We start from the raw sequence: 69,833 nt of genomic DNA, 5'->3' as shown, positions 1-69,833 counted from the left end.
AAAATTAAGGTTTAGATCGCGAATGTCGTGTTGTTGTTGTTGTTGTTGTTGTTGTTATATTAATTTAATGCAGTCAATGATCATCTCGATTCCTCAATTAGTCTACTCGATTTAGGTTAGCTCGCACTGACTGCTCGACACATAACCCTCCTATTTATGGCCCTGAAGTGAAGCATGTTTTTCCTCCATTCATTCATGTGCACATAGATCAAACTGATTTTCTCTGGCTAAATATATTTTCTAAATTGTACATGGAAATTCAATGTAGTGGTGATTCTCCATATTAGACTGCTTTAAAATGTGGATAAATTTTGTGTTCTTAAATGTTTGACATATAATCATGCATTATATGTATGTGTATGTATGTGTGTATATATATATAACACACACACACAGAGATACTTTATTGATCTCTCAATGCATGTATATCTGTCATCCATGAATAACTGAATGGTGCTAATGTGACATTTATTTGCAGACCTAGAGACAATGGCCCCGAGGGCATGGAGCCTGATGGAATCATTGAAGTGAGTTCATAACTATTTTTTTACATTTAAATATTATATATATATATATCCCTGCATGTCTTTTGGCACAGCTTTAGGAAGTGGGTTGGCACTGAATGTGCTGTCAGTTGTTTTGACTGTCTTGTTCTCATTGTGGGGGTCAGCGATTCCTTTTCTTTTACAATTGCAACCTTTACGCATAATGCATTGAGTGACAAATAGCATTCTTATTCTTTTCATAGTTAGAAGTAAAGATTAGCTCCACTGTGGTCTTTTGTATCCTAATATTCATCTAATTGCTTTTCCCCCGTAACCGCAGAGTAACTGGCATGAGATCGTGGACAGCTTTGATGACATGAACCTGCGTGAGACTCTGCTCAGGGGAATCTATGCTTATGGTTTTGAGAAGCCCTCTGCCATCCAGCAAAGGGCTATCCTCCCTTGCATCAAGGGTAATGTATCTTTAAGAATATTCTAAATATGTAATACAATTGTAATACTCTATTTTCACCTTCTGTTATTGTTCCAGGCACATAATATGTAAAATCATCAGGAGTGTTCATTTATAATTGTCATTTAAAGGTTGTTTTCTTATCTAGAGGGGCATCTTCGGTAGTAGCAATGCAGTAGCATAACTGCCATCACCCATCATTGCATGTTTGAAGGACATCCTGTACTATCAATTACAGCTCATTATTTGGCCACTTTATGACCTGTTGTTGTTTGTTTCCACACTAGGATATGATGTCATTGCGCAGGCCCAGTCAGGAACAGGCAAGACCGCCACCTTTGCCATCTCCATCCTGCAGCAGATTGATGTAGAGCTGAAAGGATCTCAGGCCTTGGTCCTGGCACCCACCCGTGAACTGGCTCAGCAGGTTAGCGCTGTCTCTGTGTTCACTGCTTTTGCTCCACTTGCTGCAGAACCACAATGTCAACGGTGCAGCTGAACTAAACAAAGTTCGTTTGATTACTTTTTTTGTCAGAAATGGGCACTATTTTTAAATCTAGTTGGACTTATGAACTGAATCCATGTTAATTGTCTAGAAAGATGATAATTTTGTTAATATTGGGGAATGTTAACTTTAAAAGCAACATGTTACATTGCATTTTTAGGAAAAGTTCATAATCGTGATACTTTTTATGGGAAATTCAATTCACATTTATTTGTATAGTGCTTTTCACAATACATATCGTTGCAAAACAGCTTTACAGAAAAATGCACATTTCTACATTCCAATTTAGAGTGCAGTTAGCTAACATCATGCATTCATAAAGCAGTTATTACTACAAGTTGTGATCATAATGATTACAATATATAGAAAATTTGGCAGTGGTGCATGTTGATTCAGAGTGGCCGTCATCTGAAGTCCTTGCAGGAGTTGGCGTCATCTCTTCACAGGTGTTGGGGCATCTGAAGTCTTCATAAGAGGCTGGATCCAAACTGGAGCTGACGTACTCTCTAGTTACCTCGGGATGGGCATTTCTGAGACAGAAAAGTAAATGGAAAATAATTAGCATAGCTGCTGTTCATAACATTTCAAGCAAAAGATAATCATGTGCGTTTCATCTGATATAACTGGAGTACAAGGTTATGAGGTGTGTTATGTGAATGTTAGGCCAAAGAGATGCATCTTTAATCTATATTTAAACTGGGAGAGTATCTGAGCCTCAAACATAATCAGGAAGGCTACTCCAGAGTTTAGGAGCCAAATGTGAAAACGCTCTTCCTCCTTTAGTGGACTTCGATATCCAAGGTACTACCAAAAGTCCATAGTTTTGTGACCTTAAAGAGCGTGATGGATTGTAGGGCGATAAAAGATTGGTTAAATACACAGGGAGCTAAACCTTATAGCCTTATTAGGTCAGTAGCAATATTTCCGATACAGAACTTAATAGGTAACTAGTGTAGAGATGATAAAATATGGGTTATATGATATTTTTTGACCTGGTTAGAACTCTAGCAGCTGCATTTTGGACTAACTGTTGCTTGTTTGAGGATGCAGGACCACCTAGTAATGGATTACATTAATCAAGTCATGAATGCATGAACTAGCTGTTCTACATCAGAAACCGATAACACGTTAGCACCATAGTGATGTTTCTGAGGTGAGAGGCTCTGTTTTTGTAACATTTGAAATATGATTATCGAAAGGCAAGTCGCTGTCTAATATGCCACCCAGGTCTTCAAACTGTAGAGGATGATGTAACCGTACATCCTACTTGAAGCAAATTGTATTCTGAGAGATTGTGTACAGGTTTTTGGTCTAATAAATAATGCAGTCTTATCCAAATTTAATATAGAAGAGTACTGGTCATACAATATTTTATATCTTTAACACACACTGTCAACTTGGATAATTTAGAGATGTCATACTGGTCGTGATGAAATGTATAACTGAGTATCATCAGCATAACAGTGGAAACTAATTCCATGTTTTCTAATAATATTAATACCAAGTGGCAGCATGTATATTGAAAATGGCAGAGGGCCTAACACAGATCCATGCAGCACTCCATAATTTGCTGCCGTTAACTTGGATAATTTCTGTTTAAATAATCAAAATGGTAACCGTCAAATGCGTATGATATAATCCACCCTAATGCCTGTCCCTGAATACTGGAGTAATTTTGTAGTCAATCTAAGAGTATTTTATGACCTATAGTGGCAAATTTAGCATTAAGATCGAACAAAACTAGTATTGAGATGCAGCTTTGGTCAGAAGCTAAAAACAAGTCATTTGTAATTTTAACAAGCGTAGTTTCTGTGCTATGATGGGGCCTGAATCCTTTTTTGTTTTTGCAGGAAGGAGCACAATTAAGTGGATAACTTTTTCTAGCATTTTGGACATAAATGGAAAATTAAAAAAGTCTAGTTGTGGTTTCTTAATAAGAGGCTTAATATCTGTCAGATTGAATGGTCTTAGAGAGGAGTTAATAATATTAAGAGGCTCTTCTGCTACAGGTAACAACTATTTCAGTAGTTTAGTGGGTATTGGATTTATTAAACATGTTGGTTTAGATGTAATGATACATTTATTTAGCTTTTCCTGTCCTATAGATGTAAAGCACTGCAATTGTTCTTGAGGGACAATAATTGAGGCTGAATCATAAAACGCTGTTAAAGGTTGTACATTGTATTTAGGTTGTTTTTTATTTTATCAGTGAAAAAAAGTCATGAATTCATTACTACAACACAGTGATGAAATATGATGTGTGTTTATTTGATAATCTAGCCACTGTACTAAATAAAATCCTTGGATCGTTTTGATTATTTTCTATGTGTTTGCGGAGATGCTCAGCCCTGGCAGCTATTAGATCCTTTTTATAGCGGGACACACTGTCTTTCTATGCGATTCTAAAGACCTCTAAATGAGTTTTTCCATTCGCGCTCTAGGTTACGAGTTTCTCTCTTGAGGGCTTGAGTAATACTGTTGTACCATGGTGCAGTAATTTTCTCTCTAACCTTTTTTTAATCTGATGGGTGCAACAGTTTCTAATGTACTAAAGGAGATGTGCCCATACTTCTAGTCATTTCATCAAGTTAATTTGTGTTTATGGGAACACTGAGACAGATCATGTAGGTTATTTGTGAATGTATCTTTAGCGGTCGGGATAATTATATTATAATAATTGTTCTACCTGGTTGATAAAACCGAGCGATATGATAAATATCAGCAGTATGCACTTTACTATTCTTGGGATTTAAGAATCCATATTGGTTCTTCAAAATTAAAATGTATTAAAATTGATAAATCTGTATTTTCAACTCCGCCTTTAAAATCGCCACTTACATGTGATGGCAAATGTGCTTCTGTCCACAACTCATCTACCCAAGTACAGGCAAATGTTTTGCTCCAGGTTACTTCACACTTGATGTTCTCTGTCTTTACAGATCCAGAAAGTGATTCTGGCTCTTGGAGACTACATGGGTGCAACATGCCACGCCTGTATTGGTGGGACCAACGTGCGCAATGAGGTCCAAAAGCTGCAGGCAGAGGCCCCGCATATTGTAGTAGGAACCCCAGGTCGTGTCTACGACATGCTCAATCGAAAATTCCTCTGTGAGTACTGAGTACTGTGAGATCTATTGCTGAATATTTTGTATTTTATACATTTCTATTTTATTGCATAATATTATTATTTACACTTTCTTTTGTGTTTACTTCTCTTCTAGCTTCTAAGTACATTAAAATGTTTGTGCTGGATGAAGCAGATGAGATGCTGAGTCGTGGTTTCAAGGACCAGATCTACGAGATTTTCCAGAAACTCAATACCAGCACACAGGTTAGGATATGAAATCGACCATGTATCCTGTATGTGCTGTTACCAGGTTGAATATTTCCTTGTGTTATTGCATTAGTGTATATGAAAATATGCTTTTGCCAAAGCATAATGCAGTTACGGCAACAGGTTGAGAACAAACACAAATAGCATTGAATTCTGGAATGTTTTGCTGCTTGTTCAGTCAGCTCTGTTTCCCACCACTATTTCATTACGACTGGTAACAACACCTTTTTAGAAGACCTAGCTTTAAAGGTCATACATGTTTGTTTATAAATGTGATCAATCATGTCGATCTGCCATCTGTCCTCTAGGTGGTGCTGCTGTCAGCCACCATGCCCGCCGAGGTGCTGGATGTCACTACCAAGTTTATGCGAGAACCAGTGCGCATCCTGGTGAAGAAAGAGGAGCTCACCCTTGAGGGTATTCGTCAGTTCTACATCAACGTTGAAAAAGAGGTACAGATCTTGGGTCACTTTTATGCAAAGCAACAACGGCAGAAATACATGAACACACCATTGATATGGGCTTTTTTAAAAGGATGTTTTGTGTCTTTATGCATTGATTTTGACCAGTTTCTGTTTCTCACCATGTTTTGTTGTGTATGTGTTTTTTGTCAGGAATGGAAGCTTGATACCCTGTGTGATCTCTACGAGACTCTGACCATCACTCAGGCCGTGATCTTCATTAACACACGCCGAAAAGTAGACTGGCTCACGGAGAAGATGCATGCCAGGGATTTTACTGTCTCAGCTCTGGTAAATACTGAAAGTGCCACACCACAACTATAAAGAGCAACAATATTGTTGAATCACTTTTAGGGCATTTTTGTTATCTATTTTTAATATAAAAAACGTCAGCCAATTAAAATCATTCCTACTTTAGAGTGTGAGCTGCAATTGTTCACAGAACACAACTGTATTGTGCGATTAGAATAAACATAACGTTATTGCAAACTCTGGACGCTAATACAGTTATTATAGTTATTGTTCTTGATGTGCCTTAACAGATCCGCCACTACCTAGATCTAAGTGTGTAGCTTTCAGTATGTATAACAGACAATTCTAGCAGAGCGTGAGCTTTCAACAATTGTATACAATTGTTGAACTTTCAACAATTGTATTTTCTTCCATGAGGGGTGAATCTTGTATATTTAATTATATTATCTTTACATCAGGCCAACTCAGTCTTATCTTGTGCAGGGACAGAATATCTTTGTAAAAGATGCTCACATGTAATTGCTAAGTTGACCTGTAATTTAAATTAGCATTAAGGTTAGAAATTAAGCTTTATGGTACGATTAATAGTAGTAGTATTACAATTATTTTTAAACATTTTAGCATTCATTCTGTACACAGATGGTCTGATAGTTTCTCATATACAGAATGTTCTTTCTTTGCAAGCATAATGAATGCATTAATAAACTAAATGTAAATGTTTGGTTTGTAGTTAAAGGCATTGTGTGTTTTCTTTGGCAGCATGGAGACATGGAGCAGAAGGACCGAGACCTGATTATGAGGGAGTTTCGCTCTGGTTCTAGCCGTGTCCTTATTACCACCGATCTGCTGGTTAGCAAACACATCAATGCATTGATCTTGCTTCATTTGTTCTCATAATGGAATGGATTCCTTTCAAAAATAGTTCAGTTAGCAGATGAGGTCACCAGACTTCCCTGACCCCATTGCACCCTCTAGTGCTTTGGAGTAATAATAGTATCTGGTATAAAAATAGTGTGTTCTGCTATGGATGGGTCATTCAGTCCTTCCCCATAGCTTTATCAAACCACACACACAAAACTAATATATATATATATATAAATGAAGAACAATGAAAATAAAAAGTAATATACTTTTGTATGCTTGAGTTAACTTTAATTTTCTTGCATGTCTTTCTCATTCATAGGCCAGGGGTATTGATGTCCAGCAGGTGTCTTTGGTGATCAACTATGACTTGCCAACCAACCGTGAGAATTACATTCATAGGTTTGTGGGGGTTTTTTCTCTTGATTGTAACGTTGAATTTGACTTAAGCTGATGGACTGTTTCCACTGCCATTTTATAATTATAACCATCTTGTTTTTTTGTGATACCCTCAGGATTGGTAGAGGTGGCCGTTTTGGCAGGAAAGGTGTGGCTATCAACATGGTGACAGAGGATGACAAGCGTACTCTGCGGGACATCGAGACCTTCTACAACACTACCGTAGAAGAGATGCCCATGAATGTGGCTGACTTGATCTAGAGATTTATTTGACCTGATCTAGATACATCCCCCCTCTCTCTATCCCCACAATCACTCTCGCTTTTTCAAGTTTAAGCACTTCTAAATGGAGTAGGGGACGTGCAACTCCCTGCTTTTCCACATTTGCAAATTAGTCATTTTATTTTGCCCAAAATTTTATAAATCTCAGATGCTGAATATACATCTATTTATCTCCATCAACTCTCATAATAAACATTGAAAAATATGGGCTCAGCCATCTTCTCTTATGGAGAAGAGCAGCATGTTCTGTCACTCTGCTTTCAATTAGTCATCCTGATCTTTTTTCTTTTCTTTTCTTTTTTAAGCTGGGAATCATCATTGACGTGCATTGATGTTTTTTTTAAAGCACATGTTACTAATTTAGTAATGGGCCATGTGGTAAAAGTGTGCTTCCTTTTAAACCAACATGAAAAGCATCAGTAAGATTTGATACATTTCTTTCGGATTCAGCTACTGGGACTGTAAGATCCCAAGTAGTTACTGCACTTGCTTGCTGTACTGTTTGCTGTAAAACTGTGCCAGAGCTATGTAATCACCCTTGAACAGTATATGATACTAGATGTCTGAGTATTGTGGGCTTCCTGGATTTATATATTTGGAAGTCCTTACTCGGATTAATTTTGACTGAAGGTGGTACAAAAAAAATTTGATGGAGAAAAAAAAATATTTCAACATTATTGGATTATTGAATTTTTTTTCTACATTTTAAGTTATTTTGTAAGTGTATTTTGTTCTTCGGAGGAGGGGGGTAAGTTTCAATAAAGCTACAGCATAACTCGTCAAACTCTCCTTTTTCTCCTTGTTATTAAACAGTTTGCAAGTTTGGTTATGTTCTTTGCTGTTTTTGCAGGTTCCAGTTGTTAAAATCACTCATTTCACATAGAGGTAGCAAATGTAATGCTTGTACATTGGAATCTGTACAAATTAAACATTATTTACAGTTGTTTTAACCCACTCCCTTTTTTCATTATCAGGTATTCTATCCAATTTAAAGAACATTAATAGAAGTTCATTTTAACGCTCATCTTTTTTTATCTTTTATTGCATGTCAACAATTTCCCCCAAAATTGTTCATATATTTTACCTAACTAATAGGTGTACACAAAAAAATGAGTTGTGAGATACTGTAATGCCGGTGTTCAACACTGGAGGGAGGCTTCACACAGAAGAGAAACTTTAGTAAGCAACAACAACACATGACTGCAGTCTCCAAAAATGGAGAAATTGTAACTTATGTTGTTTTAAAGTATAAGGATCAGTAAAAAAAATCCAATCATCTGAGACAGGTTCTCGCCGCTAATTTGAAGTAAACCACCATTTACATTTGGTCAGTGTCAAAAAATGTGTCGTATGTTGCTTTTAAACAGAAATGTAGCAAATGAATATGCATGAAGGCATCTGTGAGATGTTTTGTTGGAAATCAACAAAAAGTTTGGCAGTGATTAGGAATTGTACTGCTTTTCAAATCATCCATGAACTTTTCAATTAATTTCTTTTCCTCTCCTCTTCATCATCACATTCGTCCCCATCGCTATTCGGTGGCACCTTACCATCCCCAACGGCCGTGTTGCAGTTTCTCGCACAGTGTAGGTGGCCTCTCTGCCTCCCCAACCCCCCTTCCGTGGCCATAGTGTTTGTGGGGCATGGTGATTTTGCAAGTGGGAGGCTCGTAAAGGCCTGGCTGGACTACCGGGCAGTGTGATGGATGGAGGGAAGGCCGCAGACTCCATTTACATGAGAACAGAAGCCGGAGAGCGGCTGAATAGAGGGGCTTTCAATCTGCTTGTCATTGAAAAAGCTTAAGAACTTTCTCCAGCGACTAACCAACCCCCCAGCTCCTCTGCTCTCTCTCCCTCTTACTTTCTTCTTTATTCTCGACCCCCTTTTTTTCCCCCTTGCTGTCTCTCTAGCTTTTCTTCCACCACCGTCCTCCTCCCCTCCCTCTGTCCATCGCTCTTTCTTTTCTCTCGAACCCCCCCTCTCCCTCCCTACTTCATTTTTTCCTCTCTCTTTTATCTCAGACCATCCAATCTGTCATTCTGGATCTCTGCGTCTCTCGCATGTATGATGTTTGGCTTCTTTCAGGCTTTCTCTGGACTCTCCGGCTCTCTTGCGAGGCCCCCACTTAAATTTTGATTTGATTGTCGACACAACACCAGGAGACATCAATGTGTTTCCTCTCTTTATTCTCCTGCTCTTGCTTATAATGAGACTGATCCCATACATGAGAATGACTCATGCACAATAGCTCCGGCACACTCCATATTCAGCCTCCACATAAAGTAAGGTTAATTGTATAATAAGTGTGTGACAATGACCTGCAACAATGGCTCGAGTCAATATTGACGCCGTACAGTGGGGTTTTGCAGCGTCAGGCCGTGAGCCAGTAGAAAACGGCAGCTCACGTGTCGCGCATGTGATTTTTTTACATTTCTGCTTTGGTTTGAGGTAATACCACCTGTTGCTCTTCTATGGACTTCCATCGTGTCAAAATGGGCCATAGGTTTCAGTCATTCAAACTGTCACAAAGCCAGAGAAAACATACTAATCCAATAAGAGATTCTGGTTTTACAACCCACTGTCTAACACAGAGACAATGCATATCTACTGCTGGTTGACATCAACACGATTCATGCCCTACTACTTAGCTTTGCACCATCGCGTTCTTTTAAAATAGCTTTTACAATGGCACTTATTTATATAAACAGAACAAATTAATTTTGCAAACTTATATTTTACGTTCAGGCTCCATTAGCAGAATCACTTTCGGTCCCCATTAGATTTGTTGTCAATGATTAAACGGGAGAAACTAGAACAAAGGAGAAGAGAATGGAGTACAGCAACTCCTCCTTATCCTCTTCTTGGAATGCTGAGGATCGGATGAGTTTGTTCACTCATGAAAATGTAATGCCGACTATTGCTTTAAAAGTAAACTAGTAACTTTTGTAAGTTGTTAAAATGACCCTAATGAAGTCATTTTTATAACAGCTTTTTTGGTAGGCCTTATAGCAACCATTCAGATGATGTGTTAGTACAAGCTAAACTCAGAGGGGGGGAGTTCATTGTCACACTTCTTACTGATGGTCAGTCGTAGTCGTAGTGTTTGGGGATGCAGGGCTCACAATAGAAGTGTGAAGTGATGCCTATAGAAACTAATGTGTATGGATGGCTGGGTGATAAGGAGTAACTACTCACACCTGCGGTCATTAGAGAAGACGACTCACTGGGGTAGAAGACATCCGAGTATCAGGGAAGATGGCTAAAAGAGAATGACAATAAATATCAGTAAAGTTTTTCAACAATAAAAATAAAAGTTTCCAAAAGTGATGTCATAGATGAACTACCTTTGGTTCCCACAAAAAGTAAATCAGTTCTTATAATAGCCATTTTGTCTTAGTGTGAAGAACATTTTAATAATCTAAAGAACCCTTTCCCCCTATAAAGAACCTTTTTTTTTTGCATTGAAACGGTTCCATGGATGTCGATGCCAATAAAAAACTTTTATTTATCACAAACCTGAAAATGTACTTCATGTGGTAACATCTAAAACAAAAGTCATGAATCCAATTTTATACACCAACAAAAGCAGTGTCCAATTGCTACAAACTTTTAAAGAAATCTCTATAATTATAATTGGTATATTTGTAAATATTATCACTAAGGATTTAACGCATCATATAAACAGAGAGTTAGAACGATGTGATATACATTATATATATACACACTATTGTGTCCTTACGTTATGACTCAACCCTGTTACCATCATAACTCCCCTTATTAGAAGACATTAGATATACAATTCCACAAATAAAAAACTTTGTCATGACAATATTCTTTCTTTTCAAAGACAAGTATGTCTGTACTTTTTCAATCACTTTTTTTATATTTTGTCACTAGGGGATAATCTTAAGCAACACAGTGTTACTATGATATTACAGTAAACAACTAATTATGGAGAACTGGATATTTACTGGGAACGAATAAGACAGTGTAGTGTTGTGACCTTGAACACAGCTTGGCTATTAACTAAGTCCCTTACTTTTTTATTTACTTTTAAATAAGCTTTATAATCCAACCTATATTGAAATAATAAAATGTAGCCTTATATGGCACAATGCAACATTTATATAACATAATATAACCTATATAAAACATTTCCTTTAAAAGAAATGCCTATTAAAATAGAAAAGGAAAAAAATTTGTACAATGACCCAAATAAAAATGACTGTCCAAAAGTTGTCTTTTCAACAGGTAACAAGTGTAAAATATAGTAGGCTATAATAGATTATGTTGTTTTGGTCAGAAATTAAAAACAAGACACAAAATGGTATTCCTTGAAACTGTGGATAGATAGATAAATAGTTCATAAAAAGTGTGGATAAATAAATTCAACTTTAATGAACTAAATGTTATTGACGTCTAATGATTTTGACGAGAAATAACAAAGATGGCCACAAAGTGTTGTATTGTAAAATCAGTTTAAAGTGTTGCAGGTGAAGACAGAAACTCTTCTCCCCAAAACGGAATCCTCCTCCTGCTCTTGGCCTCTCTACATTCACCGCACCCCTTCTTTAGTGATGCTAATGTGGAGAGAAAGAAAGCAGCTGGAGGCGGACAGTGATGAAATTCTATTATCACTCAAGCACTGAAAGAGTCGCAGGCAGGACGCACAGTGAGTTCAGCTCGGACCTGTTTCACTTTTAAGACAAACTAACGTCACTTCAGAATTTGTTGATTGTCTTTATCCGTTTACAAACACTTATCGCTATAGTTACAGTCAGTTCGCTCTCGTCTTTTGGACTTAGGCTACTTGTCCATGAAATAGGCGCTTAAACGTTTAGCTTCGCGGACATTGAAAGTCGTTTGATTTGATTTAAAGTAATTTAGCAGTTTACGGTGATACTTGAGTATCACCACTAAACTCAGTGGTCAGTCATGTACAGCATGCTGGAACACGACATGAAGTCCGCCGTGGCACCGACGCACCAGAGCGCGCAGGGAATGACCCAGCTGAACGGTGGAGTGACTCACGGAACCGGCAAACCGACTGTCAACAGCCAACAACAACAGGGTGTCGATCCTATGGACAAAGTTAAGAGGCCAATGAACGCGTTTATGGTCTGGTCTCGGGGCCAGAGGCGCAAAATGGCACAGGAGAACCCCAAAATGCACAACTCTGAGATCAGCAAGCGCCTGGGCGCCGAGTGGAAGCTGCTGACGGACGCGGAGAAACGGCCGTTTATCGACGAGGCCAAGCGGCTTCGCGCACTGCACATGAAGGAATACCCAGATTATAAATACAAACCCCGCCGTAAAACGAAACCCGTGTTGAAGAAGGACAACCCGGCTGCTAAGTATCCCCTATCAGCCGGTAACTTACTGGCGGCAGCCGCGGCTCAGGGGTCAGGTGGAAGCCCGCGGATGGACAGCTATGGCTGGGGTCACACAGGTGGCTATGCTGGCATGCAGACGGACGCCCTGGGTTACAGTCAGCAGCTTCACCGCTATGATCTGTCCGCCCTGCAGTATCCATCCGCCATGGCCACAGCACAGTCTTACATGAATAGTGCCAACTCCTACACGTAAGTTAATAATGATTCCTACAGGTGTTTATGTGTGCACTTCAATAACATGCTCACTAAATCAAATATGTGTGTAGTCTTTAACACTTTCTCTTTGATTTCTCTCCAGCCCCATGTCTTACAGCAGCACTCCACAGCAGCCCAGCCCGGTCATGTCCATGGTGAAACCGGACCAGGTGTCTCACTCTCCCACCGGAGCCCACAGCCATCAGAGGGGTCCTTTACAAGGAGACCTGAGGGACATGATTAGCATGTATATCCCTGGTGGAGACACCACAGACAGTGGAGCACAGAGAGGCTATTCCAATATCCAACAGCATTACCTCACCGGTACAGCACCTCTCACTCACATCTGATCAGGAAACTGTCATTACCTTCCTGTTTCAGCTCTGCATGGAGGGCCAGCAGTGTCGGTTGTAGATGCGTGAACATTAACTTGATATGTAAAAAAGGATGAGGGTGTGTGGACACATGGTCGAACTGGATATCCCAAGGCAGCTGGACTTCTGGCCTTGTTGAAGTGCCTCAGAATATTGTGTGGAGTGTGTGTCGCCCCTTTCTATCACGTTTTTTTTTAAGGTCCATGTCTGTTTTCTGCATAGCGTTCGATGATTATGTCATTGAGGCCTGGTGCACTGTTGATGGAATTGCTTATTAACACGGCACATTTTTTTTCTGTAATCGACTGGCCGTTGTTTTTAATCAATCAGCTGACTGGTTGATTACTGCTTATTATTTGCATAGTAAACCAGCTAGTATAATATGTCACTGACTACTGACTTTAAAGGCATGGCTGTAATTGCTAAATAGGGAAAGAAGGGAACTGAGCACACATTCCCTCAGTCGCTGCTTGTCTTGATGATCTAAACACCTCAAAATGAATCTCCCGAGTTTTACTTTTAAGCTTTCATACCACAAGACTTTGTAACATTGTGCTGCTCTTCATTGTTTAGGTAATGCAAAAATATGAAATGCACAACGGTTTAGACATTTTTGTTAGTGTAGATACATTTATGCCCAGAGCTTCGACAGATTTTTGTTGCATTAAAAAGTGAAAATGAAATAGAGATCCTGCTTAGAGGGATTTGACTGTATTTTCTATTAAAAAAAGAACAATTAATTCTCAACTCATTTGAGAAATAGAACTTTGTGAATAGAAGTGTTGTGTGTATAAAAGGGAGTCAAAACGTTTTGAATAATGTTCATTAAAAAAACGAAACCTTTATGAGCTTGTTAAAAGACTGTTTGACTAAGAATGTATTGTGAAATGTTTTTTTAAGCCCTTATAGTAAGGGTTAATAATCTTGTATGTGACTTGACAACCTTGATAGAAAAACAACAAAAAAAATTAATAAAGTATTTTATTATTTTTGTACACTTGTCTTTCTTTGTTCTCATTATATTCAAATAAGAACACCCGGCTATTTGTCTTAATGAAGTGCACAATAATGTCATGCTCATGTAAACTGTACTGTAAAACAATACTTTTGATAGAATGTTTGTTGCAACAAACATCTTGAGATATAAAAACCTTTGGAAATAACTTTTCTCAAAATGATTAGGCTATAAGGATTTTCTAAACTTAACAGATTTGATGCAACAGGCCCCAGAAAAGTCCAGGGCTGAAGCTGCAAGTTAGTTAAAACATGGCACTTTAGCATTTCAACCTGTTCTTTTCCACTTGCACACATTTTACAAATTCAATTCAAACACAAGATTGTGACGTTCATAAGTACTAAATGCTGGAAAGAAAGTAAGCCTCGCGTTTGTTTAATGATAACATGGCAGGTGTTGCTCTCCTATGGCGCCACAACCTACACACTTTCACGCATTAGACGATAATGTGATAAGTGCAAGACAGCCCAGCCCAAACACATCGGCCTTTATTGCGAAATTACTGAAACGAGCATTTTCCAATGATTAATCAAAACTCATATGGACCCACTTTAAAAGGCTGCCCATTTAAATGCGACCAGACTCGTTTAATTCATCGTTAATACGATAGCGGGCTTATGGTCCCGACATTAACGCATTTAAGTCGATATGACTTATATTATAATTAGCTAAAGCGCACCAAATTAAGCAAGAAAAGAGAACAATGAGTGCAGAAGACACTGATTTTGGGAGGGACGTGGTCTTAATTTTGGCGAGTGCTGAGGGGACATCTGACCTCCGTCACCTAACCCCGAGAAGAAAGTGGACATTAAAACTGATAAAAGTTAGGAGGATCAAAACACAGAGGTCGGAAGAATATCCCTCCCTTTCTCTCGTTTTTTTCTCTCCATACTTTACCCGCTTTTTCCAGGAGAGAAAGTGAGTGGCTGTCCGGCCCGTAATTGGCCGTTTCGGAGCCTCATTGTCCTGCGCTTTTGAGCACGCAGGTGCGCGCAGTAAAAGCGCGCGGTTCTCAGCGCCTCTTATGCTCGCCTTTGTTCTCCTTTCTCTCGCTCTCCTACCGGGCAGAAAATTAGCGTTGCATTGAGTGCCTCGTCTCCCCTCTCTCAGCAGTCCCGAGCTTAACCCGCTCGCTGCTCCCCGCTATTCTCATGGTAATGGTGCAGTCAGGACCGGCTAATCGGGGGTGGAGGGGAGGGGAGGAATGGGGGGAGATGCCAAGGAAGAGTTTTGAAAGGGGGATGGGAGTTAGAAACAAATATACTACAAATATAGTCCGCCGGATCCATAAATGCTATTGCAGTAATACAACTGTGTCAAATACTTTTAAAAAGCAGATTATCTAGGCCTATTGAAAAACACTTTTGTTCCGATGACGTCGGTTTTTTTTTTTTTTTGTTGGTCAAACTGAACTATTAAGTTATTCAAAAATGCTATAAAATGCAATCCATACAAAGTTGGATAGGCTAAATATTTATTTATTTTGAATACATACTCTAGGCCTATAGGCTATGTAAATTATTTTTTTTTCTGTAAAAACGTATAGGTGGTGTGTTCGGAGAAAAGAATAGGCCAACTGAAATTATTTAAAAATTATATTTATGATTTTAGTAATGCAATTTTGCTTTACATTTAACATTTGTCTGCCAATTTGCCAAATCAAGGTCAGTGTGGCATGACCAACATACAGGAAGCCATTTTGTTGTCATGTGACAAGCAAAAGAAAACACAAAGGACCCCTTTAACCTGTTCATATAAGTCAAAAGTATTTTATGCAAGATATTTCGAACTTTTCATAAAAGTGTAGGTTTTGTTCAGGTAAAATGAAGTAACTATTAGCAAACAACTTGAACATTCATGATATTTGTACACTATTTTTTTTTTTTTTTTTAATCTTAAAAATCTTAAAATATTTTATAGTTATAGTGCAAAGAAACAATTTATTATGTTTGGCCTACTTTTTACTTGATGGTTAAACTCGTATTTAATGAGTTTTTTTTATGTATTTAATGTATTGTATTATGTATTGTGAAGGTCAGTACTAGCATGTCAATAGGGAAAGGGTGGGAGATATGTGAAGCCCTGAAGAATATCATCCAATCGTGTAAGATTTGTTTTGATATTAACATCTTATTTTCAGAATTAATCAGTTGGCAAACTCCAAAACTGAGTGAGCATTGTGCTTGTGTGTGTGTGTGTGTGTGTGTGGGGGGGGGGGTCATTTGAAGGGGGAGCCAGATTTTCTTGCTGAAAGCATAAAATCTCCTAGCAACAAACAGAGGCTTCCACAGGTTGTTCCCAAAGCAACAGCAATCCCCCAAACTAACCCCAAAACTCAACCCCACACCCACCAGAGGGAAAGAGGGAGAGAGAGGGGAAGGAAGGAACAGACTCCACAATTTTAGTTGAACATTTAAATGCCCATGGGCTCACTCAGACAATTTGAGAAACTTTTCATGCACATTACACTATCAAATTATCCAATAAGTTCACAAACTGATTTGATAATATCTTAATTTAATCATGGTTTAAATATACGCTGGCTGTCAAAAGTTAGGAATAACGTTTTTCTAATGTTTTTGAAAGAAGTCTCTTATGCTCGCCAAGGCTGAATTTATTTGGAAAAATACAGACAGTAATATAGTTTTATATTTGAACATTTTTCATTTTAACAGCCATTACTATAATTCAGTGTCTAATGATCCTTCAGAAATCATTTTGCTGATTTGGTGCTCAAGATACATTTCTTATTATTATCAATGTTGAAAACAGTTGAGCTGCTTAATATTTTTGTGGAAATTGTGATACTTAACCAAGTTGTTTGTACCATAAAAATAAATAAATAGAAATCAATACTTCTATTCAACAAGGATGCATTAAGTTGCAACAGTAAAGACATTTATAATGTAATAATTTCTATTTCAAATTTTGAACTTTAATATTCACCAAAAAATCCTGAAAAATATATCACGATTTCCACAAAAATGTTCAGTAGTAATGCTTTCACCATTGATTATATTAATAATAAGAACCATTTTAAAATGTAATAATATTTCAAAATATTCCTGTTTTTACCGTATAAATTCAGCCTTAGTGAGCATGAGAGACTTTAAACATTAAACAACGTAATTATTCCAAACATTAACCATCAATATATAACTCTTTCATTTCTGATGAATCATGACAAAAAATAAACACAGTAACTGAGAAAACTGGCTTCAAAGTCTTTTTGAACTGATTTTATATCAGTTTCCTCTGAATCTGAGCAATGTTGAGTCAATCCGTCTGTAGGACATCTCATAGAGATTTTTCGATTATACCTCAATTTTCACAAATTGTGTTTTGTCTTTTTCAGAATACGTTTACCATGGTTTATGTTTTTTCAGAATAATAAATATTCAGCATGATAAAGTTACCAGATAAAGTTTTTAACTAGGCAGTAAGGATCTAAGTTTGGCTCTAATGCGTGTTTTGAGGCTGGATGGGACATGGTTGCTATGCTCCAGTTCAGAGCTACAAACAGAGAGCAGGACCAACTGCATACTTATGCACTGCTGCCTGCTTGAATGCCACCTAAAACATTATTATGGTTGACTTACATGCTCAAAAAAAGGCGAGAGAGAGAGAGAAGTAGAGCAGGTTTGTCTGTGCAGAAGTCAGATTGAGGTGTGGTGCTCATTTGTGGGAGAGTTATATAACAAACATTTGCCACCCAATTGTGCAAGAAAAATGAACCTGATGACTGACGAAAAAACTAATGAGCAGAATATCGTCACGATTGTCTTAACTAACATCATACAGCGCAGCTACTGTTAGTGAGTCACCAGAAACATGTCAATTATTTCAACTTTGCATCAATCATCTCGGTTATAATCACGCAAGCGCTGATATTATCATCAGCTCACCTTTTTCAACATATTAACATTTATAGAACTATAACTATCTTAAAATAGATCAACACAAACTGCCACACGTGTGACACATTGTTTCTTCTATCCAGTAAATTTGAATCAATCTTGACTTCAATAGGCAGTGACTTTCTTCAGATATCCTCATTTGAGAAGATGCCCGATATATTGGTACAATATCAGATATAGTTGGATATTGAATATTTTTGAACTGATCCGTATTAGTTGATGTTGTATATTTATTTGTACATGCATATTTCCTCTGCTTTTACATAGATTTCCTTAATAACACTGTTAAATGTAATCTTACCCAAACCACAAAAAGATTTTCCATTTTTCATACTGTATAGATCATAACGTTGCAATGCCTATATTCACTTGCAAAATGGTTGGTGTTTGTCGTTAGTGTTTTCTTTTGACTTTATTTAGACACAATTGTATAAAACTTTATTATCAGCCAAAGGCCCGTTCACACCAAGCACGATAACTATAGCTGTCAAAGTCTGCATCCTTCGGAGGCAGATTGCGCCACAGCAGCGCGGCGAAGACTGTCCCAATTCGAAGTCCCAATTCCTTCAATGCGGCCTCAAAATGCGGCCTTTGTTTCCCGGTCAATGAAGGATACAACAGAGATCCTTCTTGGCCTATAGTCTACCCCAGAATTCATTGCACGCTGATAACCACAGTATTTTTTTTGAGAGAAATTGCAGGATTAATCTTTAAAATGTAAGTATTAGGTTTCAACTTACTTGAATATCTAATGATACAACAAAAATTACTTTAAAGCGATTCAAATGTTGACATATCTTACAAAAATGCAATTTTATATAGTTTATACTCTTTATTATGTACATAAATGGACCAAGGTGAACAAATTTAGAGTTATTGAAACCTGTTTTGTTTTCAGACAGTAGAATACAACTTTCCAAAAAATCCAGTACAAACATTGCAGTTGCTAAGCCACAAGAACAATCCTCTTTCAGAATCCGTCCTGCTGTAAGAGCTTGAGCATTTAAAATGAAGGACGACAAAATGAAAAATTCGAACATTATTTCACTGTATTTCAAAATTGCAAAGCAATACCATAAAACACTATGAAATGGTATACTGGCAGGTGATTAAAGTGTTTCGGTTTGCAAGAGAGAGTTTAATAAAGCACCACACAGTATATATGTGGATGAACCTGTCTGCTAAATTTTTAAGAACTAAATCTGCTTGATAAACTGGATTCCTTTCACTGATTTTATGTGAATCCAACCAGACGGGAATAAAAATTCAAGAACCATTGCATGATGGGTATGATGGGTGACAGATGACCTTTCCACACCTTTCATTTTCTATCTTTCTTAAACTTGCTCACTCTCGCACACGCTTTGTTTGAACATGTAAACAATATGTAATTTCATTTTTTAAAGTCAGGGTACTATTTTTGGTAAGCACAACATCTTTGTGAGCTCACAGGAGAAACTGAGGAGAAGGAGAGTGTTTTGACATGCTGCACTGAACTGCAGAAGGATTACAACACTCAGATCGGAGTATTGATCCACTGCAGCTGCTCTTGCATGGTGGATGAAGAGAGACAGAGAGGAGGACAAAGAGAGAGAAAGAGAGAGAGAGAGAGAGAGAGAGAGAGAGAGAGAGAGAGAAGGAGAGGGAGGGAGAGAGAGAGAGAGAGAGAGAGAGAGCCATGCTTTAGTCTAGCAATCTGATCTCTGAAAAGTGTATTTACACTTTACTCAAAGTGTACTTTGGGGCAACTTGGGGCACTTTTGGCCAGGTGGACCAAGAAACTAAACTTTTAAACAATTTTTACACTCTCACTGGTTCATTGTAATTGTCTACTAAAAATGTTTAACGGTGCATAATATATATTTTTATATATACACACCACAGGGGAATTTTTCTGAAAGTCAACCACAGCCATATTTGACATGCTGTTTTAAAAAAAAAAATCAATTGTTAGAATAAAATGGCTGACTCCTTTAAGCCTAATTTCATAGCTAGTATTTTATAATTTAGCAAAATATGTCAAAATTACAGCTTGAAAATTATACATACTGTAATAATCTGCACATCATGTCTCTTATTTCATCTTTGCCATGCTTTTCTCTCATACTTTTGTCGTCTTTGGTAAACATGTATAATAACTTTTACAAAAACTTTTTTGGGGCGCAAAATTGTTGGTCATGAAGAAAATATGACACAACATAATCATAATTGAGGTAAAAATGGTTTTATATAAAATCAGTAATGTTTTAAATGGATGTATTTAGCTAATGTTTATAGGGTACAATAGATTTATTTATAGATTTTCTATAGGGTCTGGGACAAAGGTAAAACAATAAAATGTATTAATGAAAAGCATTTTAACGTAGCAAAAAATGAAATGCTAAAAGACATGGCAAAAAGTTCCAGACAGTTTTAATGTGAACTTCACATTCACAAAGAAAATGAATTGAAATCTGTTCATTAAAAACAAAAATCAACCCCGGCACATAAAAGTGCCTGAAACACCCCTATCTAAATGAGGTTTACTTCATCTGCACTCATTCATAATTTTTAATTGTTCATGTTTGTCCAAATTTCAGAACACCGTGAATGCCTATCTACAGTCGGATCTGTATCATCAGCTACAAGCCACTCGAGTGCGGCCCACACAGAGAGAAATACTCACCAAACACCATGAGCTCATTCTTAAGATATACGGAAGAATGGGCTGCTTATCAGACACAACCAAACAACACACATCAAAGTGATCCGATAATACAGACACACAATCAAAATCTCGAAAACTTGTGTAAAAACGCATGTAAAAATTGTAAGTATGAAATACACAAGTTAATCACTTTGTTTTCAACATAACTCTTTCAAGTCCTCTCACACAAACACACACGATTCTTTCAGACCCTCATGGGCAGGGCAAACAAACACACACGCACGGTGTGGCGTTTCCACACAGACACACAGATTAGATCATTATGATGGTAGATTGAGGTCTGTCAGACAGGTAGATAAGGAGCGAACCACACGCATGCACAGACGCTTTATGACTCATGTTTCAGCGAGTTTTCATTGCTCCGGAAACACACAGCCCCGCAAAGAAGACCTCCCACAAAGCAGACAGAGCCAAGACTACACAACCAGACCCAACAAACAAACCACACCACAGCGTCAACACAGCGCCTAAGCAACACCGGGGGACATGCCGTCTGTCATCTCAATACCTTTAAACTACTTGTTGACTTCACTACTAATCCCCAAGATACTTTCACCCAACATGAGTAAAAAAAAAAACTGATTATGTAAAAGGAAAAAACAACATGTTATAGTAGCTTTAACAACATTAGAAACATATTTTATTACAGAAAAAGATTTCTGAATATGTGTAGAGTATAGCATAATGAAATGAAAATTTCAAAATGAAATGAAATCACATCTCGAGACTGAAAAGTGAAAGTACAAACATTTCATGAGACATTGGATGATTCACAACCTCTTTTTTCCAGGAGTGCAAATGCACAATCTGAGATGTAAATCCAAGTCAGAATATACCTGACCAAGTGACAGAAAAACAGATCTGAAAAAATAAAGAACAACATATATTTACTGTACTAGAGAATTGTATGAAGAGTAGAAACTCAATAATACGCCATGATAGAAGAGTAAAAACTACTCCTCTGCCACCTAGTGGTGCCTTTTTGCAATCTTCACAAGCACACGCGTTCATTACTACTGCCACACAGAGGCTGACTTGAAAAGCATTCAAATTGTCTCATCTTTAAACAAAATGCTAAATGAGTCCTATTTTTAGCTTCATTTGAAAAAGAAAAAATTGGTTTGGCTTGCTCTGTTTGTAATTGGTTGGTATCACTTTCTAACAGAGATGGATCACACGACCCTATTCATCTATTCACGTCATTGACAATTAACTGAAGTGCAGCATTTGCGCAAGCAGATAAATATAGTTTGATTAGTGTTCACATGTAAGCCAAATATTCAGATTTTGCGGAATTAACCTAATTTGTTTTAGGTTTGGAGTTTGTGGTTTATAATAAAGCCCAAACTAAACACATACAATTGATTACCATCAGAAAGGGGTTCAATAGTCCTGATAGTCCGGGCAGCTGAAACACTCTTCCCTTTGCCACACAACTCATTCAATAAATGGAATTGTGATCTCTTTGGGTAACCAAAAATTCAACTGGACTTCACCATGCACTAGCAGGCTTTGACACGTATATGATATTGCTATATGACAAGAGGTTTAATGGATATAAAACAATTAGATTTCACAATGATTTTTGGAGACATTCAGTGAATTAGCCCTCCAAAACATACTGTACTATAGGGGACACTAGGATACGTTCTGCATACATGAAGAGTTTATTTTACCTCTTTTATTCAGCCTTGTCTTTCTGCACTTGCCCTTCTTTCTCGCGGTTTGTCATGCATTTATTCCAGTACATCAGGACCTGTGCTAGCATCAGCCCACTGCCACAACAGGCCAGTGCATGCATCTGACTCGAGAGAGATAGGCCTGTGTCCTTCAGAAAGAGAGAGAGAGAGAGAGTGAGTGATTAGAGATGTGAAAAAAGATATTATAGTTATAATGGGTAAGGGTAATATTAACATATACTAATGTGTGGATATTTAAATAAGTACATTTATTATCTGTATGGAAACATGTTTTAAGGTCTTGGCTTAAAAAGCTATCAAACATTTCTACTATTATTGCCCAGAAAAAAAAAGACACTGATCATTAAACACTGATCTTTTGTGCTCCAATACCAGAGCATGTTGTTACACTACAGCGTAAGTTTCATAATGGAAGCTGTTAGCATTAGGTTTTCGTAGTTGCAATGGAAAGTAAGTAGTGACAGATCTTTTTCTTACTTATTGTGACGTCCATATTGAAATGTACTATCAAAAAAGATTATACAAAAAAATGTAGGGTGGAATACTTGGTTCTATTAATTGGCTGAATAATTAAAGAAGAAGTCCAGAAAACATGTTACCAGAGAGAGATCTGTGATTAAGTTAAAATATTTGAATTAAAAATTACAATGTCAAAAGTTTTTTTTAAACATATGCATGGATGAATTCTCAATAAGATCTAAAATGTGCATTAAAAAATAAGGGTAAATTTTCCTTTCATGCCGTCTATAGACAGTAAAAAACTCTCTAATTATGAGAAATCTACCTTCGTTATATTGTTGACCACTATTTTAATGTATGCCAGAGTTTTTTTTATTGTGTTCACTTGTTCACTCAACAGCCATAGTAAAAATGTAAACATTTGTGTAATAGGACATTAACTCAAAACCACAGTAAGATATAGACCTTGAAACAATATACATGTGTGACAACCAACCCTTGTTTCCTTTACATTACAATTCCTGTCCTAAACGAGTGTGTGTATGTGTGTGTGTGAGAGAGAGAGAGAGCGAGAGAGAGAGAGAGAGTGTGTGTGTGTGTGTGTGTGTGTGTGTGTGTGTGTGTGTGTGAGTGAGTGAGTGAGTGAGAGTGAGTGAGTGAGTGAGTGAGTGAGTGAGTGAGTGAGTGAGTGAGTGAGTGAGTGAGTGAGTGAGTGAGTGAGTGAGTGTGTGTGTGTGTGTGTGTGTGTGTGTGTGTGTGTGTGTGTGTGTGTGTGTGTGTGTGTGTGTGTGTGTGTGTGTGTGTGTGTGTGTGTGCGCGCACCTGCAGGGAACTGAAGATACGCCCCAGAGAGCCAAGAAAGGCCAGGAAAACTGAGAGTGCAGACAGCTGTCCTGTGTGTCCACATTTAAAGTTACTGCCTGCCTGGAAGAACTGAACACACACAACATAAAAAAATAAAAATAATTGTTTGTTTTTTTATACAGAAAATGTACACATGGAGAAAAATGGGGGTTTGAGGTACAAAGTCCTGTCTCACCTTTCCAGCAATAACCAACAGCACATTCCACTCATACAGGGTCCAAACCACTGACACAGGGGTCAAAGGTGAGGTCAGGAGGAACATAAAGCCACAGTATAGAGCAAGAAAATATATACCTGCATGAAAAACCCAAACAAACATTAGATTATGAAAAAGGAAATTCTCTCCATATGGTTTAAGCCTTCTTTTTCTAACCTTTTATGGTTTTCCCTCGGTAGTGCTGGATGAGCAAAGCCAGGACAGCAATCTGGATCAGTCCAAACAAACTTTCCCCCCAGGCTCTGCACACACACACACACACACACACACACACACACACACACACACACACACACACACACACACACACACACACACACACACACAGTCTTAGCATGACTGCATACACACACTTAGCACAATCTTCTCTACACAGTATTTAGCATCTAACCCAATAGGATATTTTTGAGTGTAGCAGAAAGCTGCATGAGAAGAGATGGCCAACAGCTCCAGAAAAATGGATGTCAGACACAGTCCATTAGAACTTCCAGACCAAATAATTTTCCAGATCTGAGGCAGAGGAGCTGTGGAAAGAAATTAAAATGTTATTTTATTAATATTTTGAATACGTTTTTTTACATTTTCTGTTTTCATTTTAGTTTTAATAATTTGTTGTGTGTTTTTGTAATTTTAGTAGTTTTTGTCTATATACATATTGTTTTGATTTAGTTTTAATTAACTATAATAACCCTAGGAAGAAGCAGATACACACACAACACAGTGTCAACAGATAGGGCTGAGAAAATATTAAGTAATTATTACAACTCTGGATTATATGAAATATGCAGGACTGATGTCAAATAGACTACTACTTACTTACCAATAACAATTCCCATCAAAATCAATATTCCCATAGTCTTTCTCATGATAATCTTCAGGCAAGGTACTAGAGAATAATACACAGTGCACAGTAAATAATGATCATGTCTACAGGCCAAACACACACTGGACACTGAATATCTGTCAGTGAAACACATTATCATTAAACAAGTCATCTGTCATTCAGTAGGCTATGTTAAACATGCTACGCATTATAAATGAATTTGTTTAGTATATTGTTTAGGACATGTTTAGATGTAGGCTATTCACTAACATTTTCACACGTTTATTCGAAATAAAGCTGTCTCTCACCGTGTAAAAAGTTGAAGTAAATGAAAAAGTGGTCATAACATTTTTCTGGCATGAAGAAAGTTAGCAAAAATTCTTTCAACGGAGGCATCGTCCCTTGGTCAGACGTGTCCATAGTTCATGTATTCCTGTCGGTGGTCGTTTATCCCAACCCAAATCTTCAGAACGGAGAATTCAGTGAATTGACAGATTCCTCTTCACATAGCTTAACTAGCTAGCCATCTAACGTTCTTTTTTGTCGTCTTTTTGTAACGTCTGAGCAGAATCTTTTTTGAACTAGTTCATAACAAAAGTCTTATTTGCTAAAATCCAAAACTGCCTCTAGTTTGACGGCAAAGCAAGCCTCACCAATGATGTTTAAGTTTTAGAGGGGCGTGCATGTCTAGATTTAGAGCTTATGTTTTTAAAGCTCCCTTTCCTAGAAGTGTTATAATGCAAATAAATTATATAATAATAACCAAAGCCTGTTCAGTTCACAGACGAAATGTTTATGTATTTCCACATTTCTATGCTTTTATTATCATCAGTAGCCTATATCACATGCAGAGCCAGCGGCACTGACATTTGTGTTCATACAGGGGGCGCTCGCCACTCACAGAATTAGGAACTGAATTACGAATTAAGAACCGCACACTACCCTATGCACACTACTGCTCTGACTGTTCCTGCTATAGAAACATATGGTACAAATATAAGAGCAGTTTGCTAGAATGAGAAACCCGGAAATGTGAAAAGGGTCACTATTCCCTATATTGTCAATGTTAACTTTTACACGAATGATACTTTAAAAACAACTGATATGATATCAGATGTAATTTGTACATTCTGAAGAAAAGCTTTTTGGCCCAGGTAAGGGGCCATTTACATTCTTTTCAATTTGCCACTGTTCTACAGCTATTTTAGAAAAGTTTCCATTTATTCTCGAAAAAATAATAGGCTACACAAGGCAATAATCGTGCTAATCAGTAAATTTCTCATGATGGAGATGTTTATGTTTGGCTTGTGTTGCTGGTGTATTAACTTTCATGATGCTGATTTATTAATACAACATTACAATATTTTTTTTGTTTTAAAATCTCTTTCAATGCTTTGCTTAGTCTCACAAATTTCAGTTGATGATTTTTGGTGCATGCATATTACATTTTTATTTAAAAAAAATGTATTGCTACACACAATTTCTGAAACGGCACACAAGCCACAAAACATGCACACAGCATGCAAAACATCACAGATCTTTTGCGAAAGCAAACACTTCATCCAAAACTATTGCATAGTAACTCTTCTAAAAAAAAAAAAAAGTTTTGTACAGTAATTCTACACACAAACCACCAAATGGTTAGCCAAAAACACGTCACACAAGGATGTGAACAAATTTAAAACACCACTATCTTGTCATGCTTGTGTCTTTTGCTTGTTCAGTGTTCAGAGGAGTGCACAGCCGTTTGTCACACATACATGTATGTGCACAAATACACTGTATACAGTATGTATGCACAATTGATTAATTTTACAGTCTTTGAACTGAATCAACACTGAACTGACTTGAGCTGAATAATGACACTATTAGCTGTTAAAACTGCTTTAGAGCAGAATTTGAATTTGTTACTATATTTTGAAGCCACTTTGAAACAATTTGTATCGTAAAAGCACTTTAGAAACAGAGGGGACTTGACTTGCATGCATATTCAGTATATATTTACAAAAGAAACTCCAATGCAAGGGTGAAAAATGTATTTGTTTCTCAAAACATTGAGTTTTTATTTATATACCAAATACCTATACCAAAAAAATAGTAAGAGCAGTTAGGTATAGTTACACTATTAATTAAATTCAATACAATATACATCCTTTTTTAAATAAATGATATGTATAAATATATATATATATATATATATTCTAATAATGCCATCACAATCACCACATTGATAAGCAAAGGCGTTATAATTAAAATGCGATAATTTGCATTTGACAAGGCACCGCAGGTGAATAGAATAAACGAAATAACTAAAGCATATTAACTTCCCCATGGGGATAAGTCATTAACTGCAGTTAATGACTTAAAGTATTTTCCCCTGAAATTTTCCCAGATTCGCTTGTTTTGGTTAATTTAGAGGAAATCAGATGCAAACAGACGGAGGGTAGTAGACTTAAAACAAACACCATCTAAATGTGTATTTTTGTGAATTGTGAATGTGAATTGTTTTTATTTTCTGAATTGACTACAAGCTAAGTATGAGGGAACCTGAGGATGTGGATGAGGATTATTACTGTCATGCTAATCTGATTGAGCAAATTTGTGGGAATTGTGTATGTGATGCCAATGGAAGCATTTCATTTGACTATCACGTAAAAAATGAAATCATGAAAGAATACTGAGATAAGATGCCAAGATAAGAGGGCATTTTAATATTTATTGGTTCATTTTCTTTTAACCCTGAAGAGTGTTATTCTTTGTCTGATCCTAAGTAAACTATTTAAAACACTTCAAAACAAGGGTATGCTATGGGGTATAAACACCTAACCACTAGTGCTCATTGGATGCCGGAGAGGTAAATATCAGATGAAACAACCTTTTTTTTTTTACATGGGAAGTTACTACAATGTTTTGTAAAGTTGGCTGGGGTTAAAGACACTCCCACTGATGATCCACTGATTGCTAATAGTTTAAAGAATGCTTGTGAAGACGGCTATATCAATCCCAAATGCGAAGTCGCAATCTCGTTGACCATGGTTTGCCTAAAAGGGTGTGTGTTAGTCGGTATGTTTTAGTATACTGGGGTTAGGGGTTATGTAAACAGGAAAAGCCTTTAAAGGAGATGTGTGTTCATGTAGTGTGTCCATAAACCATGACTGCACCTCTTCTCAAACATAAACTCTGCCGAACATCAAAAACGAACTCGCACTGTGTGACAAACAAAATCTGTTTATTATCAGTCATTGCAAATTTGTTTAAATCCTTTAATGGAAATATTAGCACAAAATGTTCAAAAGTGTGGGAACTTTCTTGAGTAAAATAAAACAGAGTTAAAACAGCAGAATCAGTAAATGTTATAAATGCATAGGCTGGGTACTGGGCAACTGTCGTTTAATAATTCATCTTTTGGCAAAGAAAATGACATGGATAGATTTTTAGATAACGCTGTTTGTTTTACAGTGTCACTCACTACCATGGTGTTTTTGTCTCACTGTGGAGAGAGTCCAAAGTCCCACGATGCATTTTGGTTTATAGCACCCTGTTCAAACATTATTAGTCAATACAACACACACATCCCACACACACATTTCCCCACAGTTCATCCTTTCTTCCATGTCAGATCTCAGGATGCAACCAAATGATTATGTACTGTTTGTTATGACAACCAGAGAGACATTTCTAAATCTTTTTAATGATAATTTTTTTTAATGAAATGCATATAAACATAGATTTGTCTAAATATGGGTATAATATATACTGTAGTTTTTAATGTTTGATGGTGGTTGTTTTAAAAGCTATAAAGTCCTTTTTTGTTTGTTAAAAAACAAGTCTGTGTGATTCCCGATATATCGTTTCCTTCAGTTGAAATGTTAACTATCACAAGTCTCTCAAAAACAAGAGGACATAAAACAATATATTTTTATATTGTAATATTTAGTCAAATATTCTCCAGAAAGGGTGTGGTTAGAGGAACTTGATTCCATGGGCTGGTCTTATCTTAACTCAATAATAAATGACCAGCAGTATTTATAAAAACACTGCACTCTGGCAGACACACAACTTTGAGACTTCGGGTGTGTACGAGACTCAGAGGCAACGACCAAACCTTTCATCAAGTGCTTTTATCTAGGAGATTTTTATATCAAATACTGTACAGATTACAGCCGTTATTCTCTGACTCCAGGATTAACACCCACCTCGCAGCATGTGTACAGGAAAATGTGCGTTTTGCGTCGGGACAAGTCTGTACCCGTTAGCGCTCATCTCCATAATCTGTAATATTATGCTGTTTTTTCCTGGCTGGGATGTAAAGTACGCGCAGAACAAACAAATTACAGAGGAGGTCAAATACATGGGAGGACTGGTTGGAGGGGGTATAATGGTGAGTAGTTATGTTTAATTGTAAACTATGTATAAATTCTATCTCTATCATAGCCTGCATATATATAGTGTAAATGCTTCTCAGTTTAGTTTGGAGCTTGTCAGTCACATGTTTACAACAGATAAGCTGCCTTTGTGAGAATATGCAGAGTCTTAATTTGATTTGGGAAAGGAATGTAAGAAAAAAAAAAGGAATGCAAAGAAAAGATTTTGGCTTGGTCTAAAAGAAACCATGAGATAATATAAAGATGAGATAACATGAGATGTTTCATGCGTAATGCCTATCTTTATGAGTCAAAGAGTGTGATTCTCCTTATAAGGTATTATGGTGCGAATCAAAGTTAATCTATTGTAAACTGGGTGACCTTGAAACATGAATGTTCAAAATGCATTTATTGTGTGTTAGAATCAATCCAAAAAGTATCAAATGACAAAAATGATTAAACACACTGCCCTTTCTGTCCTCCAGGTGTTGATTCCAGCATTTCACATTCACCTGACTGGAAAGCAGGGTTGCTGTGCTAATCGCTGTGGGGTGAGTGAGCAATCCTGCCACCAACAAAATCTTTAGTTTCAGTTTATAAATATCTACAATCCTTTAGAAATTAAATTATGAAGAGGATTGTCCACTAGACCTTTACAAGCTCATGAGAAGGGATGCATTTGTCACTTTAATTGCAAGGGTGCCAAATCCTGTTCCAGGAGATCTACCTTCCAGCAAAGTTCCAACCCTGATCAAACACAACTGAACCAGGTCATTAATTCATGATCAGGGTTGGATCTGAACTCTTCAGGTAGATCTCCAGGAACAGGATTGTGCACCCCTGGCATAAAATCGAAGTAAATCTGTTTGGGGATAAAACATTTAAAACGCTTCCATATTCAGAATATTTAGAAACCCAAGTGCAGAGATTTTATTCTAAACAAACCTAATCTAAAAATGTAGCTGCAAGCAGTGATGACGGGCCCAAACCCTGGCGCTCCGCTACCCGGACACAACTGTGCATGGCTGGCAATGTGCATTTAAAGCGGGTAAATGTAAAAGAACTATGTCAAAATCATTTGAATATGCCAAATGAGTGTGGTTATCATTTGCAGCTCAAAATTTTGTAAGTCCGTAAGTATTTATCTCACGTTTTTTTTAAATAATTGATTAACCTTATTATTATAGTTATATAAAACTATGTTGTCAGTGCACTACAAATAAATGGTTTCTATGCTTTTATTTTGTCATTAAAACTGATAGAACTGATCCTAAGTCAGGGATAGGCAACGTCGTTCCTGTCCTGCAGAGTTCAGCTCCAACCCTTACCTGGACAAGTTAAACAATGTCTTCCGGATTACTAACGCTACAGGCAGGAGAGGTTTTTTTTTCAGGGTTGGAGCTAAACTCTGCTGGACAGTGACCCTTCTAAGGACTGATGTTGCCTATCCACACAGCAAAGAGTTCAACTCTATAAACTCTAAAAACCATCAAGAATATAAAATAGACTCTCCCTCTTTCACGCACGCACACACACACACACACACACACACACACACACACACACACACACACACACACACACACACACACACACACACACACACACACACACACACACACACACACACACACACACACACACACACACACACACACACACACACACACACACACACACACACACACATTGGATATTGTTTCCCAGTTAGTTGAGCCAGAAGATTCAACAACATTTTAAACAAAAAAATAAAATAAAAACCATCATCTAAACCAAAGTCTTAACCATCAAAAGATGAGATCTATAAGTGTATGAAGTTTGGTTATTGTGGGTGAAAAGGGGTGCACTAAAGAGCCATATAAAACCATATAAAAAGTCGTGGGCCCTAATAAAAAAAAAAAGAGGGTCACATACATGCACAATGTGAACAACAGGAGTATTGAACAACCGGCCAACAAGCGTATCGACTTACACATGAGAAACAGGTGTTAAGACTTAGCACAAAATAGAACAGGAAATACCCAAAATATAGAATTAAAGTAACATTACAAAGAACAAGAAAACCACATCCGAAAACACGTAACCCTTGTAAGTTGCTTGGGCAAAGACCTACATCTACAAGTCAAACGACTTTAAAATCTATTCATGACAAACCAAATGTATTTAGAATGTAACTAAGTTCATGTGATGTACATCATTTGTCATGTGCTGGACAGAATGAAGTACAGACCTGTTCGAAAATACACAGGCGGTCCTCTGTTGTGAAGAAAGAAAAAAAATCTATAAAGATGTGACTCATGAGCCTGACATGTGGCTTGAAAAACATACCCTCATTGTGTCTTTTTGCGAATATTTGCATTTTGTGACTTGTAAGAACAGGAATCACTGGCTGACAACCTCATTGAATGGTGACAGATGTGTAGGAGTTTTCAGGCAGGTTGTTGTGTGATGGGGTTGTGTGTACACTGACTGCCCACTACTTTTAAAATGATTAAAAACCGAAGTAGGCATTATAGACACAAACTGTATTTAATTCAAGTGTATTTACACTACCAGACAAAAGTTTGAAATAATTAAATATAATATTAAGAATAAATATTTTTCATATTTTTGAAATAAATCTTGCATGCTTTACCAAGGCTGAATTTGTTATTTTTAGCTGTATTTTTTAAAATCAAATAAATGCAGCCTTGGGTAAGCATAAGGGACTTATTTCAAAAACATGGAAAAATGTAATTATTCCAAGCTTTTGACCAATATCGATTTTTAATTCCAGGTTAAAAACATTTATTTTTTCACGTGCACTAAACCTGTTTAACCTTATAGATATGTTTTTATCTCATTTTTAATCTTTATATGTATTCTTTTGTAACTTGTATTATTATGATGTTTTTTAATTTTTTTTCTTTTCTTTGTAAAGCACATTGAATTGCTTCGATGTATAACTAGTGCTATATAAATAAATTTTCTTGCTTGCAATAATTAAATCATTCTCATGAATCGTTTTCCATTTCAGATGTTCCTGTCCATTTTATTTTCAGCAGTGGGTGTAGCTGGCGCCCTTTATAGTTTCGTAGTGGCTCTGATGGGTCTAATCAATGGACCATACTGTAGAAATATAATTTTCATTTGGGGAACTCCCTTTAAAAACGGGTAAGAGATACATCTCAGTACTGTAAAGCATGCGATTACACATTTTTCTGTTTAAATATTATTGTCTATATCTCTTAGAAGCGAGAGTTACCTTAAGGACCGTAGCACGTGGGGAAAATGCATTGAGCCAAACAATGTGGTGGAGTTTAATGTGGGTCTGTTCTCCACACTGCTGGTGACCAGCGCAGTGCAACTCGTCCTCTGTGCCATACAGGTGATCAACGGCCTATTCGGCTGCCTCTGTGGAACCTGCAAAGAGAAAGGGGTGAGAGGCGCCATTTGAGAAATAAATTGGTGAATGAGGAATACTCGAAGTTGTGGCAAAATCTAATTGTAATACCTCTGAGTGAAAAAAAAAAATCATTTTAAAATACACTTTTGACAATGGTGAACAGTAAAAAATATCAGAACACTGAATATCGACTCGTGACTGACCAATTAGAAAACTGTAAAATAGTAGCCTACCAACATATCTTGTTTGAAAATGTACTTTATTTCCTTGCTCTACCTCAAGTTTCTTATCCTGTCTTCTTAAGTGTTGTTTTGTGATATATGTATCCCCTGCGATCTTTGTTCAATCAAAAAAGGTGGCCTACCAACGTGATGCTTCAAGATTTACAAGGTTTAGGCATGGTTTTACAGACAGGGCTTAAACCAGGATTGGGCCTTAGTTCAATTAGGACATTTAAGTACCTTTTATAAATGTGCCTTAGAAAAAAAACATTACTGATGTGCATAGACAAAACAATGATACTGACATATTGTAAGATATGTCTGTGCAAGTTGCCTCCAGTTAAAACAGCTCAAATGTGCATTTTACTCTGGGACTAGGTTTAAGCCTTTAGGTTTATAGGTTTATGATCTTTTAAAACATTTAAAACAAGGACATTTTAAGAAGTAACATGAATAAGAATAATGAATATGTAAGATTCTCCAGTACTTCCAGGTCAGTAATCCAGTAAATAAATTTGATCACGTTGAACTCAGATGTCCTTGTGAGCGCAATGCTCTGTGGAGCTCAAATTGTGGAGTTCATCAAAGATGGACTTGGAGTTCATGCAGCTTAAAGGCTACTGTTAAAAGCAAACAGGGGACTAACTATCAGTTTATATTAAATGTAAAAAATACACAATTATATTAATAAAAAAACATATAGGCTATACAATAATTTTCACAAGGTTGTCTCATGCTTCTAAACCCCACCGTATTTAAAATAAATTAAAATTCATTTAAGCAGCATTAGCCGCATTTTATGCTGAATTAGCCATTTGTTATGCTTTATTTAATTTCCTTTCTATTAATACCAGAACTCTGCTCTTTAATTAAATTAAATTATATGATTTAATTGTTCACACCCAACAGGTAACACTAAACAGAGCTATAACCCCTATTAAAGGGAGAGTTCTCCCAAAAATTAAAATTCTGTCATCATTTAGGCTACTCACCTCAAGTTGTTCCAAACCTTTATGAGACCATTTCTTCTGTTGAACACAAAAGAAGATATTTTGAAGAATCTTGGTAACCAGACAGTTGACTTAAGCCATTGACTTCCAGTTTTTTTTTTCTACTATGGAAGTCAACTGTGTGGTTACCAAAATTCTTCAAAATATATATTTTTTGTGTTCAGCAAAAGTAAATGACAAAATCTTACTATCGCTATAGGCTACCTTTAATTTCAGACCGATTCCATGTCTTCTAAAGGCTTGACTGGCCGTTTGTTCTTTCTTTCACCTTAATAATGTAATTAATAAAGCTTAAGAGCATAAAAGCGCTATTGAGATTGTACTTTGTGCATTGTCTTACACTTTCTTCCATGTTTTTTAGCCGCTGTAAGCCCTCACTGCTCCAGATGCCAGGGAGATCATATCCACATCCCAGCCTCCTGATCAGTAAACAACAAGAGCGCCCTCTTGTGGAAGATGCACTCTAAACATTGAAATAGAGCTTTATTTCTACTTTCTGTGTGTACACTAATCTTGTTGTCACGTTCACCGTTTGAAGTTTTTTGCTGATGTTTTGGTTTAATACTTTTTTCAAGTAACAGCTTATGTATAACGACTTCCAGATTGAATACTATTTTAAAGGAAAAGTATTTAATTAATGACATAGCATTTGTTTTGTATCTATCTGTATTTTTATAGTTTAGAAATTAAATAAACATACTGAAAATAAAATAAACATCCAAACGGTTACACAATGTGGGGAATGTGACTTTAATCCACATTTCATATTATGCAATTTAATTATCTCCAGAAATGTATGTTAATTCAAAAACCACTTAAAAACATTTAAAATAAGTCAAATACACATGTGCAATTCAATTTTGTAAAGGGGGTTAGGGTTCTTCAAACATAGAATATAAAAATGTAATACTGTACTGGTTATCAGTAGTTTTAAATGTTTTGAAAGATGGATGTAGGTTGGGTCTGTCTACTGTGTAAATGTTTTAATGTAACAAGCATAGGCTGACAAACAAAGACCTACATATAGTGGGGTCCAAAGTCTGAGACCACACTGATCATTTGCGATTCATATTTTATATTCATATTTAAGCATTTAATAAGTAAAAAGAAATATAAACATGATTAGCCAGATCTAGATCATTAACCAAATTTGTAACATTGGTCACTACTGTAAATGAAGCAAAAATGAGACGCATTCTAATAAATGATTTTAATGAAAATATTTATATAAAATGTTTAAAAAATGCAATCTAGAAGCCTTTTCACAAGGTTGTTTCAGACTTTTGAACCCATCTATGAATACACTAATGAAACACTTTAAATTATGAACAAGGCATTCTCACCTCATCTCAAACACAACAAAATACAAACATACAAAGAATACAGATCTTGACTGAACAAAATAAATACAGACTACAAAGTGTAATCCTAAATCCACAATTAGATAGACAGTTAGCAGTCTTGTCATTCAGGTTTAATCTCAAATGTTACTTTTGTCTATTAGTGTTTAAAAGTTAATTGCATAGTTTCAGTATATTCCACAGGACCTTTAGATGCAAGAAAATGGCAAAATTACAGCGAGGTAAAATGTACTGCAAATTGAATGTATGTGGACTACAGGGTTCCAAATGCAAATAGTAGGGATGATGGGACTAGCGTTACTAGCACAATGGAGACCACTTTTTTTGCTGCCCAAGAAGTAAACTAATAATGATTAAAATGATAATAATGGTAACACTTTACAGTAAAGATCAATTTGTTAACATTGTGCTGTAGATTTTTACATCACACAATTAAAAAACGCTACAACCCAACGAGAGAAAAGAATGTGTACTGTTAGTAAGGGGTCAGCTGTCAAACTGGGCCATCATGATTTTGCGGCTGGCTTCATAACCTAAAAACAAAGCACCATTGGCCGGAAACGTACGGATCATTGTGGGAGTCAAGCCAGAATATAGAGCCCTTACACCTGAAAATGAGGAGACAAAAACAAAGTCAAATGGGGGTTTCGGGTAATGCATTTAAAACAGATTTAAATAGTTGTGTAATGTTATTACATAATAATATGTAGCATACTAAAACACAGGTATATAACCTAGGTATAAACAAAGGTATGTCCTAAAACACATCTATCTTTCTCTTACCTTCCGTTCTGAAGATATGCATGAAAGTCTTAAAGAAGCCAGACTGCCTGCTTGTCATTGACATGACCTGTATCCTGGATTTAACACAGTCCATTGGGTAAACCACAAGCCAGAGACAAGCTCCTCCTAAACCTCCACTGAACACAATGGGGGCTACACCTACAACACACAGACACACCAGCTCATCATACATGGACACGTCACATCTCAGAATATATGCCACGCACTTTACCAGTAATAAAGTATTTTTACTTTGATACTATACTTAAGTACATTTATCAAGTACTATCTGAGTATTTGTATTTTTGGAAACTTTTACTTCACTACATTCTGAAGAATATCGCTATTTTTACTCCACTACATTTACTCGTTATTTTGATTTGAAGAAAACGTCACACGCTCCAGGACATGATAGCAGTGTCCAATTTGGTGAACAAGTTGATTCTTTTCAATTAACCTGCTAAATCGATTCGCAAATCGCACTGAACGATTCATTCGTGAATTAGACCGATCCGATTGCATCTTACAACTCACTGACTCAAATGATCCGGTCAGAGCGAGTCTTCAGTTAACAATTCACTGAATTCACAAGTCTGACACAAAATTAGCCAAGATCCTCGGAGCTTGAGTGTACGCACGACTTGTGGCGCGCACACAAGGTTTTATTTTAGGATTTATTATTGTAAATGAAAATCATGTCATGACTATCAGTGGTTTGTGAACTAAATCAGCTGTAAAAGGATAAGCTGTTTAAGCATTAAATGCTTGAATGTTGACATGTCCATATTTGTGAGTATTACAGTTTGAATGGGGTAGGTTTTAGGTAAAAATCTAAACAAAACGTTAAAATAATACAAATTAATGTGCAGGCATCTTCCCTGTTGCTGTAGCAGTTTCAAATAATGTAAAACTAATATGTTTGCTTAGCGTTCCTCTTAAAATGTTAACACATTTAGCCTTGTGACGTTTTTATAATGTATGTCTATATTTGACAACACACATTTAGTTTTTTCTCATTTCTATATACTATATATATATATATATGTTGTTATTATCACTTCTATCAATAATTAGCAGTAGTAGGTATCAGTGTATAGTGTACAGTGTATCAGACAAGTTTTTGTAATAAAATTAGCACTGCACATTAAAAACATGAGCAGAGAGATGCAAACACAAGAAACTGGAGTACTACAGTTCAAAAGTTCAGGGTTCAGCAGTTAAAATTCGCAGTCTCTTATGATCACCCAGACTGGACAGTAACAGTAATGTTGAGAAATATTATTAAAACTTAAAAAAAACGTTTTCTATTTGAATATATTTTAAAATACATATTTTATTTTCCTGTGAGGGCAAAGCTGAATCAGTCTTCAGTATCACATGATCCTTCAGAAATCATTCTAATATTTGTGTGATACACTGTTTTTCAGTATTCTGAATACAGTTAAAAAAAAAAACTTTTATTTGAAATAGAAATCTTTTTTGTACCTACAATCAATTATAGGCTACATTTTTTACTGTCCCTTTTGATCAATTTAATGCATATTTACTAAAGTATTAAAGGGCACCTATTATGGAATTTTGAAATTTACCTTTCATGTAGTGTGTAACATAGATCTAAGTGAACAAAAACATCCTGCAAAGTTTGAAATATGAAAGTGCACCGTATATAAAGTTATTGTCTTTCAAAAGTGAGAGTCGACTCTGAGTCATTTTTATGAATCGTTAGAAGACCGAAGCTTTTTCTCTGACTAGATGACGTCAACTTGTCAAGTTATTTGAATACGATACGCCCACTTATTGCGCTCCAAGGCCAGGGGAAAATATCATGGCGACGAGATGCTGTGTTCTGAAGTGCGGCTCAAAAGCAAACTTTTTTCATCTGCCCAAGGAGGAGCATTTGAAGACTAAGTGGCTACAATTCACTATACCACAGAATAGTCCGAGCCTTGTGCTTTGTTCGCGTCATTTTGAAGACGATTGCTTTTTAAATGCAATCAAACTTGGATTCGCGAGCTGACTGATATTGAAGGAAGGTTCAGTTCCAAGTGTATTTGCATCAGCTTCCTCCTCCGTATCACAACCTGTAAGTGTTATTAATAATTTTTGCTTTTATATTTTATGTAGCATGCTTAATAATTATTTTGTTTGTTGTGTAAGCACCGTTTAGCTTCTAGGTCTTCAATGACAATTGTATTGAGATATGTGAAGTGTTTGTCGTTGTTTTCGGAGTTGTCTAAAGAATAGAGTAATACCTAGTAACGTAACTGCATTTTTTTTTGTTGTAAAAACGTTATGTTTATGCATTGGGCTAATGCAAACAAAGACTGATTGTGCTTTTACAATATGAACTCTGGGCTATGCTCGCTAACATAACATTAAATTCTTTATCTTATTTTTCGTTTTTTACTACAAACTATAAAGCAGTGGACTATAATCATTATTATAATACAATTTAATTGATAAAAGCATCATTGCACTCCGTGTTAAAAATAAGTATTATCTCTGTAAACACTGCTGGGTCATCTGACCAATCAACGCAGATTAGCGTCGCGCAAAGGAGGGGTTTGAAAAACGAGTCGTTGAACGAATCATTTGGGAGTCGGTGAGCAAATCAGGTAAAAATAAATGCATATTATACGAAAACAAAAGTGTTTTTTGTCATTGCATGCATGTAAAACTGTTGTTGGGGACTCCCACAACAACATTAGGAACATTTTAAATGTCATAATAGGTGCCCTTTAAATTCTTTAAAACAAAACTTACTGACCCCAAACTTTTTAGGGGTAGTGTATATACTGGCTTTTTACTTTAAAGAAGGGACGCCTACAGCCGACGTTCTGAACGTTATGATATTTAACATTAACATTCCTGTCGCCATCGACCAGAATATACTGAATGCAGAGTTTATACATTTAAAACTCTATTTAAAACAAAGAGATCATTGTTTACAGACTGATTTTAATGTTTGTCCTCCTCCTCTTAATGACTGACTCAGGTATGCCACTTCATAAAGTACACACCAGAAAATACCAGCCCAATCAATGAATGAGAAACAAAGTATGCCGTTAGTCATCATGTTGTCAATATTTTTAGATAAGGTAACTTTAGAGATAAAATGTAGAAACTGTAACTACAGCGGTTTCCATACCAATGTCATCCTTGGCGCAGTGCATGTACTCAGCAAAGAGAGAGCGACTGAGCTCGTATGCTCCAAAGAAACAGAAATATCCAGGCACCTCACGGGCAATAGTGGGGATTAAACCCTGGAAGAACCCTGCAGGACCCTCATTATGCATGATGGACTTTGTCACCGACCAAACTGTGCTGAAAACACAGACAGATATAATGAGACAGGAGATAAACAATATCATCATGAGTAATATATATATATGGAATATAATATGGAAAAATATGTGCACAGTATCCGTAGAAAGGAAAGCTCAATCTTTACTTCTGAGCTTGGGCGATCTTGCCGGAGGAGGCCATCTCATGCATAGCCTGCAGTCGGCACTTCACCAGCTCAGTGGGACATAAGACCAGAGAGGAGAAAATAGAGGCCACAGAGCCTGCGCACGCTTTCTGCACGTCACTGTACACAATGGAAATGCATGGAAAATTTTAAATGTATAAAATTGGGACTTCTTTTTTTTATAACTTTTTTTTTTAGGTGTCTTTGATTAATAAAGTTAAAAAAGAACAGCATTTATTTAAAATAGAAATCTCTTGTAACAATATACACTACCGTTCAAAAGTTTGGGTCAGCAATTATTTTTTCTTTTCTGAAAGAAATTAACACTTTTATTCAGCAAGGATGTGTTAATTGATAAAAAGTGATGGTAAGGATTTTTATTGTTAGAAAAGATTACTATTTAGAATAAATGCTGTTCTTTTTAACTTTTTTTTTTATCAATGGATCGTAAAAAAATATTAAGCAGCACAATGGTTTCCAACACTGATAATTGAGTATCAAATCAGAATATTAGAATGATTTCTGAAGGATCATGTGACACTGTAGACTGGAGTAACGGCTGCTGAAAATTCAGCTTTGCCATCACAGGAATATTTCACATTTTATAATATATTCATATAGAAAAGTTATTTTAAATAGTATAATTTCATAAAATAATAATCATAACAGTATTGTGTATGAAAAACTAAATATTATGAAATTCCTCTAAAATTTAAAGTGAACACCATGTACACCTCAGTGACAACTTTATTAGCAAAGAGGAAATTATAAAAACACACACACACACCTTAACCGTCTCTGCATCACTTATCAATTCAAGTAAAAAAAATTTAAAGAGGCTATTTTAGAAGCATTTATTTATATTTATTTCATGCATTTGTTTTTTGGCAACTATACTACATACTATTCCTATAGCTCAAACAGTAGAGCATGGCACTAGCAACACCAAATTTCATGCAGGGAATGCATGAAGTGATAAACTTCAATGCAATCTAAGTTGCTTTCGGTACCGTACCGGCAGCTGCCAAAATGCATAAATGTAAATGTACTATTTGTGACACACAGATAGAACTTGCCTGAGCACAGCCCCTTTCTCCTGACCAGAGATGTAGCGCACCACCTCTTGGCAAAAGCCGTAGCACATGAAGAGCACAGAGTTCTCCGCGATGTTGGCCATGAGGGCTGGCGAGGTACCTTGATACAGCCCTTGAAGGCCCACCTGTCTGTATGTTGACACAAAGCAGTGCACAAAGCCTCTGTACAAAGTGGGGAATGTCTGCATTTTCACTTTAGCCGTGTCCAAAGGTTGACCACTAAATACACAAGCTGTGCCCCCTAAAGCAGAAAAAGAAGAGCGAGAACAGAAAGATATATTTTTTTTCTCTTGTTAATTAAAAAAATTAAAAATGGACTGTAGGAATGACATATTTACCCTTCCGTACCCTTTTGTAACAGCAAAAAAAAAAAAAAGAGCAATAGACAAACAAATATATTTCTATAATGATTTTAATTGGGTTGTAATTGGTACTATTTTAGCATTATAACTTTGATCCCATGGTTTAAAATTACATAATGAAATAAAGTGTTAAAGGGATAGTTCACCCAAAAATGAAAATTATGTCATTAATTACTCACCCTCATGTCATTCCAAACCTGTAAGACATCTTTAGAACACAAAAATGTGCATGCTGTATTGCAATTGCTCCATTTACTGACATTTATTTGCATACTGATTTGTGATTGGTCTTTTCTTTCTTGCATTTTTTTCAGAGCTTTCTGTCCCTCTGCTGACAGCTATGCAACTGACACTTTGATACTTCAAAAATTTCATAAAGAGATCGTAAAACTAATCCATGTGAATTGAGCGGTTTAGTCCAAATTTTCTGAAGCGACATGATTGCTTTATATGATGAACAGATTGAATTTAGGCTTTTATACACATATAAACATTCATCAACTCACACATTAGTTAAACCGGTAAACATAAGTATGTTAACTTGACGTGTGGAAAACAAATGAGATTCATTCTCGTGTAACGCAGCCCGTTTGAGCTTCCGCAAGAACCGATGAGGTTTGTGCTCGCACGTTTGGAAAAGCTTCTGTTTATGTTTGCTGATCAATGTTAAAGGGATAGTTCACTTTAAAATTAAAATTCTGTCATCATTTACTCACCCTCAAGTTGTTTCAAACCTGTATTAATTTATTTATTCTGCTGAACACAAAGAAAGATATTTTGAAGAATGTCAGTAACCAAACAGTAGTCTCTGTACCCATTGACTTCCATAGTAGGAAAAAAAAATACTATGGAAGTCAATGGGTACAGACTACTGTTTGGTTACTGACATTCTTCAAAATATCTTTCTTTGTGTTCAGCAGAAGAAATAAATTAATACAGGTTTGAAACAACTTGAGGGTGAGTAAATGATGACAGAATTTTAATTTTAAAGTGAACTATCCCTTTAATATGTCAATAAAAGCCTCAATTCAATCTTTTCATCATATAAAGTGATCCGAGTCTCTTCAGAAAATTTGGACTAAACCACTCAATTCATATGGATTAGTTTTACGATCTCCTTTTGAACTTTTTGAAGCGTCAAAGTGTCAGTTGTGTAGCTGTCTGTGAAGGAACAGATGCTCTAAGATTTCATCCAAAATATCTTCATTTGAGTTCCAAAGATGAATGAAAGTCTTACGGGTTTGGAAAGACATATGGGTGAGTAATTAATGACAGAATTTTAATTTTTTGGGAGAACAAACCCTTTAAAGGAGACATAGTATCTGATTTACAAAGGAATGATCTACAAATAATCCACAAACAGTAGCATGTATTACAATCTTCCTCACCCTTTTATTAGTAAGATCTAAGCTGAATAGAACAGGGCTGCGTTTCTCAAAAGCATCGTGAACTAAGTTGATTGTAGAGACCATTGGTGACAATGGTTCTACGATCTACTTAGGCTTATGATGCTTTTGGGAAACACAGCTCTGGTCAATGAGTGTGAGAGCATGTGTGTGTGTGGTGCAGGGACTGCTGAGACAATAGGTCTAGGCTGTGAAACTACAGAGGTAAGCAAAAACACACAAGCTCAAAGGTCAGATAAGGACTGACAAAAGAGAGGGTTTACATTGTAGATGGTGGTGCAGAAATAAAGTGTGTCCAACTCTATCATCATAGGGCCCAGGACAATGTTCCTGCATGACCCTCCAAAATGAGATGATGCAATGTGAAGTTACCTATAGCTCCAGCAGAGAGGTCTATTATTGCCTGAACCACCGGATGTGGTGCCATGGTGAAATGTGCCAAGTGCTCCAAGAAATCCTATTTCAAAAGTATGTGCAAAAGATGAGACAGAGAAAAGAAAACATGAGAATACTTAAAACTTTAATTTAAACAATGTACATGAACTTTGATTTGTATAAAGTAGACTTCTACATAATCTCAAACTGCTTACTGTGTAACTTTCCCCCTCATGATTTGTTGCAGCACGTTTAAAGTATAACTGATAGCTTGCATATAACTAAGTTATGAACAAAAGTTACATAGGCAGACAAAATGGAGCGGAATCTCAAATTTCATAGTAAGAAAGTTCAGGGTGCCGACTGGAGAAATCAAGTCACAAGCCACAATGACAGACCATGTGGCGTTGAAAAACTCTCACACAAAGCCACGTTTTCTTTAACCACAGCGATGTTCGTAATATCTTCACGCCTTTCCGATGCTATATTTTTGCTACAATGTGTGGGGGTCTTTTATTGGACGCAAAACTGCTCGTTACAGACAGACGTGTTCTTGCATCACCAGCAGGACTGAACACTATGGATCGCTCGATTGAACATCTTAAAAGAACATCTTAAAAGTAAAACTGTGACAACGTAAATTTCACACTAAAAATTCACCAAGCATATCCTATAGGCCACCTACCTTATTTCACGAAAGCGTTCAAAACGAAAATATGTAGCGAGGGGGTTTGATTCATGCTGGCTGTTTACTGAACTGAGTCTGACACATTTGCGATCAGATGAGTCATGACCTCTCGTCAGGGATCCGTATGTAAAGCGATGTCTGATTCGTATTGTTCAATTGAGTCGAATCCGTTCAGTGAATCGTTTGAGCAAACCTATAACGATTCGGTCACGACCAGGGGGGTATTCCAGAAAGCCTACCGTCATACATACCCTGAACTCTAGGTTGATTAACCCAAACCTTGCTTACTCGATGTATGGTTCCAAAAACGCTATACGCGTTGTGTAATATTCAGTTCCTGTGAAAAACTGTTATAGTGGGTGGGGTTAGGTTAGGTATATATGAATATACATGATATTTCCCCTGTTGTGGGCGTGGCCTTGAGACAAGGCACAAACGAATGGAACTGAAAATATTATCTAGTCTATCTAGTGTGTATTTACTCACACGGCCTAGCTAATATTATTAGGGCACAGCACAGTACATACATTTTTAGAGGTTTATTTCAGGCATTGTTGTCAACACTCTGCTACAGGCTATCTCCGAATGCCAACAAGTATAGGGTACAACCAATTTGAACCAAACTATTCAAATTAAATAGATAGCAATACAGTGCTTTATAAATCGATATAACTACATACTTTTTTTGCAATCTATCACGCCCAATTAGCCTCATCAATATAAGGAACTCTGGAGCAATTACTATATAACCCTTAAACATATCCGGGTATTCACATAACCTTTCTGGAATTCCTCACTGGATGTCAAAAGCAACGTGTAATGGATCATGACCTGAAAGAATCACTGAATCATTTTTTAACAACTTCTTGGAAACGAATTGTCTAAAGAACCGATTCGCACAAATGGCTCAGATTTCCCATCACTGGAGGGATGAGACCGAGGCAGCGGCAGACCCCTCCCTTGGACCAGTTTGATAAACTCTTCCCCATTCCTGTTGTAATCCGATTCAGTTGTCCTGTAGCAATGTATATGATACAGACTGATTAAAACAAATAAAATAAAATCACTGAATGTTTAAACACATAGAAAAAGTGGCAAATTAGCTATTTTACTTTACTGGACGCAAAAAGACATCCGGAACTTTTATACGTCTCAGGCGCCTGCCGGACAGTTGATTGTGCTGCACAGGGAAACGTGTATGGACGACATTGAGGTCTTCTGAGAGGGGCAATCATGTACAAAAGATTATTAAATATACATCAGGTCCGAAATGGATTAATTCATACACGACTACCATCCACAAAATGTAAAGAGAAGGAGCGCTTTGCTCCTGTTATCTGGTAAGTTACAAATTTAAGGCACTGAAAGGTGACATGTCTGATCAAATTGACTGATGTTTGTGTGTCAGTTCAAAATCTCAATCCAAATAGAAATATCTCAGATATAAATAAAATAAGACTTGATCAACATGCTCAATTTTCCATTCCCATGTTGGTTGTGTTATTAATTGTAGCTTTATTATTTGGTGGTTTAACCAAAGCGTTTTTGTTTTGTTTTTCAAATTCAGATTTTTTAAAAGTATTGTGAGCACTCATTTTATCAGATTTTTTATGAAAAAATCTCTTTCTTATTTTAGGGCCATGGTTAGAGCAAGGCCATTGGGAACCAGTAGCATCTTTTTCAGTGAAAATAAAGAGAGCTCCACATCACTGTCAGAAGACAATGCAAAGAGACCAGAAGAGAATGAGGCTAATGCTGAGGTTAACAATGATGGACAGAAGAACACAAAAATGAATGAGGGCAATAACATTTCAAATGCAATGTTGACATCACAGTTAGAGACTGAACCTGTGGTTAAACCTGAGGACAGCAAAAAGTTGGACAAGACAAAAACTGGGAAGGAGAGTCTTTTGGAGCTGCTGGGGGCAATGAAGGTGGATGTCACAACCATACGTAAAGTAAGACCCCCAAAGATTCCACGAATCAGTGAGAGGCCCGACCCAAAGCCCATGGAAAGCGTACAAAGCATGTTCCAGCATGCAACAGCTGAGGTTTCACAACAGCGGTGAGTTATATATGCATACAAGCATTCATTCATAAATGCGTAATGCTGACACAAAAATGCCTGTGATAACAGCACTTCCATGTATACAAAGAGCTAAATCATATGATTAAGATTTATAAATCATGGTTATTACATATTTAATACATTTTATATTTTTCGTTTTGGACTAGCAAAAAAAAATCAACTCTGAAGTGAAGATTTTTCTGTTTTTGTTTGTATTTTAGTGAGACTTTGAATCCAACACTGGTTGCTGCAGCCTCTGCCGCTGCATCCACACTGCCAAACAGCCGTCAGGCGGAGTCAGAGCTCCTCCAGCAGCTGAGGAAACATGAAGCCATACCTGACACCCAGAGGAGAGCCGATGGACAGAACATAGGGTAGGGCTCGTTTCAGATGTTGCTTGTCTTAAAGTCCCATTAAAATGGAAATGTCCCCTATCTTTTTTTAATAAATGCATCCTATTGTGAACACTTCATTTATGATTCATTAAGTTTCTTTTTTTTTAAAGAGCATGTCATTTTTAATAAAAATGTTTATAACTCGATCTTTCGGTTAAATGACAGACTTCTCTCTGGTGACATGTTGCCGTCGGTCTTCTCCAATCCTTTTGACAGCTTAAACCCCGCCCCTTTCTTAATATATCAACTGCAATCTCGCATTTAGATCTGCCTCCATCTAATCGACAGCCAATGGATACAAGTCATCTGCCAAAAAAAAAAATCATTTTTCAATCATCACAATAGGAAAAATATATATATATCTGTCGCTCCTTCTGTTACATCACAACTTTAATTGCTTAAAAACACTTGATTTTATGAAAGTAAGATTTAATTTGTTAAATATTGTATGGATATTTCCATGTAAATGTATGAAAGAGTCAAATAGGAAATATTGTTTTAAATGACTACATTTGTAGGAACCATTATTTGTCCTTTTTCTCTTTCAGAGACATAATTGCTGATATGAAAGTTGGAAAAAAGCAGAATGCCAGATCAAATGCCAGGCCTGGCAGCCAGATTCGTTTTGACGATGACGGACAGGGATATACTCGAGACAGAGGTATTACCGGTGAACTTGATGCAGTTCGCACAAGGTAAAAAAAAAAAAAAAAAACACTTCCCTGAAATAATATTGTTGAATACAATACATTTTCCACTAACCATATGCATTGTTTTGTTTTTAAAGGAAGAGTCCTTTCACTAGTAAGAGGCTGAACATCTTCAATGCAGGTGCGGAGCAAGACTCGTTGTCAGTTCTGGGTAAGGAGAGGTTTTATGGCATTAACACATCTAAGTTGGCATATTTGAGGAGCTTCGGGTGAAACTAAGTGTATTTACTTTGTCCTGTGCCTTGCTTTGAATGTTAGGCCCCACCCTTTGGGACATTAATCTAGCTAATCAAATTGTCCAAGCTACAAATCAGACGCCTCGGAATGGCTTTGAGGAGATGATCCAGTGGACCAAAGAGGGCAAACTTTGGCAATATCCAATCAACAATGAGGCTGGTGAGTTCCAATGCAGGAAAAGGTTGCCATCATCTTCCTGTTTTTAATCCTGTACATAATCTGATTTTTTGGCACATCATTCAACTTTTTCAGGGCTGGAGGATGAGGCAAGTGTGCCCTTCCATGAGCATGTGTTTTTGGATAAGCACCTTGATGGATCGTTCCCCCGGCAGGGTCCAGTCAGGCACTTCATGGAGCTTGTAATTACAGGCCTCGCGAAGAATCACCACCTCACGGTTCAACAGAAACAGGAGCATATCGCCTGGTTCAGAGACTACTTCCAGCAGAAAGACAATGTCCTGAAAGAAGCTGAGGCTTAACTTAACTAATGAGAATTGGAAAATGACATATGATGCTTTTTCACCTGTTGTGAATGCCCTAGAACCAGCTTGTTAAGATCCTAACTGCACTAATAGTAAGTAAAACTGAAAACACAGTCATCATACAACGGGAATTAATAATTGCATCCATAACCAGATTAAAAGACTATCATGGCTGTTGGTTCTTAATGGTTAGCTGTGCTATTATATACAATTGACATATTAAAGCTGTTTTTCAATAAGTAGTTTGGATGTTGTGTATGCTGCTGGTATCAGTTTACTTGTGTGGTATTTCACAATACAAGCAGCAAAAAGAAGTGTACCTTAGTTCCCCAGATAATGATGATAAAGACCCAGTATAAATGTATAATAAACATTATCTGTAAAACTGCTTTTAAACAATGTTTATTATAAAGAGCACCTTGCAATTAACTTAAAAGAAACTGAAGTAGATTTCAGAATTTAAGGATATCAAGGTCTTATCAGAATTACCTTCCAGCATCACTTAGGCCTCTTAAATAGTTTATTAAAAACAATTGTGTTGAAAAAAAAATTTCTTTAAGCTTAATAGAAATTATACATATGAAGTTCCATATGTTTAAATTAACAGTATGTTGTATGTAACCTTTAAGAATATATACAACTTTGACCAAAGACAGGGATGCTCAATCCTGTTCCTCAAAATTGACATCCCTGCACAGTTCAGCTCCGACCCTAATCTGAACCAGATAAGACCTTTAGAAACACTTGTGCTGCATACGATATTGCATACTCTCTTGAATAGGTACTTATTTTGAATAAGTAACAAGTTCATGGCTGCTAAAAATATGAATGTATTTCGGCCGTACTACATTCGCTATGCTGTCATTTTCATGTGACCTACCAGTGTGTTTGTCTCACTTCACTGACATTCGTAAATCCTCCCGTGGCCTCAAGGAATAGTCAAGTGTCCATCGTATGCAGACTTCAGTATCCCGCTGAAAGTTATAGGTCATCTGGATACTTCATTTTATGAATATTGTAAATTCAGACAGAATTTTGTAACATACTGTTTTTCACCTATTATATAGGAAAGAATGTGATTTCAGAAGCAGCCTTGGCACTGAACTCAGTAGGAAGGTTGTTCTGTAGGAACAGAATCAGACACCCCTGTATCAAAACATTGCTTCAACAAAATCACTATTATTAGACTATTGATGACAAATACATGGGTGGGATAGAACAGATAACTGCTGAGACATCATGGGTAGATCACATGAATGAGGAGGATTCAAATTAATCACTATTTGTGACTTGACAGAATTCAAACACTTACAAAGACCCAAGTCACAGAATTAATTTGTCTAAAATTTGTGTATATTCATGGAATAAGGAAATCTTTTTAAATATCTGACCACATAAAAAAAATTGTATTTTGCTTCACACAACGACACGTCTGACAATTCCATTTTTATTCAAAGTGTGATTATAAAGAATGTACATGTGGGTTTTGAGCTACACAAACAAAACTTTTCAGGGAAGTCATATCAACACATGGAGCTCAACAAATCAAACAAACTCTTCAGTAGGTTTTATCAAATGAAAGCTACTCAAAGCATTCTACATGGATCAGTTCACATGATAAGAGTCTTTTAACAGTCACTTTCAAAAAGCAGCTATTTAGACACTGATGTATAAAGTTAACTACATGTGGAAAAAATAATTCTAACCAAATCATATTTTCACAAAATTATGGCAAAGAGAGCTTTTGTACAGGTTAAAGGTACATTACAAAAATGTAACACTTTGTTTTTGAAACTATAAAAGGACTAACGCACAGAATTAAATACCTTTATCTCTAAAGCACACCAAAGAAAATGGAAAAACAAATCCAAAAAACAATGATATAAAAAAAAAAAGAAAGTACTTTGGTGATCTTTGCCGTTTTTACAGAGATTAAACCAAACAGTTGTACAGCAGGAGATAAGGGAAGGTGCGAGGGTTGGGGAACTCCGTAGAGAGTCTCTACAGTAGACGACTTGCCTCGGCACATGCAATCTAAAAAAATGACATTGAAAATACAAAGTACATTACCCGATGGAATTTTGGATATAATAGAAGTTAAATGGCTGAAGATTTGACAGTACTGAACACAAATTCAAATTAATTTGTGTATGCAATATACAACTCACCATTCTGGTTCACCACCGACGATAGCTAGTGGCTTGACGCTGGTGGGGTACTTTATGCCGCAACGTCTGCAAGTTCTTGTACTTTGACATGATACTTTGACTCTTTTTGAAGACAGGCTTCTGATTGAAGGGTGGTCTTGGAATTAAAGAACCCTTAAAGAACACAGAAAAAAATATTTTGGATTTATTTGGAATGTGGATGGAAACACCACATAAGCTAAAATTATTCAAATCAAGCCTACTATTCTTGAATGTTATTATTCAGCATTGGAACAGACTGATACTAGCAAGCATCACTTACCATTAGGGGTTTCCTAAGAACTCCATCTGGAGGTGGTCCCCTCTTCACTCCAACAGTTGAGCGGAAATTAGGTCTCTATGTAAAGAAAAACAATGTCTCACTACAAATACCTATAACAAAAATGACTAACAAGGAAGAGTCAGAGTAAAACTAAAGTAAAACAAGAAATGCTTTCACTTTTAAAGCATCCTTGATGAGAACAAGACTTTGAAATCTACATTTTAAGAATTTCATTACCTGAAATGAAGCAGGCTTCCTTAGGTTTTTTTCTGGACTTCTAGAAGACCTACAAAAAAAGAAAAATGGTAGGTTGCATTTAGCACACATGTTACAGTTTAGCAGCTGTAAACGACTAAGGGTACGTTTACAAGACGTACTAAAAAAATTGAAACTACGACTTAATGCTGTATTATGCATACCAGGTGAGTAATGTCAATGTCACTTTATAAAGAAACCACACGCCTATAGAATCAACACGTAATAAGCATGCGCATGAGGTCACAATTTTCACAACTTTGCGTTTTTGCAGTTTACACAGGCAATAACGCATAATTTTCAAAAACCTCCACTTTGAAACCTGTTTTCAGGCCACCAAAACGCAGTTTTTGTGTAAATGAACAGCCAAAATGCATAAAAAGTCTTCTATTTTAACCTGAAAATAATGTTTTGTAACCAACCCAAAAAAATTAAGTTAATTTAGTAATTTACCGTCTTTCTTTCTGTTCCTGTGAAGAACTTGTAGGACTTTGTAGCTTGGTGAAGCGTTCATTCAGTGTTAAATTTCCATGAGATTCTGATTCCTCTGGGAGAGGAAGAACATTTAGAACAAAAACGTAAGTTGCATGCAGAGATTTGATACTAGCATATTGCAACAGCATAAATTATTTGCAAATCATTCAAAACCATGACAGTAGTGTCAGACTTTTACCAGACTTGTTCTTGGGTGCCTTATTCCTCCAAGGTGCATTGTTCTTAGAACTAGTACTGGGTTTGTGCCCTGCCTCCCAATGGGAAACCACAACAAGGTCACGTGAAAGCCGCCTGTCTATTGGTGAAGAGCTGAAAAGAAAGTCAACGAGGCATGTGAACAAGTGATATCCATATCATCTGGACGCTTAAGCATGGAATAAAATGTCATATTAAACGGTATCATCAAATATTCAGAGAAAGCAGAAGGCATGCACAAATGTTATCTGATTTCAAAGTGTAATAAACTTGTGCCTTGTGAACTGAGGAGGGAAAATGTTGCATTTCAAACTTAATTACTCAAACATTCACAGTCCTCAAGAACCCAATTGTATTGTTGCAAATGCAGAAGGACCAATGATGGATTACTACATGGGTACTTACAGCAAAGCAAGCCCATCATCTCCATGCTTCAGTTTGAATTGGTAGATTAATTTTCCCTGATTCACCTTGACATTTAGCAGCCTTCCTTTCGCTAATGTGAATAACAGATATTGGCAGACTGAATGAGTGGTCTGAAGAATGCCGTGTAGGAATCATGTTAAGCTCCAAAAAGTAAACAGATTGGCAGGTGAGCACTTCCTTTCCATCCAGACTTGACATGCCAGACACATTCCTCTTAACCTATCCTTTCATACTGGATTAGATGTATTTGGAGACCACTTCTTGCTGGAAACCATATTTCATGGTATAAAAGCTGGTTTGCAGCTCTGGATTCTGCAGTCACATTGAGGTAAAGTATCGATGAAAGGATCTTCCGAATGCTGGACTGATTTCTCAAGAATTTGTTGGACAGTTGTCTTGCAAAATCTTCAAACTACATGGTCTGTGGAAAGACATTCATCAACCTCTTCCATGTGCATTTTCATCTTCACTTAACAGGTAGGCATTTAAAATTAAAATTGCTTGGACAATTCTTCAGTTGCAGAACTTCTAATGAGGGTCACTACAAATGAATGGTTGGCATTTTATGGATCAGGTATTTAACTTCAGCACAACTCCGACATCCTGCCATTTCAGTCAGTGAGTAACATGATCCCTGCTTGTCGATGTCAATGCTGCAATGCCCAGTATATAAAGGCATTTAAGGGCATAAATACTAACAGAGAACTGCAGTTATGGAGGGATGTGGCAGGGGAAAACATCCATTTTGTTCCCATCTCGTTGATCAGTCATGGAAGAGTGCACGCAAGACTTCCTTCTTATAGTAGTTCTCACACGACGAGGCCTCTTTTCATGTGCGGTTTCAAGGAACTTCTGGGGTTATTGGAGATGAGTTTTATTCTTTGACCATGATCATGGGATTAGATGCTGACCAAATCTTACATTATTCTATGAAAGGATGGTACATGGTGACTCGTTCAATCTTGCAATCAAATCTGGTTTCCACTCAAACAGTCAATCTCTTTCTTCATCCAGCCAATCATCTAAATTCTTCTTAGGGAACAACTTCTCGTGATACATCACCAGTGTCTTAATGTCATAACTTCCGAAATAGAGCTTGCCTGTTTCTTCTCCATTGAAAATGTCCTTCATGTTTCATTTTCCAAGACATCCTATCCAATGTCCATGAGACGTAGCCATGAGAGACAGAATTTTGCTCATGTTACTGCAGTTAGTTGCATATTGAGGCAGAGCATTGTAGGTATAACAGGACAGACCATCCTTCTGCAAACACTTACAGATTACGGCTTAAAAACCATTTCCCTCCCTGGAAGACATTTTAAACATCTCTTCTGGGTTAAAGTCGATCTGGATGCATCATTGTGGGACACATGGCATTTGACTTTTGGAACAAAAAGGACTGCGATTGTGAAACTTTTGAAAGACCACTTGCTCAGACTTATCTCATATTCTCTTGACAAGGACAGAGGTATTCTGGACAACGACAGGTTTAACATCATACTGTTGACAAAAATGAGGAGGAAAACAGGCATGATTTTCTTTTTTCTCTCCTCATCCATCTCATCTGACAAGGTGATACCCCTTTGATGAAAGTTGTGCCATTGAAAAACAGGAAGCTTGACCTTCTAAACATCACGCGCCCATTGCCACAGTGTGAGGGGTAATACCATACCTGTGTGCGCTCACAGAGCGACGGGATTCCACCTTTGTTTCGGAGTCCCTCTCAGGCTCTGCGGTCTTGGAGTCTGTGTTGGGGGATGACTCTCTGGCTGACGGCATCTTTTTGAGCGGTATCTTGCGTGGTGGCACTCCTGAAGAATCTTTGCCATTCTTTGGAGCTGTCTGAGGCTTGGGTTTCTCGACTCTGTCCGATATTCTTGGTGGGGGCAGTTTGAACCGGGCCACTGACTCAGCTCTAAAATTTCGTGCTTTTAGCAGTCGACTCTTATCATTGAGGGACAAACCACGACCACGGAAGCCCCTGAGAGGAAGAGGTCTCACTGATAATTCCCTGCGGAAACGCTTTGGCGGCCCATGCTCAAAACCACTTGATGACGGCGGACGCCTGAAATCTTCACTCTTCCTCTTGAATGGCCGCCCAATGGGCCTTTCCTGAGGTCGCAGAGGTGGATAAGGTCTGAGCGAGAAGCCAGATGGGGGTGGGCCTAGTCTTCGTGCCGGTGATCTGTAAGGGGGCCGAGAGTGTGGACTTCCCCCTCTTCCGTGTGCCCATTCCATGCTGGGGCGCCGAGAATCTCTTCCAACCTCTCCATGCGGCCCACGTTGATCTCTCTCAGCAGACCACCTACATATCCATTACAAACAATACAAACATGTGGGTTATAATGCCAGTTTGTGCTGCTTGAGCTGTGTGGAAGCTCTTAAATTTTTATCAATTTAGATCCAGCGCCAGGCTGCTGAATGCCATAACTTCTGTGCCAGTAAAACTTAAAGGTGAAAAAGCCTCAAATTGTTTTACAATTTCTCCAGATAGACTTTCACTTTATCATTAGATCCTGTGGTACTTTACACTGACAGAAAGCTGAAGGAAGCTGGGATTTACTCTCACCACCCTGCAGTGTACTGGAATTTGCAATCTAACACATAACCGTATATTTACTTTACCCAGCCTTCACAGCTTCATTCTTGTACCTCTCTGGATATGAACTCCTTCCATGAAACTCTCTGGGTTTTCTATGGGGTGGGCCAGAGAGCCTTGAATCGCCACCAGGAGGGTGAGGATAACCTCCTCGGCCATTCCAGTGGTGGCCACCAAGTGCTGGTCGGCCAAAGGGCCTGTCGCGAGGTGCAGGACACCAGCTCCTGTCATGCTCCTGAGGGTTTGGGCGTCGCTGGGGACCCCTGAAGGAACTATGCGGTGAAGGAACCCGCCTTTCTGATGGAGGGCCATGGAAATGGCGAGATGGAGATGTGTGGCTAGGGTGATTTCCATGGAAGAGTGGTGCTCTGTGACTAGGCGGTCCATGTATAGGACCATGAGGCTGCCTGTGCTGGACTGGGGGAGGGCGGCTTGAGCGGGGTGGAGAAGGCCTCCTGCGGCCCCGCTGTGAATCCTGTGAGCTGGGATAAGGATGGAAGTGATCCTGGTTCTGCATCCACTGTCCGTGTGGTCGCTCTCTGCGTTCACCCATGAGCGAGGGCCTTTTGGGGTATGACTGTGGTCCAGTACTGTTGTTATCTCTCCAACTTGGTGGGGCTTTTCCAGGAGGTCCTCTGAAACCTCTCTGGCTTCTTGAAGGGGGGCCAAATCGCCCTTCGTGATTCATGCTTCTGTTGTTGTCAGAGAAAGGCCTGTATATGAGAAACAAATGTGAAATTGAGTCACCATTATATTGATAATTAGGCATACATATCAGAATATTATATAAAATATAAATATCATATCTACAGCAATGCATTACCTGTGTTTGGAACGAGGAGATCCTGAGTGTGGTCTTACCATTTTTCAGCTTTTTTACCTATCTTCAGTGTAAAAAAAGAGACAGACATATTACACTTCCATTTATGTACACTAATGAAAGAATATGACTAGCATAAAACCAGCAAAATAAAGGGGAAAACAGAAATACTTTTACTGAAGCTTGTAAAATCTGAAAGTAGAAATAAGACTACTAGTATAATGCCAACAAGTTCCAGCATTATTCTTTGAATAACAAATCTAGTGCTGTCAAGTAATCAATCTCAGCATGTGTGATAGGCTACATAGCAATATTTCTGGAATTTAAATGATAAAAAGGTAAATACTACACACTGACCCAGATAATAGTTAGATGTCTTTGTTAATTTAGTAATTTATATTTGAAAAACCCTTTAAATATATACAACATGCGGCTGTGTAACCTGATCGATATTTTTACAAACCTAACTACAATTAATTAAACTACTAAATGTTTTTAATCCCAGGATACTTTTGCCCTGTCAGTCATGTTCCAGGGGCATAAAGACCAAATTAATAAAATTCAACTTAAAATGGAGGGGTTTTAGCAGCTTAAAATAACACACTGAAACAAAACATGGTCCTTGTTTAAACTATGTAACGTTAGGAATCAAACTAATTTAGACGAGGTCGACGACACCACATTCTTTGGCCTACATGAACGCGTGTCTCTGGGCAGACAAGGCCGTGAGTTTCACATTCAGAAGGGTAATACGAAACAAATGTAACAACACGTTTAATTGGTAACATTACACATATAAAACAACTACAGTTTTAAAAGAATCAATACACGGTTATATTGAATACCAAAACACATCAAAGTTAAGTCAAACAGTCTCTTCCATTATCAACGTTAATGCGAAACTACGACGAATCGAAACCATTTTCCATTAACGTTACAGTCTAAATAACATCAAGCAACAGCATTAGTTATCCATTTTAATTCCGTTTATATTTTAATTGCGAAGAAGTTGACCACTGGCTGAGTTGTTTTGACATACCCAAGGTTGTACGATACGGAAAACAACGTTACCCAATTCTAGCTCATCGACAAAAGCTTAGCCGTGAAAGCTAACAAACGTCTTCCGTTATACGTCGTTCCACATCTGACCGAAACTGAACCGTATTATGCTTTCAAAAATAACACCAATCCGTCGCTTTCGTCGTTACATCGAGCTCGTTCCGTCGAAATGGCCGATTCCTCTTGTAAAATGATATTCACGCCGAACCGAACAGCTGCAGCCGTGACGTCAACAGAGCAGGGCGCGTTCACGTTGAGACAGGAACTGACTGGATTAATCCATGGATTAATCTCGACAGAGACGCAAAGATCCAACAGGGGGGGCTATTGTGCCAAACTATTTGTATCGCTCTTTGAAAATATAATTTAATACAACTTTCTAAATAATAAACAATTATGAAAGTAAATATTTTTATGTAACTTTTTAAAATGGATGTGGGAAGCATTCTGGGGCACAGAACAGAAAAAGGGAAACATGTAATCTTAAAGGTCCTTGCACATGCACAGTTGCACACTGAGTCCAAAACTTTCGTATTCGTTTTTTCGTATTCGTCATTCTGCTGTGAATTTTCAAAACGCCTCTCAAAATACTTCCTACGGATGCGAAAAACGCAGAAAATCGAACCCGATCCAAATTTTGTTTTTATGACGGACGAAACGTTTCTGAGTCAGTGTGTAAATGTGATTGACACAACGTGGTCGTATTAATTTGCAAGGACCTTAACCTATTTTTTTTCTCACTCAGAATTCATCCTGTGGAAACCATTTTGAAATTGTACGTTGCGTTACCATAGAAACAGTACTCTAAATTAAATTATTTTATCGGGCTTTTGTGCATCGTCATGTTTCATAATTTATGATCAAAACCTTTTCTAATCTTGACAAAACACATTTTTTTCAGAAAGGTCTCATTCTCAAGGTTCCATATTTTGTGACAGAAGTGATATTTGGTCGTATTTGTTACGGCAGAATGCATATAATTAAATTGAATGGATGTCACCTGGTGGTTATTTTTGGTATTACGCTTAAACAAAATCTCATGGGAACTTCGATTTTTGTGATATCAACTTCAAATCTGGAACACAACTTGGTTATATGGCTTTGATTTCATAGTAATTTTATAGTAAACAATATTTTGTCATATATATATATATATATTTTTTTTTTATATATATATATAAAAGAAAAACTATTAAGTAGCCTACAGTATATTTGATTTACTGTAAATTTAAACTTCCATAACCTATTCATGCTTTATTTTTTGAAGGGCTATCACTTACAATAATCTGCTGAGTGTCTTCTTTAAAAACAAATCCTCTCCCGTGGCCTCATGTGATAGTAAAGTGTCTCAGAATCTCGCCGGACAAAGTAGGTAATCCAGGTAATTTTTGCCTATACTCTTTCATGAGTAGGCCTACTGTGAATTTGGACATACTTCTTTTGTCATACTGTTTTTCATTTGGAAATATGTGATTTCGGATGCAGAACCATGAACTCAGGATCAAAGCCTGAGTTGACAAAGAAAGTTGATGATCCAACATGATCCATGATCCAATCCTGATTGGATTGGTTTGGTTTTGTCACCTTGAAACTAATCCTTTAACCATTAATTTGTACCATCATGATATAGGCCCCAGGTCTTTCAGGATAATTATATATATATATATATATATATATATATATATATATATATATATATATATATATATATATATATATATATATATATATATATATATATATATATATACATATATATATATATTTTTTTTTTTTTTTTTTTTTCTTTAGATGCAGAACCTCGTCCAGATGATTACAGATTATCAGATATGAATCCTGGTGGTTCTTTCATCACACACTTTCTTAACCTCTTACTTACAGCAAATGCCATAAACAGCCTATTTACATGTAAATGTTGTTTTGCTTGTGTTGGTAAAAAGAGACCTGTCAAAACTCTCACTAAAAACCTCAGTGTAAACCCATAGACAATAATGAATAATGATGGAAACTACCTCTATTATAAATGAGAAATCAGCCTTTAATACTCACTTCGCATTGTTATAGTGACAGATCTCAGATATGAATACTAAGCCTGTGATCTGTAGTGTATAAAAGCTCACATGACATTTGTGGATGAGGTGAATCACTGAAGTTCTTGATAAAAATAGAGCTTCAGTTCATTTTCAGACACTGGCCTTGTGACTTTCTCTTGACTTTTACCCTTCTTGCTCTATTTCTTTCACTCTTTCCATAAATGACACGAGCATGACCCAGTTAAAAGGACGTGTTGCTTATGTAGTAAAATAATAAAATGTGTGTTTCCAACAGATGTGAGATGCTGATGAGCCAATACACCCTGCGGCTAATCATTTGGTTAACACGCTTTTGTCTTCCGAAAACTGTGCCTGGCAATGAAGCGAGTCAACTGTATATGCAGTAGAGGCAATTGTTCAGGCAGCTGTTACATTTAAGAGCTATCAGGAGCTGGACTGACTGACATCAAGACTATTGCATTGAGGTAGGCATTTTTATATAGCAAAAATGTAATAGAATACAAAAATATAGAATAGCAAACTGTCATTATGACACACTCTCTTTACATAGTCTGCCATAAAATCCTTTATATTATACTTTTTTATGTATATTTAATATTTTATTTATTGTTATTTATATTTTATTGTATTTATTATATTATGAAAATATTGAATATTAATTGTATTACTTGTATTAAGAAAATAGTTACACTGTTTCTATATAATACTTGTCTTAAGTATGAAGATGACAATGTTAAAAGTCTGTTTCTCTCATCAAATGAATTATTATAATTTTGTAAATTCACATTTTTAAAATCTCAATTCAGTGAGCCAGAATCTGATTTCACCAAGCACCTGTTCCTGGATCAACATCTTTGTTGAAGTTCTTTGTTCAAGTTTACAGTTTATGTCAAGTTTAGGGTTACAAGTTAGGTACTTACATCAGTGTTTTTCACCTATTTCTATCTGATTTTAGGGATAGGCCTATGTAATGGGGATAGGGGTAGGGATATGTTGATCCAAGAAACACGTCTGACGGCAAAATCAGGACCTGCTCATGTTTACTACCTTGATTTAAATTCAGGAACTTAACTGAAATTTAAAAAAAGCCTTTTCAATTTAGTTTTCAGAAGTGCACAACCCAGCTAAATTGGAAAAATGGCAGTAGTGAAGTTATGAAAAAACGTTATTTTGGAGTTCTGTTATACTATTTATGCAAGATTTGAAGTGAAAGGGAAGTGAAAGAAGGAGGTGTCAGCAAACATCATGCGTGCAACCGCTTCGCTCCTGCTTCATGGCTCAAGTTTAATCTCATAATCATTCAAGAGGAAACATAGATTGTCATCTCATTCTCAAGATGGTTTAGAGATGGTGTTTGTGTTAATGTTCAGATCGGTTGAGAACAGTCAAAGGACGACATATCACTCTCATTTGGTTTATTTCTGCTTGTGACCTCACATGCTTAATGCCATTAAAGGGGACCTATTATGCTTATTTTTTACAAGATGTAATATAAGTCTCAGGTGTCCCCAGAATGTGTCTGTGAAGTTTCAGCTCAAAATGCCCCACAGATAATTTAGTATACCATGTTGTAAATGATGGTATACCATTTTCGAGTTGAAGCAAAAACATGCTATATCATGCATGTATCTTTAAATTCAAATGAGCTGCTGCTCCCCACCCCCTATCCAGAATAGCGCTGTGCCTTTACAGCTACTGCCTCGGATACTCTGCCACAATCTAACAAAACATCTGTTAGGTTTTGATAATTTTTTCTATCGCGATCACGTGAAAGCTACATCTAAACTTCTATGGTTTTCCAACACTTTCTCACGACCAATTCGTAAAAAATTCTAAACCCCAGTGATGGGCAGTGTTGGGCAAGTTACTTCGAAACAGTAATGCGTTATTTATTACTTGTTACTGTCATTTCAAAGTAATTTGTTACATTACAATATTACTGTATTTAAAATGTAAGGCATTACACTACTATTGCATTACTTTTAAGTTACTCTCACCAAAATAACTGCAAATATGGATTTGGCAATCTAAATGTAGCGTATGATGCTCAATTAGCTCATTACACATCCAGTAGAAGGTGATGTGGTATCCGACTGAGCTTGGACCCATAAGAAATTTTACCATGATGTACTATAGTACATACCATGGTATACCATAGTAGTACCATGGTACCTTACATCTAACCATGGTACATACTATATAGTACTTCAGATATTATCATGGTGCCATGGTCATTGCATGGTACTGTAGATGTTATATGGTACATAGTATGGTACCTCAGATTTACCATGATACCTACCATGGTACATACCATAGTACCTCAGATATAACCATGGTACATACTTTATAGTACTTCAGATATCATTGTACCATGATAATATCTGAAGTACTATACTGTACAGTATGTTACTATGGTACATAGTATGGTACCTCAGATTTACCATGGTACATGCCCTAGTACCTCAGATATAACCATGGTACATTCTGCCGTACATATTACCATGGTACATACTACCTCAGATATAACCATGGTACCTCAAATATTACCATGGTACTTTGCATGGACGCATGGTACAGACATCTTTTTTACTTTAACCCCGGGGTAAACTTTAGGCTTAAACCTTAGCAAAAATAAAAATAACTAATGAATAATAACTAAGCCAAATATTTTTATTTTATTTTAATTATTATTGTGAGTGACTGCAGTAGTGTGGGCATAGGCCATTTGATCTATGAACGAGTCATAGATCTCCAAAATCAGTTTTAAATGTATAATTTAATATTAATGAGATTTTTATTTAAGTAATGTTCTAATTCTAGATGTTTGTAAATGCTGCATGATTTTGACGTGGTTTAATCAATGGCCGTGCGCGTGAACTTTGAACATTCATGTCGCTTTCAAACACTCGAGCGGCCGCGGCGCAGAGTTGCCATGGAAACGGCGCTGGACCACTGCGACTGGTAAGCAGAATCCATAGACATACTCGCTGTTGAGATTGAGAATGTACTATCCGCTGCAGGCTCACTCATCTCGGCTCTGTCTGATTAACGTACAGGAAGTGAAACATTTTGCGCGGACGTTTCTCCTCTGCTGATCTCGCAGTGATTTTGGCGAATTTGTATGAAGAAAAAAAAAACTACCACTTTATTCCAGGTTAACTAACAATGCTTGTAACGCGCGTTACTGACATTTGTACCGAGTAAAATATTACTTTTTTTCCCCCTGTAATGCCTTACATTACCGCGTTACAGCAAAAAGCAATGCATTACAGTAATTAATTACTTTTGTAACGCGTTACTCCCAACACTGGTGATGGGTAGGTTTAGGGGCGAGGTCAGAGGTAGGTTATTCGTACGTTCATATAAATCGGACAACTTGTAAAATATGTACGAATTAGCAAAAATCTTACAAATTCGTACGAGTGAGGTCTTATGTCTGTGAACGTAACAGCGGGTAAAAAATTGCATGTGTATATTAGATCTGTGTATTAAAGTGGATGCAATGTAATATACAGTACAGTATACTACAAAATTACTGTAAAATCAGTCACGAAACCTATTTTAAATAACTTACCTAAACAGCAAATAATTCCAGCAGTAAAGATTTAGCTTCTTGGTTGATGCTGTCACCCAGCCAGGGGTATTGCTGATAATTGCCGGGGTTGAAATGCTTTACAAAACTTAGGCTTTCTGCTCAAAATTAAGCTCTGGTGTAGGTCTTCCTTTGCCGATTAACTCTTGAATCTTGAAACAGCGTGGATAATTAATTAGCAACAATATGTCCTCCACATTCATGTTGCTTGCATTTTCCATAACAAATAGCGCTAGCTATTTTATGAGCATTATTTTTTTCCGATCGAGTTCCTCACAGTGGGCGGAAAGCATCATAAACTTACTGATAAAAGGCCCCCCAATTAAGAGGGACGATATGATTTGTCATAAAGGGCTTGGCTTGGCCCTCAGTGATTTCACAGCTGGACCACCAATCACAGAACTGAAAGCGTTAGGCGGAAAAATCCTAAAATGGAGAAAATGGAACGTCTACACAACACAACACAATACAACTCACACTGAATAGGCAGATGTGAAGGGTTTATTTTCTCAAAAAGATTTAGATCTTTATTGTCAAATTATAAATTCATTAAAAACTGATGATTTTTTTTTCTTTTTTTTTCACTTTTTAAAATATTATTAAAAAGTTTGTAAATATATTTTTTTACAATAGTTTAGGCCCCCTCAGAGGGCCCGGTTCCATTCTGACGCCGTACCTACGTATATGCTGTTAATATGAATGAATCAAACAACAAAAGAAAAACAGTTAATGTTTTCCGTGCCAGTCATGGACGGGGCCTGTTCACATTGGAGCACATTCCTAAACGGCTCATTTTGAGATCAGATTTATGGGGAAAAGATCAACAGAGTGGATGGATTTTTACTACAATAGGGTTGTGTTCACACACTGTGGACACATAATTAACAATATAAAAAACAATACAAAAGTGTTGCATAATATGTCCCCTTTAAGTAATCACTGTAAATGCATTGACTGTGGGAGAACTTGTTCTGTTGATCTGTCTATCTGTCTTTGGTGAGGGTGGCTGAGTGTATGTAAGCCGTGTGTCTTGTATGGCTGCGCAACAGTTGGCCTTATGAATTATTTGTGTGGGACAATTGCATCTCATTTTACAGCTCTATTATATTTGATCTCTCTGCTCTCACCTCCCACCAGCCTTCCCATTGTGCATCTCTAATGGAGCATGCAATCCCGTGCTCTGCTTCCATATCTGACCCCTGACCTTAAAGGTTCCCTGCCGCTACTGTCTGGATCAGACTAACTCCATCATACCTGTCTGCTGCTCTTTCTCTCCCATCATTTCCTAATTTCCATTTTTTTTTATTACCATTTTTCCCTTCCCTAAACCATTTCTTGCTTTCTAATCTCTCTAAATCCATTCATCATGTATTTAAATATCTCATTAATCCTGTTCTCTGCTTCAATTGCATTGCTTCTACAACATGCATTATTCACTAATATCTGATATTTTCGTCTTTCCCATTGCTCTTTCTTCTCATACATTCTCTTCTTTCTCTTTCTCATCCACTTCTCCTCGCCTCATTCCCCCTTTTCTTATATTACCCCCTCCTCTCTTCACTTGTTGCCTTTCTCATAAGGCAGCCTCCGACCTCCACATACACACAAACTCTTCACTCTTTCTCTCCCCCTTCATCAGGATGCTTAATCTGCGGGCAGCACAGAGCCAGTTTACCCATGAAGTGAGAGAGCCAGGGCTGTGGGTCTGGAGGGTGGAGAAGATGAAGGCTGTGCTCCTTGACCCATCGCAGAGAGGACTCTTCTACAACGGAGACGCGTACATTGTGCTCAGCAACCGTGGAAAGGATGGAAGTGACCTGCACATGTGGATGGGTGTGTAGTGTCTGTTTATTTGTATCATTTTAAATGTAGAATGAATTAAAATGTATCTGATGCAGTTTATATAAAGCATTGTTTTAACTTAGCTGCAGGCTGAGGACAGTACAATGTTTTTTTTTGTAAACTACTTTTTGCATTAGTAGTTTTAGCATTCCCTCCTCTGATCAAGGTGAGAAGTCGTCCCGGGATGAACAGGGTGCTTGTGCCATGCTTGCCACTCAACTGGACAGCTTCTTGGGAGGAGACCCAGTACAACATCGAGAGGTGCAAGGCTATGAGTCACCTGAGTTCATGGGACTCTTCCCGAAAGGAGTCAGCTACAAGGTGAGAGAAAATGGACAATAGGACAAAAACAACAAATCTGTAAGATTTTATTTTTTTCCGAAAACAAGAAAATCAGCAATTATTAAATGGATCAAAAGTGTACAGACATTTATGTTACAAATAATTTATTTTTAAAATAAATGGCGTTGACATTTTTATTCCCTAAAAACCCTTAAAAAATCATGGTTTCACAAAAGATTAAGCAGCACAACAGTTTTTAACACTGATAACAATAAGAAATGTTTTTGATCCGCGACTCTGCCTATTAGAATGATTTCTGAAAACTGGAGTAATTCGGCTTTGTCGTCACAGGAATAAACTATATTTTAAAATATATTCAAAGAGAAAATAATTATTTGAACTATTAATAATATTTCACAATATTACAGTTTTTGCTGTGTTTTTTATCAAAATAAATGCAGCAGTAAGCATAAGAGACTTCTTTTTTTTAAAATTAAGAAACCCAAACTTTTGAGCAGTACATATGTCCAAAGATTGTGTCACTATGTAAGTATGGACTCACTGGTTTCTCTATCTGTCTCAGGAGGGTGGGGTGGAGTCTGGGTTCAAGAGTGCCAGGTCTAGGATTGGCCCGGTTACACATCTGTACCAAGTCAAAGGAAAGAAAAACATCCGCGCAAGAGAGGTGGAGCTTAGCTGGGGGAGCTTCAACAAGGGCGACTGTTTCATACTGGACTTGGGAGAGGTGTGTATGTATAAGTTTATGCGTAGGTCAAAGAAAATGTTTTGTAATATCTCTCATTGTGGTGCCATTATTTCTTATTTTAGTTGGCTAATCATGGCCAATCATTTAGTTGCAATTATCATGTGTGTTTATGCTCAGACTATAGTCGCATGGAGCGGTTCCAAAGCCAACATGTTTGAGCGACAGAAGGTGCGTGAGATAGCAATGCTGATCAGAGACACAGAGAGGAATGGCAAAGCTCACATCGTTGATGTGACAGAGGGAGAGGAAACACTGGAGATGGTTCAGGTGACAATCCTCCATTCCATTGAAGATGCTCTTTGAATCATTCTCAAATCATGTTGGACAACATGATCATCAGGTTCAGGCTCATGCAGCTTAAGTACTGCTGCTATTAAAGGGATAGTTCACTCAAAAATTAAAATTATCCCATCATTTACATACCCTCAAGCCATCCTAGGTGTATATGTGTATCTTCTTTCAGGCGAACGGAGTTATATTAAAAATGTCATTGCTCTTCCAAGCTTTATAATGGCAGTGAATGGCGGTCCTGAATTTAAAGTCCAAAAAAGTGCATCCATCCATCATAAAAGTAATCCATACGACTCCAGGGGGTTAAAAAAGGCCTTTCTGGAGCAAAGCAATGGGGCTTTGTAAGAAAAATATCCATATTTAAAACTTAAGACAGACAGACAGCTACCTGTACGCATCGATTTATGGCAAAAGAGTAACTCCTGACCCAACGCATGACGTGTTGACAAATGGACTGCATTTATATAGCGCTTTCACAGACCCAATGGCCACCAAATCGCTTTACATATTGCCTCACATTCACCCATTCATACACAGACGGTAGTGTCAGCCATTTAAGGCGCCATCCAGCTCGTCGGGAGCAGCTGGGGTTAGGTGTCTTGCTCATGGACATGCACACTTGGTCAAGTGGAACCGGGGATTGAACCAACAACCTACATGAACCACTGAGCCACTGCCACCCCCTAACAAACATGGAAGTAAAATAAAATGTAAAACAAAACCGGTCACGAATTAGAAGTCTAAAATGAGAATTTTAGACTAAAATTTCTAAAATGAGAATTTGTAAATGGAAATATGGAAGGATTTCAATACAAGAGAAGAGGAGCTTGAGTTTGTTGCCCAGCTCTATTTGTTTGAACCGCGAAAGACACCTAAGCGTACGCTACTACATCCACGTCATACACTGTGTCAGGGGTTTCTCTTTTGGTGTAAGTCAACTTGCGTAGGCCATCTGCCGGAAGCTATAGTTATTTGAGTCAAAAATTTTAAATATGGATATTTTTTCTTACAAAAATCCATCACTTTGCTTCAAAAGGCCTTTATTAACCCCCTGGAGTCGTATAGATTACTTTGATGATGGATGGATAATGGTGCTTTTTTGGAAGAGCAATTATATTTTCTAATTTCTAATATAACTTGTGTTCGTGTTTATCTGAATGGCTTGAAGGTGAGTAAATCATGGGATAGTTTTAATTTTTGGGTGAACCATCCCTATAAGACAAAACAAAGACCAAAGAATAAGAAATTCATTTCAATTTAATTTAAAATCCACCTTTAATTTTTTTTTTGGACATTACTAAATTATATATAAATTATTAATAAATGCAAACATTCATAAATGGATTAGAAACATGAGAACCATTAACACCATCTCAAATGTATTTGAAAGGCACTTGGTCCAATCCCAGCTCTGAAGGAGAGCTCAACAGAGGAAGATGCGGAAGCAGATATCTCTAATTCTGCTTGCCTTTACAAGGTCAGTTCTCTCTCTCCTTTACAGTGTAATGTGCAGGTATCAAAATTACCTTATATTTTCAGGCAAACTGTTCGGCTACTAATAAACTGGTCAATTAAAGTTTTCCCGGGTTGATGTTTGAAAGGTAAGAATGTTCTAGGGATAATAATAATTGACATTGGAGATAATTGTTTGAATAATTCTCTCTCAGGTGTCTAACGCAACAGGCCAAATGACCTTGACAAAACTGTGTGACAAAGGACCTTTCGCTCAAGAGCTGCTGGAGAAAGAGGACTGCTTCATATTGGACAATGGCTCTAATGGGAAGATATACGTTTGGAAAGGTGATTGTGTGTATTTGTTCATCTGCTTGTGTAGTAAATTCACACTTTTTTAATCATTGCCTTACTTTATTGACGCACAGGGAATGGAGCCAATTTAGATGAGAAGAGAGTTGCCATGAAGGTGGCAGATGAGTTTATTACAGAAATGAACTATCCCAGGATGAGAACGCAGGTTTGTTTCATTTTCATTTATGTGCACAGAACTATGATCTCTTCTTTCAGTCATCCACATCTCTTTATGTCCTTAGGTGGAAATTCTCCCTCAGGGTCGTGAATCTGTCCTCTTCAAACAGTTCTTCAAGAGCTGGAGTTAAACACACCAACATATAGCATGTATGTAGAAACGGATGCTCGTTTTGTATAAACACACATACTAGCCATCAGTGGTGTGGCCTGCCTATTAAAACCCTTTGCTGTTAGCCAAAAGATTGTTTTTTTAGTCCCAGGTTTTGTGAAGGCTGGGACAGTTGTAATTTTTATTCAGGAACTGCCTATTTAAGAAATAAGAATAAATAAAAATTGTGAATTGTTGATTAGTTTTCTGTCACATGCAGATCATTTGCTTTAATATAAAACATCTGTACAACCCAAATGTACAAATGTACAACCCAAATGTTTGTGATTTTATGGAGTACAAATATGCTATAACATGATGTCTGTTATTTTTGTTATATATATTGAGCGTTTAATTGGCCCAATATCAAATACATGCACAACAGACACCACATACGGTACCAATGCTTATGTAACCATGTGATACTACATGGTCTTTCGGTGTGATCATCCTTTATCTTGGAGATACGCTCCATTATAAAGTATGAGCCTACGTTAATATAAGATTTGAACCTCTGCAACCAATCTAAATCAGTGTGAAGGAAAAACGGCTGAGCTCTCACCCATGAAAGTGCAGGAAATACACACTGAACAAATAACGACTTGAGCAATAACACTTTCACAATCAAAAGCTAAATGAAGCCCCATTGACATTCTTAATGATTTGATAAACAGATTTAAAAGCAGGTATAAAGCGCATTACTCTTAACTATCTTAACTAATTCTTAGCATTTGAATCTTACAGGCAAATGCTTTTGGTAATATAGCTACTTTAGGATTGGCTCATCAGAGTTACAAACATTTTACTTCTTAAATCTGCAGTAAGAAAATGAAAGACATATTTTGAGTCATTTAAGAACTTGTGGTTTCATTTCATGTAAACAACATTTAGTTATCTTGAAATGACAACCATCTGGGTGTGGTGAGAAAAAGGACCAAGACATATTTCATTATGTCTGTTTCTGTGCCAGTTGTTGTTTAATATGAAACTACATATTCAGCATATGAGTATAATATGAGTTTTCTCCATTATTTCAAATGAAACTGTGAAGGGTTGGTCAAAATCCCTTGTCTCTTCAGTCAGTTATATATATATTTTATTCTATATCCTTTTGAATGCTTACATTACTTTTATACAAATCAATAATCAAATATATGCATTATCACATAATCATTTCTATATTCTTTTGTGCTTGTGAAATTATATTTTTCTCTTGAGAGCAATGCAATTTCTCTCCCTTTCTTCCTGAGGAGCTATGTTTTGGCTAACTGATAATACGAAGCTCAAGCACTCTTCGGCCTTGGCGATGTTATTTGGTGGTGTTATGTGTGTGTGTGTTTGACTTTCTACGTTGGCATTTGGGACCCAACGCTCAGCCTCATCAACGCTCTCCTCTAACCTGCGAGGTTAACGCTGACCTAAATCTAAGGATTGGCGACAGCTATCCTAACTAATGGCGATAGGCACCTTTTATCTGCTCACATGTGTGAAATTGTTTATGGTTCTATATTCTCTTAGCCAATCAGATGTATGATGATGCGATGCTTGCCCTTGCAAAATGGTATAATTGGTGTATGATTTTGTGTAAGGTAGAGTTGGCTTGCGACCTCCTCGTGAGACTTTGACGCTCGCTCTACCGATGAAACTGCAAACTATTCTTCAGTAAATTTTTATCTTTTTGATTGAACCTCACGACTCCTGGTCTACTTTCTTCATATCTGGTCTCGGGTCTTATAACTGTTACCCCCCTAACAACTGCATCTTAAACAATTGCAATTGCTTACATGATGTGAACAAATTCACATGATTCATTTCTGGACTTGGTTTAGATGGAACGTCACAGAACTTTTAAATCTTCTGACAGTGATGCTGAGTTTATTCATTTCAGTATAAAACTTGCTGTCTTTACTTCTCAGTCAGCTTGTTAAATTGTTAAACCAAACACAGTCATGCTTGTATGTTGTTTCTTTTATAAGTTATTTAGACTTTGAATTGATTAGCACTGTAAAAAATAAAACATAGATTTTATTTATATTTAATTAATAAAAATGAGGCAACAGATTACAAGCAATATTATTAATTAAATTTAACAAATTAGAATTGAGTAACAATTAATCAAATTAATTCATTAAATGTTAACCATTTAAAATGAGTAAAATTTACAAAATATATGTTATTGCCAACATTGAAGACACCTGATGTTAACAAGCATCACTGAAGGAGAAAACCATAATTAAAGTCACCATTATGGAGATCAGTGTGTGTTTTAGTTGGGCTCTTCATCCTTAAATTATTAACTTTAAGTTTTTGTTTGGCTGCTGTACGTGAGTAATAACTGCCAGATGAACAAACGGTGATCTGATGGTGTTGGTTGTGTTTTAACATAATCATTATTTCACAATCATTTGACCTGAATCACTGAACTCAAATGGAGTCCAATTTGTGACTTAAGTTAACTTTATTAACTATAGAAGTACTGGCCTTGTACACCATAACTTTTACAATGTAATCCAAATAATTTCTAAAAAGTTTCTCTTGTACAAAAACAAAACAAAACAGACATCATGAATCAGCCTGTGAATCTCAACAATGGTGACATTTATAAAGCATGTTGCAGTGCATTCTGGGTTGCACCAATCAAAACTCATTCATGGCTCCCATCATGCATTGCTGCATGAATAAATAATGAGCTTATGATCAGAGGTTGTCACCATTGCTGAGATTCATACGCTAAATCTTGATGTCTGTGTGCGGCAAAAAAAAAAACCACATACATTTTTTATTATTATTGATTTGATAATTTGGATTTCATTGAAAAGGCTAATAATATTATGCAGCTAGAATTAATAAAATACATTTAACTCATAAATTGGACTCTACATGAGATCAGTGATTCAAGTCAAATAATTGTGAAATTATGAAACACAACCAACACCATCAGATCAACGTTTCTATTTGTTCATCTGGCTGTTATAACTCATGTACAGCAGCCAAGCAAAACTTAAAGTTATTAATTTAAGGGTGAAGAGCCCAACTAAAACACACACCGATCTCCATAATGGTGACTTTAATTATGGTTTTCTCCTTCAGTGATGCTTGTTAACATCAGGTGTCTTCAATGTTGGCAATAACATATATTTTGTAAATTTTACTCATTTTAAATGGTTAACATTTAAGGAATTAATTTGATTAATTATTACTAAATTCTAATTTGTTAAATTTAATTAATAATATTGCTTGTAATCTGTTGCCTCATTTTTATTAATTAAATATAAATAAAATCTATGTTTTATTTTTTACAGTGCATATAGCCTACCAACAAAAGCATCTTTTTCAGCCTAAATAAACTGATTACATAAGCTCATAACGACAAAGCCCTTATCACTGCTCCTCCTTTATAAGTTTACACCAGTTGATAGAGATATCATG

The 69,833-nt window shown here is 36.9% G+C and overlaps 8 protein-coding genes across 10 annotated transcripts in view; 5 read left to right on the top strand and 3 right to left on the bottom strand.

Annotated features, from left to right (window-relative positions):
- Positions 1 to 8,001, top strand: part of eif4a1b (eukaryotic translation initiation factor 4A1B) — an 8,411-nt gene extending 410 nt beyond the window's left edge. The window contains exons 2-11 of the mRNA XM_079608542.1: positions 479 to 527; positions 826 to 958; positions 1,245 to 1,384; positions 4,402 to 4,570; positions 4,684 to 4,793; positions 5,105 to 5,248; positions 5,411 to 5,548; positions 6,269 to 6,358; positions 6,693 to 6,772; positions 6,886 to 8,001. Of these exons, the coding sequence (XP_079464668.1) occupies positions 479 to 527; positions 826 to 958; positions 1,245 to 1,384; positions 4,402 to 4,570; positions 4,684 to 4,793; positions 5,105 to 5,248; positions 5,411 to 5,548; positions 6,269 to 6,358; positions 6,693 to 6,772; positions 6,886 to 7,030 (1,198 nt within the window). The 3' untranslated portion in view covers positions 7,031 to 8,001. The remainder of the gene's footprint in view (positions 1 to 478; positions 528 to 825; positions 959 to 1,244; positions 1,385 to 4,401; positions 4,571 to 4,683; positions 4,794 to 5,104; positions 5,249 to 5,410; positions 5,549 to 6,268; positions 6,359 to 6,692; positions 6,773 to 6,885) is intronic.
- Positions 8,002 to 11,650: 3,649 nt separating this feature from the next.
- On the top strand, positions 11,651 to 14,007 carry sox19a (SRY-box transcription factor 19a). Its single transcript, XM_079608440.1, has 2 exons — positions 11,651 to 12,633; positions 12,743 to 14,007. The coding sequence occupies exons 1-2, from the start codon at positions 11,987 to 11,989 to the stop codon at positions 12,987 to 12,989; spliced, it is 894 nt and encodes a 297-aa protein (XP_079464566.1). The 5' UTR covers positions 11,651 to 11,986; the 3' UTR covers positions 12,990 to 14,007.
- Positions 14,008 to 20,156: 6,149 nt separating this feature from the next.
- On the bottom strand, positions 20,157 to 25,633 carry mpdu1a (mannose-P-dolichol utilization defect 1a). The gene is made up of 8 exons (XM_079607625.1): positions 25,024 to 25,633; positions 24,713 to 24,778; positions 24,284 to 24,416; positions 24,049 to 24,134; positions 23,851 to 23,969; positions 23,634 to 23,744; positions 22,329 to 22,480; positions 20,157 to 21,513 (listed from the first exon to the last, which is right to left on the bottom strand). The coding sequence occupies exons 1-7, from the start codon at positions 25,133 to 25,135 to the stop codon at positions 22,334 to 22,336; spliced, it is 774 nt and encodes a 257-aa protein (XP_079463751.1). The 5' UTR covers positions 25,136 to 25,633; the 3' UTR covers positions 20,157 to 21,513; positions 22,329 to 22,333.
- A 3,118-nt stretch (positions 25,634 to 28,751) lies between these two features.
- tm4sf21a (transmembrane 4 L six family member 21a) lies at positions 28,752 to 34,427 on the top strand. The gene is made up of 5 exons (XM_079607624.1): positions 28,752 to 29,096; positions 29,565 to 29,630; positions 32,096 to 32,232; positions 32,311 to 32,497; positions 34,057 to 34,427. The coding sequence occupies exons 1-5, from the start codon at positions 28,920 to 28,922 to the stop codon at positions 34,063 to 34,065; spliced, it is 576 nt and encodes a 191-aa protein (XP_079463750.1). The 5' UTR covers positions 28,752 to 28,919; the 3' UTR covers positions 34,066 to 34,427.
- Positions 34,428 to 34,800: 373 nt separating this feature from the next.
- On the bottom strand, positions 34,801 to 43,594 carry slc25a15b (solute carrier family 25 member 15b). 2 transcript variants are annotated; one of them, XM_079607622.1, is made up of 7 exons: positions 43,231 to 43,594; positions 42,543 to 42,627; positions 40,385 to 40,643; positions 39,291 to 39,428; positions 38,988 to 39,163; positions 35,840 to 35,998; positions 34,801 to 35,664 (listed from the first exon to the last, which is right to left on the bottom strand). In XM_079607622.1, exons 2-7 carry the CDS (start codon positions 42,595 to 42,597, stop codon positions 35,543 to 35,545), a joined length of 909 nt encoding a protein of 302 aa, XP_079463748.1. In that variant the 5' UTR covers positions 42,598 to 42,627; positions 43,231 to 43,594; the 3' UTR covers positions 34,801 to 35,542. The 2 variants fall into 2 exon arrangements, with proteins under 2 accessions (XP_079463748.1, XP_079463749.1); XM_079607623.1 differs by having other exon boundaries at positions 42,761 to 43,238.
- Positions 43,595 to 44,142: 548 nt separating this feature from the next.
- On the top strand, positions 44,143 to 47,750 carry mrps31 (mitochondrial ribosomal protein S31). Its single transcript, XM_079606819.1, has 7 exons — positions 44,143 to 44,573; positions 44,870 to 45,298; positions 45,523 to 45,675; positions 46,245 to 46,391; positions 46,484 to 46,557; positions 46,665 to 46,802; positions 46,896 to 47,750. The coding sequence occupies exons 1-7, from the start codon at positions 44,467 to 44,469 to the stop codon at positions 47,120 to 47,122; spliced, it is 1,275 nt and encodes a 424-aa protein (XP_079462945.1). The 5' UTR covers positions 44,143 to 44,466; the 3' UTR covers positions 47,123 to 47,750.
- Positions 47,751 to 48,556: 806 nt separating this feature from the next.
- LOC306995312 (uncharacterized protein) lies at positions 48,557 to 55,746 on the bottom strand. 2 transcript variants are annotated; one of them, XM_079606817.1, is made up of 10 exons: positions 55,456 to 55,746; positions 54,388 to 54,448; positions 53,618 to 54,277; positions 52,638 to 53,270; positions 50,523 to 50,653; positions 50,303 to 50,396; positions 49,832 to 49,880; positions 49,595 to 49,669; positions 49,294 to 49,446; positions 48,557 to 49,159 (listed from the first exon to the last, which is right to left on the bottom strand). In XM_079606817.1, the coding sequence occupies exons 2-9, from the start codon at positions 54,426 to 54,428 to the stop codon at positions 49,303 to 49,305; spliced, it is 1,827 nt and encodes a 608-aa protein (XP_079462943.1). In that variant the 5' UTR covers positions 54,429 to 54,448; positions 55,456 to 55,746; the 3' UTR covers positions 48,557 to 49,159; positions 49,294 to 49,302. The 2 variants fall into 2 exon arrangements, with proteins under 2 accessions (XP_079462943.1, XP_079462942.1); XM_079606816.1 differs by having other exon boundaries at positions 55,424 to 55,714.
- A 2,023-nt stretch (positions 55,747 to 57,769) lies between these two features.
- capga (capping protein (actin filament), gelsolin-like a) lies at positions 57,770 to 68,089 on the top strand. The gene is made up of 9 exons (XM_079606815.1): positions 57,770 to 57,961; positions 62,729 to 62,922; positions 63,098 to 63,252; positions 63,797 to 63,958; positions 64,097 to 64,246; positions 65,661 to 65,747; positions 65,938 to 66,070; positions 66,151 to 66,242; positions 66,319 to 68,089. The coding sequence occupies exons 2-9, from the start codon at positions 62,730 to 62,732 to the stop codon at positions 66,382 to 66,384; spliced, it is 1,038 nt and encodes a 345-aa protein (XP_079462941.1). The 5' UTR covers positions 57,770 to 57,961; position 62,729; the 3' UTR covers positions 66,385 to 68,089.
- Positions 68,090 to 69,833: the final 1,744 nt, after the last annotated feature.

Source organism: Phoxinus phoxinus (genome assembly GCF_949152265.1).
Source record: "Phoxinus phoxinus genome assembly, chromosome: 3".
Taxonomy (NCBI): domain Eukaryota; kingdom Metazoa; phylum Chordata; class Actinopteri; order Cypriniformes; family Leuciscidae; genus Phoxinus; species Phoxinus phoxinus.
This window is presented reverse-complemented; position numbering and strand designations above follow the sequence as displayed.

Excerpts from the sequence above, each read along its gene's own strand:
- mpdu1a (XM_079607625.1), bottom strand. The coding sequence starts at position 25,135 with ATGGACACGTCTGACCAAGGGACGATGCCTCCGTTGAAAGAATTTTTG. Across the intron at positions 24,417-24,712 it reads TTTGATGGGAATTGTTATTG|CTCCTCTGCCTCAGATCTGG; the intron begins GTAAGTAAGTAG and ends TTCTTTCCACAG. Across the intron at positions 22,481-23,633 it reads GTATCTTCAGTTCCCTGCAG|GACACAGGCCTATCTCTCTC; the intron begins GTGCGCGCACAC and ends CTCTTTCTGAAG.
- LOC306995312 (XM_079606817.1), bottom strand. The coding sequence starts at position 54,428 with ATGGTAAGACCACACTCAGGATCTCCTCGTTCCAAACACAG. Across the intron at positions 54,278-54,387 it reads TCTCCTCGTTCCAAACACAG|GCCTTTCTCTGACAACAACA; the intron begins GTAATGCATTGC and ends TCTCATATACAG. Across the intron at positions 50,654-52,637 it reads CGCTCTGTGAGCGCACACAG|CTCTTCACCAATAGACAGGC; the intron begins GTATGGTATTAC and ends CTTTCTTTTCAG.
- tm4sf21a (XM_079607624.1), top strand. The coding sequence starts at position 28,920 with ATGTGTACAGGAAAATGTGCGTTTTGCGTCGGGACAAGTCTGTACCCG. Across the intron at positions 29,631-32,095 it reads GCTGTGCTAATCGCTGTGGG|ATGTTCCTGTCCATTTTATT; the intron begins GTGAGTGAGCAA and ends TTTCCATTTCAG. Across the intron at positions 32,233-32,310 it reads GGAACTCCCTTTAAAAACGG|AAGCGAGAGTTACCTTAAGG; the intron begins GTAAGAGATACA and ends TATATCTCTTAG.
- capga (XM_079606815.1), top strand. The coding sequence starts at position 62,730 with ATGCTTAATCTGCGGGCAGCACAGAGCCAGTTTACCCATGAAGTGAGA. Across the intron at positions 62,923-63,097 it reads TGACCTGCACATGTGGATGG|GTGAGAAGTCGTCCCGGGAT; the intron begins GTGTGTAGTGTC and ends CCTCTGATCAAG. Across the intron at positions 64,247-65,660 it reads AAACACTGGAGATGGTTCAG|GCACTTGGTCCAATCCCAGC; the intron begins GTGACAATCCTC and ends TGTATTTGAAAG.
- slc25a15b (XM_079607622.1), bottom strand. The coding sequence starts at position 42,597 with ATGGCACCACATCCGGTGGTTCAGGCAATAATAGACCTCTCTGCTGGA. Across the intron at positions 39,429-40,384 it reads GAGAAAGGGGCTGTGCTCAG|TGACGTGCAGAAAGCGTGCG; the intron begins GCAAGTTCTATC and ends CATTGTGTACAG. Across the intron at positions 35,665-35,839 it reads GCATATCTTCAGAACGGAAG|GTGTAAGGGCTCTATATTCT; the intron begins GTAAGAGAAAGA and ends CCTCATTTTCAG.
- sox19a (XM_079608440.1), top strand. The coding sequence starts at position 11,987 with ATGTACAGCATGCTGGAACACGACATGAAGTCCGCCGTGGCACCGACG. Across the intron at positions 12,634-12,742 it reads AATAGTGCCAACTCCTACAC|CCCCATGTCTTACAGCAGCA; the intron begins GTAAGTTAATAA and ends ATTTCTCTCCAG.
- mrps31 (XM_079606819.1), top strand. The coding sequence starts at position 44,467 with ATGTACAAAAGATTATTAAATATACATCAGGTCCGAAATGGATTAATT. Across the intron at positions 44,574-44,869 it reads CGCTTTGCTCCTGTTATCTG|GGCCATGGTTAGAGCAAGGC; the intron begins GTAAGTTACAAA and ends TTCTTATTTTAG. Across the intron at positions 46,392-46,483 it reads CTTGATGCAGTTCGCACAAG|GAAGAGTCCTTTCACTAGTA; the intron begins GTAAAAAAAAAA and ends TTGTTTTTAAAG.